At 43.2% G+C, this 72,089-nt stretch overlaps 1 protein-coding gene across 1 annotated transcript; it reads right to left on the bottom strand.

Annotated features, from left to right (window-relative positions):
* Positions 1-40: 40 nt before the first annotated feature.
* LOC122804739 (histone H4) lies at positions 41-434 on the bottom strand. The gene has a single exon (XM_044074801.1). The coding sequence runs from the start codon at positions 398-400 to the stop codon at positions 89-91; it is 312 nt and encodes a 103-aa protein (XP_043930736.1). The 5' UTR covers positions 401-434; the 3' UTR covers positions 41-88.
* Positions 435-72,089: the final 71,655 nt, after the last annotated feature.

The following is a 72,089-nucleotide window of genomic DNA, read 5'->3' on the forward strand; positions in this document are numbered from 1 at the left end:
CCTACAAGAAGCATAACCACAGATCTCCATGACAAACTGCGGCGGCCCTTAAAAGGGCCTTTGGGTCAGTTTCTTAATTCCAAACACTTTAGCCTCCAAAACCGTAGAGAGTCCTGCCCTGGCGTTTTAGAGCATACACCACATCCATAGCTGTAACAGTCTTCCTCTTAGCGTGTTCAGTATAGGTAACAGCATCGCGGATGACATTCTCCAAAAACACCTTCAAAACACCACGGGTCTCCTCATAAATAAGCCCTGAAATACGCTTGACACCACCTCGACGAGCCAAGCGGCGAATAGCGGGCTTGGTAATACCTTGAATGTTATCGCGCAAAACCTTACGATGTCTTTTAGCACCACCTTTACCGAGGCCCTTTCCTCCTTTGCCACGACCAGACATGATTCTCCAAACTGAATGCTAACACAAGTGATAAATTCAAGCCTCTCCCTCCATTTATAATAAAGAAGCGTCATGACGTCAATAGTCACACCTATCGGACCTGAGTGTGACCCATTAACACAAAGAAAACGACTCTCTAAGTGGGGAGTAAAAGTTGGAGGCTGCGCAAAGAATCGCAAAGTTCTATTGGTCGATTTGAAAAGTGTCACAAGTAATTCATCTAGGCATTTAGTTAATTCTGCTCTTCGAATTTTCCCTGTACAGTGGGAAAAAAATCAGTAAACATTCAGCTGCGTTCACGAAGAAGCTGCTTTAATTACACAGCCCCCGATTCTCATAAACTGACACTTTTGATAAGTACTAGATATCTGCAACTTTTGAGCCCCTTAAAACAATCTTCAGGTGTAATTTCCTGTAAAAATAGACTAACGTACTTTCTCTAGAGTACTAAGCTGGGGGTGCATGTAATGTAAATCGCTGCTTAGCAAAGAAAATACCTCTCAAGCTGTGTATGACAAGAACTAGGAAGAAAGGCTGAAGTCAGGGGACGATCAGGGTAATTAAGTATTACTCAAAATGGTAGAACATGACTTGCACTAACAACCCAAAAAGTACGAAACTATAATGCCTGGCATTATCAAGAGTTGAATAAATTGTTGGGAGGTGTCACTATTGCACAAGGTGGAGTGCTACCCAATATCCAGTCAGTCCTGCTTCCTAAGAAAACGGAAAAACACGCAAAATCAAAATAACGAAGAAGACTTCTCAAGACCCAAAGGCCCTTTTAAGGGCCGTAACACCCTGCCTACAAAAGGTTCCGATTTCGTCATCCAAAGATGATCTCGATGAAATGTATTCACTGCATTCTAGTTTTCTGTCAGAGCACTTGATTTAATAGCCTTTTAAGATAATTTACACCACGTGGCAGATTGGCAGATGCCTAGGGTTACCACCTGTCCCACTTTGCGAGGCACAGTCCCTGTTTGGGCAGTTGCGTCCTGCTAAAAAAGTGTAAAAATGGGAATTGTCCTGAGATTTTAGGACGAAATTAGTTCCTGTGTTTTATGCGATGGTTGCATAAAACAGTTATTCTGTATCTGAAACACCTAAATGTTATAAGAAACAGAATAAGCAAGTAAAATGCTACAAGAATAACCTTTTATTTAGGCAAAAAAGGCGAGTTCTGTCCTTTGTACTGGCCGTGAGTATGTTTTGGCCTGCACAATCTGATGTTTGTACCAAAAATGTCCCACTTTGGGCATTTAAAAAGGTGGCAAGTAGCATTCAGTAAAACATTGTACAATAAATCAAGAAAAGGTCTTGAGTACTACAAGATGAAAGCAAAAAGAAAGGTGCACACGTCTTTTTTTTGGATTACATCCCTGCTTCATCGAGGTGAAATAACTCAAACTGCAATCCCAGTTTGCAGTAGAAGAGTTCTATATACTTGGGGATAGCAAATAAATGTAAATATGATGGAGGCAACATTCAGTACAAATCAAATGTTAAATAGATCCATCATAAGACATTGTACTGAATGGTAGCAGCAGTACACAAATATCCAGTGAGTTCATGGGCTAGAAAGGACACACTGCTGATTGAGGGCTCAGTGTCTGTTATTCTAAAAGTGTATTAGTTCTGCTTTAAGCACTTGGGCTTCAGGCCAGTTATTTTACATTAAGAAGGTTCGTGGTCTGCACTCTTGTGGGAGGAGAGGCTGGACTCTGCCCTTCTGAGCTGGGAATTTCTGGTTAAAGGCTTATAGTGCCTGCATATTTGAACTGTTTCTTACTGAAATTGGTACACCTTGTTTGCTGTAGCATAGACTAGATCCAGGCCTGCTGAATCTAGCTTTGTTTTTATAACTTGAGCACTAATCCAGGCATTCTTTAAAGTATTCAATTGTATTTATTACTGCTTGGTAGTAACTTGATTAAAGTGTAGCTATAAGTCTAAGTCTTTTGGATTAAGCACTTGGGCTTCAGACCAGTTGTTTTACATTAGGAAGGTCTGTGGCCTGCACTGTGGTGGCAGGACAGGTAGCTTACATCCTTCTAAGTTGGGAACTGCTGATTGAGGGCTCAGTGTCTGTTATTCTAAAAGTGTATTAGTTCTTGTTTAAGCACTTGGGCTTCAGGCCAGTTATTTTACATTAAGAAGGTTCGTGGTCTGCACTCTTGTGGGAGGAGAGGCTGGACTCTGCCCTTCTGAGCTGGGAATTTCTGGTTAAAGTCTTATAGTGCCTGCATATTTGAACTGTTTCTTACTGAAATTGGTACACCTTGTTTGCTGTAGCATAGACTAGATCCAGGCCTGCTGAATCTAGTTTTGTTTGTATGCTTGTTGTTTGTTTGCTTGTTATTTCCCTGAAAAGTTAATTCCACCTAAAACACGGCTTTTCAGTGCTTCTGTGGATCCCTAGTGATATCTGCATTGCTTACTGTACTTATTTCCTTGTATCACTTGAAAGAAAGTTACTGTTTGTCATTTTTGCATTTAAGTTACCTGTAACACATTGCATTTAAGTTACCTGGCACTTGCTCACTAAAGCAATGATATAAGTCAGCACTAAAAATTAAAAGCACTACACCCTCACAAACACCCCTTGAGTACCTTGTTCCCCATTGGCCCTTTTTTTCTATTATAAAGGAATTCCCAATACTATTTAAGCATGTCCAAAGGTCAGTTGTCAATCTCCTCTCCGGTCCAGCTGGTGAATCTGGGAATCTTGAGGCAATGTTACAACTGCCTCATATACACAGACAACCCTCTCCTCCTCCTCCCAACAAATTCCAACAAATGTGAGAGATGCAACCATATAGCCAAACTGGAGGCTAAGCTCTCTCAACTCAGTACTGGTGTAACCAGTCAGGAGGAGAAGGAAACCACACTCACAACAATTCCAGTCTCACATAGACCTACCACGACAGCAAACCAAACACATAAACACACAAAAACATACTCGGAGGCTCTAAATAAAAATCTGCCTAAGCAGCAGAGACCTCCAAAGCAGACACCCAAGCAACCGCTACCCCGAAACAAAACACGTGCAACACATAGCTCACAAAGCCAGTGTGCCGAACAGTCACAGCCCTTAAGGCTAAATAACACAACTGATACACTTGTAATAGGTGACTCTATCGTCAGGCACACTGACGTCCGGCTCACCAGGCTGAACAAGGGGAAGGTCACGGTGAGCTGCCTGTCAGGCGCTAGGATCAAACCATATAACACAAGCACTCAGGTCACTCCAAGGCAAGTACAAATATGACTCAGTCATTGTCCATGCTGGTGTGAATGACCTGAGACGTACCTCCCTGGACTACATGAAAAGAGACATAGAGGAGCTCTCTGAGCATATAGCCCAGGCCGGTATGACCCTGACCTTGAGTAGCATCTTACCCTCACCAAGAATGATGCCACAATATGAAGACAAGATGATCAATTTCAACAATTAGCTTAAGTATTGGTGTCATTCAAAGGGGATCCAATGCCTGTCAGCCTGGGATGACATGCTCGACAAGCCACAATGCTTCGCTAGGGACAGCTTGCACCTGTCACCCCTGGGATTTCGGATATTGGCAAAGGCTCTTGCTACCCCATAGTGCCTTTTTTAGATAAGGCTCAAAAGACAAACTCACCTCCATAGGTATCACAAGGGATAAGAAACTAAGAGTAATGCTACTCAATGCCAGAAGTCTAAACCTCAAGATGCATGCACTCAAAACTCTCCTTAGCATGGAGAACATCGATATCTGTGCAGTAACAGAAACCTGGTTCAAGGCTCCCGAGAGCACCCCAGCACTACCAGGTTATACCTCATACCATGCATTTTGACCCCAAAACTTGGACTGAACCACAAAAGGAGGGGGAGTATCAATATTTGTCAAAGATACCCACACCTCCAGGTTGGTGGCACAGCGTGAAGCATCAGAGACTATCCATGTGCAACTAACAGTGGGTATAACTGCCTTCAAGTTTATAGCCTGCTACAGACCACCCTCCCAAACCCAGGAACCCCATTCGGCCTTCTTGAGAACACTGGAAAATGTGAAGGTCTCTCCAAACACCATTATATTGGGCGACTTCAACTACCCAAACATAGACTGGGAGCATTACTCTAGCTCCAACACCCTAGCCCAAAGGTTCCTAGAATTTATAAACTCAAATGCTATGGAACAACTTGTTACCACTCCCACAAGATGGGAAAACATACTGGACCTGATCATCACCAACATGGGGACTTTATGCTCCAGACCAGAAGTGTATCCCTCACTGGTAAGATCAGACCATAAACTAATCTCACTGGATATTCATATCCCGACCCCATCCCCTGCCCAGAAAAATCACAGTGAAAACCTTCTCTAAAGCAAATTTCACACTCCTCAAAACCGAGGTGGAATCCTTCAAAGCCCCCGGGCCTGTGGAAAATATGGCCCAGACTGCAGAATCCTTTATAAACGCATTCTATGAACACCTTCAGGAATGCATGGATCATGCAATCCCAAATAAAACCAAGACCCAGTCCTCCAAAGGCAGACGTCCTGTCTGGTGGACCCCAGCCATAAACAAACTATACAATAGAAGGAAGAAGCTACTACATGATAGAGCAAAATCCCAAAAAGGGAAGGCATCTCTGATCAGTATTAGCAAAACACTACGGGCACTCATAAAATCGTCTAAGGCCAGCTTTGAGAGAAAAATTGCACAGGACACTAAGGATAATCACAAGGCTTTCTTTAGTTATGTTAGGAACCTGGGTGGGAATTCCCAGATATGCTCAGAATTAGTCCAAAATGACAAAAAATACACCGAACCCACAGACATTGCCAACATCCTAGCTGACAGGTTCAACACAAACTTCTCCTTCCCCTCCCCACCAAAAGGGCAAATATCTATCCCAGCAGAGTGCTGCCCCCCTGACATCTCAGATGCTCAGGTAAGAGCCACCCTCTCCAAAGCAAAAAACACAGCATCAATGGGACCAGATGGTGTCCCGGGCTGCTTCCTACATGAACTCCAAGAAGAGCTAAACCCAAACATAACTGTTCAATCTCAGCCTTACTACAGGATATGTACCCAAAGAGTGGCATACAGCAACAGTGGTCCCTCTCTACAAAGGTGGTGCCTCAACGGATCCTGGAAACTATCGCCCCATAAGCCTGACTAGCTTGGTCTGCAAAGCTATGGAAAGGATCATCATGGACCTCATAAATAAAGATATTGGGGACCTACAGATACTGGATCCTACTCAGTTCAGCTTTCTTAAGGGCAGACCCTGCCTCTTAAACCTGGTCGATTTCTTTGAAACAGTCACCAAGACCATTGACGAGGGGAAGGTGGTCCACACAGCCTACCTGGACCTCGCAAAAGCCTTCAATACAGTACCCCACTCAGGCATTATAGATAAGCTCACCAGGTTAAATATAAACCCCTATGTCACTAGATGGGTTGCAAACTGGCTCAACGACAGAACCCACATGGTTAGAATTGCTGGAGCCATGTCAGACTCCAAACCAGTTACAAGCGGCATCCCACAAGGCTCAGTCCTGGGACCTCTCTTGTTCGGTATATATTTCTCGGCGGTACAGACCAACACGGAAGGACTGTGGCTGACCAAATTCGCAGATGACTGCAAACTGGGCACCATAATCGACTCTCCAGCCGACACAAGCATCCTCCAAAAGGGCCTCATAGAAACAGACAACTGGTGCCAGAGCCATGGCCTCAAGCTAAATGCCAAAAAGTGTATAGTAATCCCCTTTGGCAAAAACAAAGTGCCCACAAATTACCACATAGGTGGTAATCCATTAAGTACAGAAGAAGTAATTAGGGACCTGGGGACCCAAGTTGATATCAGTCTCTCATTTGACAACCACGTGGCCAAAGTGGTTAGAAAAACATTTTATATAGCCCACCTAATCATGAAGGGATTCACATCTAGATCAGGGGAGGTCATAGTGCCTCTTTACTCATCACTCATCAGGCCCATAATTGAGTACAATGCCCCTTTTGGGATGTACTTTACCAGACACCTGCAGCAACTGGAAAGACCCCAAAAGTACCTCACCAAAAGGATCAAAGGGCTCAAACAGATGTCATATGCTGCCCGGTTAAAGAAACTCCAGCTCTACTCAGTGGCATACCGCCTGCTCAGAGGTGATCTGTGTCTGATGTATAAAGCCATGTCCAACCCAGAATTAATGGACATGCTGCACCTCAGAAAATCCAAATCCCATCGAGCTACAAGCTCGAGAGACTTAAACCTCAACACTGAAATAAATAGGACATGCTGGAGGGACAGATTCATAACCCAGAGGCTCCCTTCACTCTGGAATAAAATCCCAGTCCAGGTTAGGCAGAGTCCCTCATTGACTGTCTTCAAGAGGAATCTTGATGAGTGGATGGGAGATCATAGGTTTACTCCGGGTATCACTTCTGTGTCACTGTTAGACAGAGGCACAGTATACTAACCTCGAAAAAGGGCATAGAAAAATTAATTTAAAATGGGTGGCGAAAGCCAAACACACTCTGGCTAGGCTTATAAATGCCCTAGGGCAGATAGCCTAGTATGAACCTATGTTTCAGAATATCAGGCTATTGTAGATGCCAAAAGCCAAGCAACACACAACAAACGACATGAGGCAAAACCACAGATCTCCGTGGTAAACTGGAGCAGCCCTTAACAGGGCCTTTGGGTCAGTTTAACTGCAAACAAATTAGCCTGCAAAACCATAAAGAGTCCTGCCCTGGTGTTTTAGAGCATACACCACATCCATAGCTGTAACAGTTTTCCTCTTAGATCATATTAGATCTTAGAAGTCATTATGGTTTATACATTTCAAAGGTAGTGGCTAGGGAGGAACAAAGAGAGGGGTTGTAAATGAGTTTGTGCACTTGGATGAGTTGGGTATAAGTGAGGAGGTTAGGTAGCTCAAGGCAGTTTAGTTGGTGAAGAGAATTACAATGGTGAGAAATGGCTCTGTGACCTGCCGTAAATTTTGATATCTAGAGGAGACTTTTGCTTTGAGGGAGAATTGCAGGTTGGTGAGGATAGATGCACCATATAGGAGGGATGGGATGAGATAAGTATTGGCCTGTATGAGCCTAGTGGAAGAAGAGATATAACATTTTAGGCGGTATAGCATACCAAGTTTTTTCTGAGTTTTTTTGATATTTACTTGTAAATGTTTGTCGAATTTTAGTTGATCATCTATGAGTACTCCTAGTATTTTAGTGTCAGAGACTATTTCTAGGGGATTATTATTTTTGCTGGTGATTATGAATGAGTGTTTATCTAGGGAGGAGGTTTTGGAGGCGGTGAATAACATAAGTTTAGTTTTGGTTGCATTAAGAGCCAGATACTTGTCTAGCATCCACTGCTCAGTAGAGGAGAAGGCAGTTTGGGTAAGCTTATTTAGAGTGGGGATGGAAGGGGAGGAGCAGATAATGGCAGAATCATTGGCATATTGGATGAGGCTGGAGTTTGGAATGGCTTGGTAGAAGTCATTAATGAATATACTGAATAGCAGTGGGCCTAAAATGGAACCTTAGGGGACACCTGTGGGAGTAATAAGGAAGGGTGAAGTTGCTTTATTCCATATGAGTGCTTGTTGTCTGGTTATGAGATAGCAGGAAAACCACTATGTAAAGGAAGGGGATAGGTTTAGTTTGGAGATTTTATTAAGGGAAATTGTGTAAAATGTCTTGGAGAGGTCGAGGAGAAGTGTAGACATGAAATGGCTGGAATCATGGGCTTTGTTAATTGTTTCAAGGAAGGAGAGGAGGTCAATGGAGGTGCTATAACCAGGCCTGAATCCATGCTGTGTGGGGGTAAGAAGCTGATTGTTGATAAGATAGGGTAAGAGTTGTTGGTGGATACATTTTTCAAGAAGCTTAGAAACAGGGAATAAGATAGCAATAGGGCGGAAGTTTGGAATGTCATTATTATTACTCATTTATGTAGAGGAATAATGAAGGCTTTCTTCCAGAGCTGGGGGACCTGGCTTTTGGAGATAGACCGATTAATTAGTATGCTGATAGGGAGAGCAATGGCTTATGTGGCTACTTTTAGGAAGTATAAGGGAATTTCATTAGGGGCATTGGAACCAGGTTTTAATTTTAGAAAAAGTGTTTTATGGTGGATATAGAAATGGGATTGATAGAGAAAGGTGGAGGTTGGGGGCAAGGGATGCTAGTGGAGGAAGGGATGGGAGCATGCTGATGAGGGGTTGTAGAGGTGTTGGTGAAGGATGATGTTATAGCTTATGGACGCTATGAAGAAAGAGTTAAATTGGGTGGCTAAGTCCATGTCAGAGGCATCTGGGTTGGGGCAGGGGTTTTCTTTTTTCCCTAGTTAAGGAGAGATGAGATTCCTTTCCAAAATAGTTTGGGATTGGTGTTGTGGTTAGTTTGGAGAGTGGAAAAATTAGCTTTGCGGTCTGAGGTAATACATTTTTTTACTTTATTTCACAGTGTTTTATATTTGTTTAAGATGATAGTGGTTTTATTTTTATGGTAATATGTCCAGGCTTTGTCAAAGACTTGCATAGTAGCTAAGGTGTTTTTGGTTAACCAGGGTCTGGGGTTACTTTTTATACATTTTGTTTTTACAGGGGCAAAGGAGATGAGCAGGTTTGTGAAAGTAAAGTTAAACTAGGAGAGACCATTATCTAGGGGAAGAGTCTTTGATGGGTTCCAGTTTGTGCTTTTTAGTGCATTTGAGAAGGTTTCAGAATTGAAGTTCTTTAGGCAGCGAGTGGAAATATAGGTGTGATTTAATTGCATGGAAGAGGGGAGATGGTGGGCAAAAGTGCGGAAGTGGTCAGCTAGTGGGTCTGGGAGAATACTGCTATCAGAGATATAGTGAGGATGGGATACTAGAATCCAGTCTACTGTTCTTCGAGTAATGGAGTTCTTGGAAGGCCTGGTAGTGGAACTGATTAGTTGTGTAAAGTTATATAAGTTAATATTGAGTGAGTTAGTGGGAGATTGGATTGTAGCCCAGTTTATGTTCACGTCCCCCAGGATTATGGTTTCATGAGTAATGTTGGTGGAGACCCAGGAGAGAATATCTTCAAGGGATGAGATATTGTCTCCAGGGAGAATATAGAGGGAGAGAAAAAAATATGAGTTTATGCTTGTTTAAGTGGAGTAGAGCTTGTATCATTTCTGCCTTGCCAAATTTGGGAAAGGGTTTGGTATAGGGGGTGACTAAGAGGGATGCTGAGTAAAGGAGTGCTACACCACCTCCCTATTTTGTGTTCTGTCATTCTTTAACATACGGTAGTTGGAAGGAGTTATTTCAGAATCTTGTATGTGGGGCTTAAGCCAGGTTTCTGAGATGAAAAGAATATCGGGCAGGTTATGTAGAAGCCAGGCGTGAAGGTTTGGAATTTTGTTACATAGCTCTGAGCATTTAGAACTGAGAAGTGGAGGGGTATGGCTATTGCTTGGGGGGGTTGGGGAGCTGGTTTCAGTGTGGTAGAGGGGCCTGGGTTTGGGTGGATGTCCCCAGAGAGAAGGATAGAGATAAGATGATGTATGAGGCATTTGGTTTGTTTGGGGTGTAGTATACAGGTAGAGAGGTTTGTGGACATTAGAATAGTGTAGTTGGGAACAGTGTTTTTATGAGTTAGGCAGTGATGGGAGTAATATATTACAATATGTAAGATTTTCTGTATATATTACAATTTCTAGTAACTAGTAATATAACTAGTTACTTTTTCAAAATGGTAACTAGTAATAGTAATATATTACTTTTCCTTAGTAACTTAAATCTACACGGTGGTGGTGCTGCGGTAGCATTGTCGCCTCACAGTAAGACGCTGTCCGGTTCGATTCTCAGCTAGAGCGTCTTCTGCGTGGAGACATGCATGAATGGGCGTACCTTCGTTGAAGGTTGTGCGTCAGGGCTGGTAACTCAGCACATAAAAATCAACTACCAATCATTAGCGGACTGGAGTTCCATTGTGGTGAGCCCTAACAGGGAAAAGCCAAAAGACACACAACACACTTAGTAACTTAAATGTGAGTTACTTTTGCTTAAACAGGTAGTTCTCAACATGGGCGATATAGCCTCCTAAAGAGTGATGGAAAACGTCTGGGGCCCCTATATAGTATGGATAGTAATCAGATGTTAGGAGATAATAGACACTTTTCAAGTGGCAATTTGGATAAAAAATTACAACATAATGTTGGCACAACTCACAGCACATAGCATTCATAATAGATCATTAGAATTAGTCTGGAGCAAAATTTGCTTCATTTTTTTTTAGCACTGCAAGGAGGAGAAAGCTAATGATGACCAGACTCCAGTCCTGCCCTGGTGCTGTGGGACCCTGACCCACTAAATCACCCCCAACACTGGACAGTTCTAGCCTGCTAGAGATCATATCTTTACCTTGCAGTATAATAAATGGCATTGGTTCTTCATATACCACCATAAGTCGGAATCAAACTCATCACTCATAGATCATATCCTTACCTTGCAGTATAATAAATGGCATTGGTTCTTCATACCACCATCAGTCGGAATCAAACTCATCACTCATAGATCATATCCTTACCTTGCAGTATAATAAATGGCATTGGTTCTTCATACCACCATCAGTCGGAATCAGACTCATCACTCATAGATCATATCCTTACCTTGCAGTATAATAAATGGCATTGGTTCTTCATACCACCATCAGTCGGAATCAAACTCATCACTCACAGATCATAGCCTTACCTTGCAGTATAATAAATGGCATTGGTTCTTCATACCACCATCAGTCGGAATCAAACTCATCACTCATAGATCATATCCTTACCTTGCAGTATAATAAATGGCATTGGTTCTTCATACCACCATCAGTCGGAATCAGACTCATCACTCATAGATCATATCCTTACCTTGCAGTATAATAAATGGCATTGGTTCTTCATACCACCATCAGTCGGAATCAAACTCATCACTTACAGATCATATCCTTACCTTTCAGTATAATAAATGGCATTTGTTCTTCATACCACCATCAGTCGGAATCAGACTCATCACTCACAGATCATATCCTTACCTTGCAGTATAATAAATGGCATTGGTTCTTCATACCACCATCAGTCGGAATCAAACTCATCACTCATAGATCATATCCTTACTTTGCAGTATAATAAATGGCATTGGTTCTTCATACCACCATCAGTCGGAATCAAACTCATCACTCATAGATCATATCCTTACCTTGCAGTATAATAAATGGCATTGGTTCTTCATACCACCATCAGTCGGAATCAGACTCATCACTCATCAGTTGAGCACCCGATGCCCCAACCCACTGCACCAAGCTGGACTCTTCAAGTGGATCTATGATCAGCCAGCTTTTGTCCTGACAATATTTTATGTTCTATTTAAAATTCTTTTCAGGTTTTGATTTTTAGTTGCTGAAAATAGACAAAATGTGATAGGTTTTTATAGGTCTTGTGCTGCTTGCTGGTGTAGTTTAATTATTGTCTGTGACTCTCTAGCGATAAAGGCTAGCCTTCCTCTTCTCCTTTCAGCTGTGCCCATTAGGGATCACCACAGGGGATCATCAGTCTACAGAACAAGTGGCAGTGGAGTTTTATATTGTCAAGTTGCCAGTCCAGTGTTCAGCCTTCTTCAGAAAACACATGCATGCACGCACTCACAACACAGCTAGTCGCAGCACCCAAGCTGCTGAGGTGGTTCGAAATAAGTGTGATCTGGCCTTGATTATTCCCAATGCAACATGATGGAATCCCACTTTCTACGCGATGGACAGAATTCACCTCATTACAACTCTGGGTGAAGGCTTGCTGAATGAGATATGTGAACAGATTGGAACTGCCATCTTCAGACCTGCAGAAATTGCCTTTGTTGCTGAGTTTGTGCAAGCAATGCAGCCCCTGGCAATGGCTCTGGACATCTGCAGTCAGAGCTAACAAGCTTCATGGGAATCCTGATCCCCACCATTATGTGCCTGAAAAACAAGTTGTCCAAAGTTTGTGAAGCTTGTTGTGCTGCTAGTTGATGCTCTTAAAGGCACTGAGGCTCGGTTCGATCACCTTTAGGAGCGCAAAGTGCTCATTCTGGCTAGCGTAGTGCATCCCAATTCCATTTGCAATGGATGGACAGTGAAGAGCAGAAGCTCAGAGGCAAGCCTCTGCTCCTTGATGCCTTGCAGGAACTGGATGAACCTGCACGTGGGTCATCTGATGCTTCTGCATTAACTGCCGAAGACAGCTTATTCAGCATCAGAGTCAACACCAGCCAATGTCAGCATATTTTCTCAGATGGACATGTATCTGGCTGACCCTTCCAGAGAAATATTTTCTCTCAACAGTTACCCTACAGTCTAGAAGATATTTCTGAACATTAATACAGCTCTGCCATCTAGTGCGCTTGTTGAACGCCTATTCAGTCTGGGTGAACAAGTACTGACTGCAAGAAGAAATAGACTCACCAGTGAACACTTTGAAAAGTTGCTCCTTCTTCGAGCCAACAGAAATGTGTAGTCATTGTGTAGTCATTGTGAATAGTTATATAAAGTGATATTTTGGTTGACTTTGCTGTGTTAACAGTCTTGTTAGACCTAAATGACATTTTCTGTAAGCATTTTTGCATCCTCAGCATTAGTTTTAGCAGATTGCCATAATGTACGCGGTCGAAAATTTGATGGGTTGTAACTTGTTCAGGGTCTTGTGTTGCTGGCTGTGTGTACTTTGGTTTAGGTATTAAATTGTGACTCTCTGACTATAAAGACTAGTCTGCAAGACTTTGTAAACTGCAAAATGCTATTCATCATTATTGTAACACTGTGTATACAACTTGAATACACTCGTATTTGTGTGCAGTAAGCATGTATTCCTCACACACAAGTACTGTGTGAATAAACCTGAATATGAAAATTGATAAAGTATACTTACGTAATAGTAGCTCAAAAGTAACTAGTTACTTTAGTTAGTTACTAGTAATAGTAATATATTACTTTTTTTAGAAAAGTAATAAGTCTTTCGTCTTTTCCCGGTTAGGGGTCACCACAGCGGAACTCCGGTTCGCTAATGATTGGCAGTAGATTTTTATGGTGCCAAGTTGTCACCCCGATGCCCAACCTTCAAAGAAGGCATGTCCATTCATGCACACACCTACCTGCATGTCTTTAAACTTCACTCGACTGTGGGGAGGACATGCAGACTCCACACAGAAGGCCCTTCAGTCGAGAATCGAACGGGAAAACCTCTTGCTGTGAAGCAACAACGCTAACTGCTACACCATCGTGGCCTTCTAGAAAAGAAATAAGTAATAGTATTACTTTCACTTGAGTAACTAGTAATAGTAACTTATTACTTTTATAAGTAACTAGCACAACATTGGAGTTAGGTAGGAGTTTATAGGGGAAGAGCATGCTAGTGTTGAGGGGGTAGAGACTGGGAGATATAAGGGTAACAATAAATGTATACTTTGTAGAGGATGGGGTAGTGGTGTGAAATGGGGGGAGTGGTTTGCATTAGTAGGTTGGGTGATATAGTTTAGGTAAGTTAAGATAATTAGAAGTATTATTTGAGTATGTAGGGATAGAGGCTTGAGGGTCATGATGTTGGTTTTAGAATAGAAGTAAGAGGTGAGTTAAGTTGGGAAGTTAGTTTGAGTAAGAGATTATGGTTTTGGTTAATTGTTTGGTAGTTTATCAGGATAAGTCATGTTTGACAGTAAACTCTGAAGGGCAGGCTTACTTTAATGGGTGAACTGAGGGGTGCAATGTTCACCCATGTTGAAAATATAGAGTATATTTTAGTGCATTTATTAAAACTGTACTTGCCTTAATATTGCTACAACTCAAGTGCACTAGGTTGCACTGAATCTGAATTGTTTGTGTGTTTTAGCTGCTTTTCTGTATATATATAGACTTCTCTGTATATGTAGACTAGTTACTTATTCTACTGTATTACTGCCTCTTAAATTGTTTTTCAGTTGTGCACTAGTCTTGCTTCATTCAAAATTGTTTTAAATTGCTAATTTTGTAGAGTTTTAATTGCATTTACTGTTTAGGGCTACACACTCAAGTGCGTTAGCCTTTTCCGTGTTTTTTTACTGTGCTATTGTATTGTTTAGCCTGTTTTAACCACCACCCCCCAAATAAAAAAAAGTACTATCTTGTTTGCTCATTTCCCACCGATCCTAGTTAGTATAGTCCAGATCTCAGACTTTGCTTGTCTCAGGACTTTATTTTCTGTGTTCAGAGCTATCCAAACCTTGCTGTGGTAGAGGGAAGTCCTACTGCTTACCAGTGGGAGTGGTGAGCATTGCCTATCTAACACTAGAGGAGTGGTGTCCAGCTCTGAAATTGTAATTTTATTAGCCCTTTTGGGCTGATTTCTATCCCTTTCAACTTTCTGGCTTAAAAACCACATGTGTTTGCACATTTTTCACATCGTGCAGCGCAGCGGGGCTAGGGTTAATCTATTCCAGGTGCCAGAAAGTCTGCTTTTCAAATTGTCCCTTAGAACTAGCTGGTTTCTCAGTAGTAGCACTAAAATCTGAACCTCTGTGACTAGCACTTGCTCTAGAACCTGCTAGAAAGAACTAGGAAGCCTTAAACTGATTCAAGCACTCAACTCTCCTGGTTAATAAGGAGAAATTAATTGTAGGCACTAAACAGCCTATAATTGCAAAGTACTTTGCAAAGGTAAGGGAAAACAGCTTTTGTGCTTTACAAAAAAGCAACTAAACAGGCATGTCCAAGGGTCAGCTTCTGGTGATTTCTCCTGTCCACCTAGTGAATCTGGGCATACTGGGGCAATGCAGCAACTGCCTCATGTACACAAATAACTCTCTCCTCCTACCACCCAACACTACAACATGTGAGAGATGCACTTGAATAGCCAAATTGGTAGCAAAGCTCTCTCCAGCCAAGATTGTGCTAGACAGTCAAGAGGAGAAGGTTAACACCCACACTACACCTCAAGCAACACATAGCCCTTCAAAACCCACACCATCAACACCCACACATAGCAACACTAAACCCACATATGCGGAGGCCCTTAACATTAACCTGCCCAAGCAACAAGGACCTTCGAAGCTGAAACGCAAACAAACACCAGTCAAAACCAAAGTAACAGATAGATCACAACACCAGTGTACCACCCAACAACAGCCCCTAAGGCAAGACAACGTACCCAACACTTAAGTCATAGGTGACTGTATAGTCAGGTACACTGATGTCCCACTCACCAGGCTGAGCAAGGAGAAAATTACAGTCAGCTGTCTGTCGGGTACCAGGATCCGCCACATAATGCATGCACTCAAGTCACTCCACAACAAGTACAAATATGACTCTGTCATTGTCCATGATGGAGTGAATGACTTAAGACATACCTCACTGAACTACATGAAAAGAGACATGGAAGAGCTCTCGGATCATGTGGCCCAGGCAGGTATGACCCTAGCTTAAGTAGTATCCTGCCTTCACCCAGAATGATACCACAGTATAAGGACAAAATGATTGACTTCAACAATTGGCTAAGCTTCTGGTGTCACTCAAAGGGGATCCAGTATCTGTCTGCCTGGGATGACATGATCGACAAACCACGATGCTTTGCCAGAGATGGTCTGCACCTGTCACCCCTGGGATTCAGGTTATGGGCTAAAGCTCTTCCCACCCCTATAGTGCCTTTTTTAGGCAAGGTTCAAAGGACAAAACCACCACTATAACAGATACAAGCATGCAAAATCTGAAGGTAATGCTACTCAATGCTAGAAGTCTAAACCTCAAAATGCATTCTCTCGAGGCACTCCTAAAAATGGAGAACATCGGTATTTGTGCAGTAACTGAGACCTGGTTCAAGACTCCAGAGAGCACCCCTGCAATACCTACAATAGGCTACAGCTCTTACCACACTTTTTGGCAACCAAACCAAGACCGAAACACTAAAGGTGGAGGAGTGTCCATATTCACCAAGGGTATTCACACCTCCAGGCTAGTTGCCCAACACAATGCATCTGATATTCTCCAGGTGCAACTAACACTAGGTAAGACTGCAATCCAAATTGTAGTTTGCTAAAGATCCCCCACCATGCCCCAAGATTCTCACTACACCTTTCTGAACATACTGGAAAATATTAAGATACTACCAAACACCCTAACACCAGGTGATTTCAACTACCCTGCCATTAACTGGGAAAACTACTTGGGTACCAACACCTTTTCCCAACGGTTCTTGGAATTCATAAGTTCCAATGCCCTGGATCTACTAATCCATTGTTCCACCAGGGGCTCCAATATCCTAGACCTGGTCATTACCAACATGGAAGATAGATGCTCCACACCAGTGATCACCTCCTCATTGGTCAGGTCTGGCCATAATCAAATCATTCTTGACATCCACATCCCACCCCCACCCCCACCCCCAGTAAGGAAACCTCTGTAAAAAACTTCTCCAAAGCCAACTTCATGCCACTTAAGTCAGAAGTGGAAAACTTCATGGTACCCATGCAGATGGGAGCTGAAAGTTGGACTGCTGAAGCCTACACAAAGGTACTGTACGAGCACAACCACTCATGCATGAATCGTGCCATCCCAAATAGAACTAAGATGCTCTCTTGCAAAAAAAGGAAGCCAATCTGGTGGTCCCCTGCCATAAACAATCTATACAACAGAAGGAAGAAACTGTTGCAGAAAAGAGGAAACCCCCAGGATGAAAAATCTCCCTTACCAACCTCAGTAAGAAGCTGAGATCCCTCACAAAATCCTCCAAAGCTAGTTACAAAAATAAAATTGCCAAAGATTCCAAAGACAATGATAAGGCATTCCATAGTTATGTCAAGAATCTAAATAGCAAGGCTCAGATCTGCTCTGAGGTACAACAGAATGGCATTAAATATACTCATCCCAAGGATACTGCCAATATCCTGGCAGATCAATTTAGTGTCAACTTCACTCCCCTCCCACCCTCTAAAGGGCCCATCTCAACACCAAAAGATTGCCAAATTCCGGTAATCATGGCCACACAGGTAGAAACTACACTCTCCAAAGCTAAGAATACAGCATCCATGGGACCAGATGACATCCCAGGCTGTGTACTACATGAACTACAAAATAAACTGGCACCTTACAAAAGTGTCATGTTTAATCACAGCCTCACCTTAGAGTAGTGCACAGCTACAGATATCCTACTCCACAAGGGGGGATCCAACTTGTATCCCAGGAACTACCATACTATCAGTCTAACAAGCCTGATCTACAAGGTCATGGAACGCATTATCATGGAACTTATAAACAAAGACATTGGCAACCTTTAAACACTGGACTCCACCCAGTTTGGGTTCGTGAAGGGCTGATCTTGTTTCCTGAACCTGATTGACTTCTTCAAATCAGTCTCCAGAGCTGTGAACATGGGAAAAACAGTTCACACAGCCTATCTGGACCTCACCAAGGTCTTCAACACCATCCCCCACTCTGGAATCATAGATAAACTTACTAAGCTGGGCATAAATCCCTATGTCACTCGATGGGTTACCAGCTGGCTTACTGACATTACCCACACTGTAAAAGTAGCCGACTCCAAATCCAGCTCCAGACAAGTGACAAGTGAAGTACCTCAGAGTTCAGTCCTGGGACCGCTCTTGTTTGGCATCTACTTCTCTGAAGTACAGGCCAACACTAAGGGACTCTGGCTAACAAAGTTCGCAGATGACTGCAAACTGGGAGCCATTACTGAATCTACAAATTATGTGGATATTCTACAAAAGAGCCTAACAGAAACAGATGCTTGGTGCCAGAGCCATGGGCTCAAGCTTAATGCCAAGAAATATATAGTTACCTCCTTTAGGAAAAAACATGAACCCATGAATTACCACATAGGTGGCAGTACACTAAAAACTAAAAGTGTGATGAGAGACTTAGGGGCACAGGTGGACAGTGGTCTCACCTTCGATAACCACATCACCACAACAGTGAAATCCTTCTATGTGGCACACCTCATCACTAAGGGCTTTTCATCCAGAAAAAAAGGAGGTCATTGTCCCACTGTATTCATCCCTGATTAGACCCATTATAGAGTATAATGCCCCATTTGGTATGTACCTCACAAGACATCTGCAATAGCTGGAAAGGCCACAGAAATACCTCACTAAAATAATCACAGGCTTAAAGCAGATGCCCTATGCTGACCATCTAAAAAAAAGCTCCAGCTATACTCTGCGGCATATTGTCTACTCAGAGGCAATCTCTGCTTAACATACAAGGCCATGTCAAACCCTGAGCTGCTGGACATGCTCCACTTAAAGAAATCCCAATCTCTCAGAGCCACATGCTCCGGGGATCTAAACCTTGTCATCACAATGAACAAAACATGCTGGAGGGATAGGTTCTTGACCCAGAGACTTCCCATACTCTGGAATAGACTGCCCATACATGTCAAGCAAAGTGCCTCCTTGGCCCACTTCAAAAGGAACCTTGACGATTAGATGGAGATAGGAAATTCACCCCAGGGATCACATCAGTCGCCCTGCTTGACAGGGGTCCAGGGAAGTAAATATTGTGGGAAGAAATATCAGGGGAGTTGTTTGGCTAGGCTTGTATAGGCCCAAGAGCCGATAGCCTTGTACCAACCTATGGATTCTGCATGATCTTACTTGGCTGGCTCACACAGCTTTGAAAACAGCCTAATCTGGCAGTGTCAGACTTGAAGCTCATAGCTTCTCACATGAAAATAGGGAAAAATATCAAGTAAAACCATTCGCGCATGGTTGATCCTGCAGTTCGCAAACCGACAATAGTTAAGCATGCAGCTGATGGTATGTTTCTCACATCAAAGGGGTGCAAGTGTTGAGGAGGGTCTTGGCCCTCCTGAATGGACACTATTCCCATAACTCTAACCCTAACACTAACTCTAAACCCTAACCCTAACCCCAACACTAACTCTAAACCCTAACCCTAACCCCCAACCCTAATATTGTTGGTAACCCTAACCCCAAACACCTAAGCTTAACCCAACCCTAACCCTAATACCCTAACCCAATCCTAACCCTAATACCCTAACCCTAACCCTAACCGGTATGCACTGTGGACACCGTGAAACCCAGACACCGGAGAGATAAATGCAGCTGTCCTGCAGAACAATGCCAATCAAAGCCACGGAGGGGTTGAGCAAGGTCTGCTCAATTAATTATTCTCCCACTGACCTTTTCCTGAAACTAAGAATCCAAAAGGGGAAAATGCTAGCTTTTCAGCTCTGGTCTTAGTCAGCCCTGCAAAACATCCCTGATTCTGCATGATCTGACTTGGCTGGCTCACACAGCCTTGAAAACAGCTGAATCTGGCAGCACCAGACTTGAAGCTCAAAGCTTCTCACATGAAAATAGGGAAAATCAAGGAAAACCATTCATGCATGGTTTACCCCACTGTTCGCAAACCGACGCTAGTTAAGCATGCAGCTGATGATATGTATCTCACATCGAAGGGGAGCAAGTGTTGAGGAGGTTCTTGGCGCTTAACCGGGCCCTCCTTAATGGACACTATTCCCATGACTCTCACCCTAACCCTAAACCAACTCTAAGCCTAACCCTTATCCTAACCCTAAACCCTAACCCTAAACCTAAACTGTAACCCAACTCTAACCCTAATACCCTAACCCAACCCTAACTCTAATACCCTAACCCTAACTGGTACGCACTGTGGACGCCGCAAAACCCAGATGCTGGAGAGATAAGTGCAGCTGTCCTGCAGAACAATGCCAATCAAAGCCACGGAGGGGTTGAGCAATGTCTGCTCAATTAACTACACTCCCACTGCCCTATTCTCTGAACCTAAGGGGAAAATGCTAGCTTTTCAGCTCTGCTCTGAGTCAACCCTGCAAAACAGCCCTGGATCTGCATGATCTGAAACACACAGCCTTGAAAACAGCCTAATCTGGCAGTGTCAGACTTGAAGCTCAAAGCTTCTCACATGAAAATAGGGAAAAATCAAGGAAAACCATTCACGCATGGTTGACCCCGCCATTCGCAAACTGACGCTAGTTATACATGCAGCTGATGGTATGTTTCTCACATCGAAGTGGTGCAAGTGTTGAGGAGGGTCTCACCTCTTAACCGGGCCATCCTGAATGGACACTATTCCCATAATGCAAACCCTAACCCTAACCTTAACCCCTAAACCCTAACCTTAACCCTAACCCTAACCCTAATACCCTGACCCCAACCCTAAATCTAACCCAAACCCAAACTCTAACCCTAAGCATAAGCCAACCCTAACATTAACCCAACCCTAACCCAGCCCTAACCCTAATGTCATTTGAAGACGGCCCCGAGTTAAGTGCGCCCGTCAAGGTGGTACTTATAGATCAAATATCCAGATGGCTTCAGATAGGTCCTATTTACCGCTGTTAACTCCTCTGTGAAATATAGTATGCAAATCAGTAATTTTACCAATTCACACAGTGGATGCCACAGAATGCAGACACCTGAGAGATAAGGGCACCTGTCCTGTTAAACAATGCCAATATAAGGTATGGAGGGGTTGAACAAGATTTGCTCAATTAACTCTACTCCTACTGCCCTTTGACATGAGTTTCTTCCTTTTGTTATACAAACTATTGATTTTGTGATCCCACCAAGGCAGGTTGTGTTTTAACTTTGTCTTTGCTTATTTTGGATAGGCACAACTGCCTCTACCCAGCTATATACATGGTTATGAAGGGCTTTCATGAACAATTATACATAAGTAGCAATGTCCCTTGGGTCATGGGGAGTTCAAATTTTGCCAGGGTGTTACATAATAGTAGGAAGTTTGCCTTGGAGTAATTCTTAATCATTCCTGAGTTAGCTGGTGTCCCATATTTCATTTTATTTTTATTTTGAAGGAAACAGGTTAAGGGTCTGATCTGATTTATTTATTTATTTATTTTATTTGCAGTTTGTTTGCCAGGATAGTCCAATTGGGCCACAACGAGCCTGCTTTCAATGGAGTTGTGGGGAGAAATGCTCCAGAAAAACACAAATACATAGTACACTTTGCGCATTTACATCACAGATTATCTCATAGGAATACAAAGTAAATATGATAAGAAAAGGTTAACAATGATCGAATAGTTTGGAAACAGCAATAAAAAAAACACTTTTTTTTTTTCTTTACACAAAAGTAGCAGCATAGGGTAACTGTTAAGTAGTTGGTCAAATAGTTCAATAGAGCTGTGGAACTATAGGAGGCAGTGATGGTGTATTTAGTTCTAGGAGAGAAGGAAATGGTATTAGAAGGATTAGGTAGGATGGGAACAGGAGCACTTCTATTGTGAAGTTAGGCGCGAGTGCAGCAAGGTTTTAAATGACGAGAGACTGCTGGTGATGCGGATAGGAGATGGTAGAGAATTCCAGAGGCATGTAAGAGAGAAGGACATTAGGTGATTCCCAGCTGGACGTGTGGGTTTGTGCAATTTAATTAGTTTTTGGGAATTAGATCTTTGAAGTCATTCTGGTTCATACATTTCAAAGGTAGTAGCTAGGGAGGGACAAAGAGAGGGGTTGTAAATGAGTTTGTGTGCTTGGATGAGTTGGGTATAAGTGAGGAGGTTCGGTAGCTCAAAGCAGTTTAGTTGGTGAAGAGAATTACAATGGTGAGAAATGGCTCTGTGACCTGCCGTAAATTTTGATATCTTGTTATAGCAAGAGGAGAGTTTTGTTTTGAGGGAGAATTACAGGTTGGTGAGGATAGATGCACCATATAGGAGGGATGGGATGTGATAAGTATTGGCTTGTATGAGCCTAGTGGAAGGAGAGTTATAACTTTTATGGCGGTATAGCATACCAAGTTTTTTGTGGGTTAGTTTGATATTTACTTGTAAATGTTTGTCGAATTCTAGTTGATCATCTATGAGTACTCCTAGTAGTTTAGTGTCAGAGACTATTTCTAGGGTAGAGTGTTTCTCTAGGTAGGAGATTTTGGAGGCAGTGAATAACATAAGTTTAGTTTTGTTTGCATTAAGATCCAGATGGTTGTCTAGCATGCACTGCTCAGTAGAGGAGAAGGTGCTTTGGGTAAGCTTATTTAGAGTGGGTTTGAAGAGGAGGAGCAGATAATGGTAGAATTGTCGGCATATTGGATGAGGCTGGAGTTTGAATGGCTTGGTAGAAGTCGTTAATTAATATATTGAATAGTAGTGGGCCTAAAATGGAACCTTAGGGGACACCTGTTAGAGTATTAAGGAGGGGTGAAGTGGCTTTATTCCATTTGACTGCTTGTTGTCTGGTTCTGAGGTAGCTGGAGAACCACTTAGTACAGGAAGGGGATAGGTTTAGTTTGGAGATTTTATTAAGAAGCAGGTTGTGGGAAATAGTGTAAAATGTCTTGGAGAGGTCGAGGAGAAGGCGATACATGAAATGGCTAGAATCACGGGCTTTGTTAATTGTTTCAAGGAAGGAGAGGAGGGCAGTGGAGGTGCTATGACCAGGTCTGAATCCATGCTGTGTGGGGGTAAGAAGCTGGTTGTTGATAAGATAGGGTAAGAGTTGTTGGTGGATACATTTTTCAAGAAGCTTAAAAATAGGGGATAAGATAGCAATAGGGCAGAAGTGTGGAATGTCATTATTATTACTCCTTTATGTGGACGAATAATGAAGGCTTTCTTCCAGAGCTGGGGGACCTGGCTTTCGGAGATAGACCGATTAATTAGTATGCTGATAGGGAGAGCAATGGCTTATGTGGCTACTTTAAGGAAGAAGGAAGGAATTTCATCAGGGGCATTGGAACCAGGTTTTAATTTTAGAAAAAGTTTTTTATGGTGGATATAGAGATGGGATTGACAGAGAAAGGTAGAGGTTAGGGGCAAGGGATGCTAGGGGAGGTTAGGGGCAAGGGATGCTAGGCGAGGAAGGGATGCGTGTACGCTGAGGAGGGGTTGTAGAGGTGTTGGTTAAAGGCAATGTTAGCTTGCTTATGGACGCTATGAAGAAAGAGTTAAATTGGGTGGCTAAGTCCATGTCAGAGGCATCTGGGTTGGGGCAAGGGTTTTCTTTTTTTCCCAGGTTGAGGAGAGATGAGATTCCTTTCCAAAATAGTTTGGGATTGGTGTTGTGGTTGGTTTGGAGAGTGGAATAATTGGCTTTGCTGTCTGAGATAATAAGTTTTTTTACTTTATTTCATAGTGTTTTATATTTGTTTAAGATGACAGTGGTTTTATTTTTATGGTAATATGTCCAGGCTTTATCACGGAGTCGCACAGTAGCTAAGGTGTTTTTGGTTAACCAGGGTACGGGGTTACTTTTTATACATTTTGTTTTTAGAGGGGCAAAGGAGATGAGCAGGTTTGTGAAAGTAAAGTTAAAGTAGGAGAGACCATTATCTAGGGGAAGAGTTTTTAATGGGTTCCAGTTTGTACTTTTTAGTGCATTTGAGAATGTTTCAGAATTAAGTTCTTTAGGCAGAAAGTGGAAATATAGGTGTGAGTTAATTTTATGGAAGAGGGGAGATAGTGGGCAAAAGTGGGGAAGTGGTCAGCTAGTGGGTCTGGGAGAATACTGCTATCAGAGATATAGTGAAGATGGGATACTAGAATCCAGTCTATTGTACTTGGAGTAATGGAGTTTTTGGAAGGCCTGGAAGTGGAATTGATTAGTTGTGTAAAGTTATATAAGTTAATATTGAGTGAGTTAGTGAGAGATTGGATTGTGGCCCAGTTTATGTTCACGTCCCCCAGGATTATGGTTTCATGAGTAATGTTGGTGGAGACCCAGGAGAGAATATCTTCAAGGGATGAGATATTGTCTACAGGGGGAATATAGAGGGAGAGAAAAAATATGAGTTTATGCTTGTTTAAGTGGAGTAGGGCTGGTATTATTTCTACCTTGCCAAATTTGGGAAAGGTTTTGGTATGGGGGGTGACTAAGAGGGATGCTGAGTAAAGGAGTGCTACGCCACTGCCCTTTTTTTTGTGTTCTGTCATTCCTTAACACACGGTAGTTGGGAGGAGTTATTTCATAATCTTGTATGTGGAGCTTAAGCCAGGTTTCTGAGATGGAGAGAATATTGGGCTGGTTATGTAGAAGCCAAGGCGTGAAGGTTTGGAATTTTGTTACATAGCTCTGAGCATTTACAGCTGAGAAGTGGAGGGGTATGGCTATTGCTTGGAGGGGTTGGGGAGCTGGTTTCAGTGTGGTAGAGAGGCCTGGGTTTGGGTGGATGTCTCCAGAGAGAAGGATAGAAATAAGATGATGGATGAGGTATTTGGTTTGTTTGGGGCATAGTATACAGGTAGAGAGTTTTGTGGACATTAGAATAGTGTAGTTGGGAACAGTGTTTTTAGAGTTAGGCAGTGATGGGAGTAATATATTACAATATGTAATATATTACTGTATATATTACAATTTCTAGTAACTAGTAATATAACTAGTTACTTTTTCAAAAGAGTAACTAGTAATAGTATTATATTACTTTTCTTAGTAACTAGTAACTTAAATGTGAGTTACTTCTGCTTACACCAATGGTTCTCAACATGGGCGATATAACCTCCTAAAGAGTGATGGAAAACCTCTGGGGTCCCTATATAGCATGGATAGTAATTAGATGTTAGGAGATAATAGACACTTTCAAGTGGCAATTTGGATAAAAAAAAATATAACATAATGTTGGCACAACTCATAGCCCGTAGCATTCATAATATATCATTAGAATTAGTCTGGAGCAAAATTTGCTTCATTTTTTTTAGCACTGCAAGGAGGTGAAAGCTAGTGATGACCAGACTCCAGCCCTGCCCTGGTACTGTGGGACCCTCACCCACTAAAATATCCCCTAACACTGGGACAGTTCTAGCCTGCTAGAGATCATATCCTTACCTTGCAGTATAATAATGGCATTGTTTTTTCATACCACCATCAGTCAGAATCAAACTCATCACTCATCACTTGAGCACCCGATGCCCCAACCCACTGCTTCAAGCAGGACTCTTCAAGTGGATCTATGATCAACAAACTTTTGTCTTGACAATTTTTTATGTTCTATTTAAAATTATTTTTGGGTTTTGATTTATAGTTGCTGAAAATAGACAAAATATGATAGGTTTGTATAGGTCTTGTGCTGCTGGCAGGTGCAGTTTAATTATTGTCTGTGACTCTCTAGCGATAAAGGCTAGCCTTCCTCTTCTCCTTTCAGCTGTGCCCATTAGGGATCACCACAGGGGATCATCAGTCTACAGAACAAGTGGCAGTGGAGTTTTACATTGTCAAGTTGCCAGTCCAGTGTCCAACCTTCTTCAGAAATCACATACATGCACGCACTCACAACACGGCTAGTCACGATCATGATCTGACTTAGCTGGTTCACACAGCCTTGAAAACAGCCCAATCTGGCAGTTTCAGACTTGAAGCTCGCTGCTTCTCCCATGAAAATAGGAAAAAATCAAGGAAAACCATTTGCGCACAGCTGACCTCGCCAATTACAAACTGACATTAGTTAAGCGTGCAGCTGATGGTAAGTTTTTCACTTTAAAGGGTTGCAAGGGTTGAGGAGGGTCTCTTTGCTTAACTGGGCCCTCCTGAATGGACACTATTCCCATAACTCTAACTCTTACCCTAACCCAAACCCCTAACCCTAACCCTAATACCCTACCCTAAACCAACCCTAACCCTAAACCTAATAGTTACACACGGTGGACGCCATGAAACCCAGACGCTTGAGAGATAAGGGCAGCTTTCCTGAAGAGCAATGCCAATCAAAGCCACGGAGGGGTTGAGCAAGGTCTGCTCAATTAACTATACTCCCACTGACCTTTTCCCTGAACCTAAGAATCCAAAAGTGGAAAATGCTAGCTTTTCAGCTCTGCTCTGACTCAGCCCTGATTCTGCATGACCTGACTTGGCTGGATCACACAGCCTTGAAAACAGCCTAATCTAGCAGTGTCAGACTTGAAGCTTTAAGCGTCTGCCATGAAAATAGGGAAAAAAATAAATGAAAACCATTTGCGCACATTTGACCCCACCATTTGCAAACTGATGCTAGTTATGTGCGCAGCTGATGGTATGTTTCTCACATCGAAGGGGCGCAAGTGTTGAGGAGGGTCTTGGCACTTAACCAGGCCCCCCTGAATGGACAGTATTCCCATAACTCTAACCCTAACCCTAATGCAGCCGACCTGCCGAACAATGCCAATCGAAGCCACGGAGGGGTTGAGCACAGTCTGTTCAATTAACTATACTCCCACTGACCTTTTCCCTGAAGCTAAGACTCCAAAAGGGGAAAATGCAAGACTTTCAGCTCTACTCTGAGTAAACTCTGCAAAACAGCCCTGATTCTGCATGATCTAATTTGGCTGGTTCACACAGCCTTGAAAACAGCCCAATCTGGCAGTGTCAGACTTGAAGGTCTAAGCTTCTGCCATGAAAATAGGGAAAAATCAATGAAAACCAGCCGTGCACTGTTGACCCCGCCGTTCACAAACCAATGCTAGTTAAGCACGCAGCTGATGGTATGTTTCTTACATCGAAGGGGCACAAGTGTTCAGGAAGGTCTCAGCACTTAACCGGGCCCTCCTGAATGGACACTATTCCCATAACCCTAACCTTATCCCTCACCCTAACCTTAACCCTAACACCCTAACCCTAATACCCTAACACTAACCCTAACCCTAATACCCTAACCATAATGTCATTGAGGAGGGTCTTGGCGCTTAACTGGGCCCCCCGGAATGGACAGTATTCCCATAAGTCTAACCCTAACACCCTATCCCTAACCCTAACTTTGACTCTGACCCTGACCCTAACCCTAATGTTGGCTTGTGCAAGCTCTGCTCAATTAACTGTACTCCTACTGACCTTTTCCTTGAACCTAGAAATCCAAAAATGGAAAGTGCTAGCTTCTCGGCTCTCTACAGAGACAGCCCTGCAAAACAACCCCGATTCTGTATGATCCAGCTTGGCAGCTGGTTCACACAGACTTGAAAACCCCCAAATGTGGCAGAGTCAGAGTTCAAGCTCTGAGCTTCTCACACGAAAATAGGGAAAGTCAAGTAAAAACCATTCGCGTATGGTTGAGCCCACCATTTGCAAACTGACACTAGTGAAGCGTGTACCTAATCATATGTTTCTTACATCGAAGAGACGCAGGTGTTGAGGAGGGACTCTGAGCTGAACTGGGCCCTAATATCACGTGCTCCATGAAACAAAGTAAGCAAATCAGTAATTTTACTGATCCGCACAGAGGACACCATGAAATGCAGACGCCCGAGAGATAAGCGCACCCATCCTGCTGAAAAGTGCCAATTAAAGCTACAGAAGGCATGAGCAATGTTTGCTTAATTAATTGTACTCCTACTGACCTTTTCTGAAACTAAGAATCTGAAAGGGAAAAATGCTAGCTTCTCAGCTCTCCTCTGAGACAGCCCTGCAAAACAGCTCCAATTCTGCATGATCTGGTTTGGCCAGTTCACACAGAGTTGCAAACAGCACAATGTGGCAGTCAGACTTCAAGCACTGAGCTTCTCACATGAAAATAGGGAAAATCACGTAAAACTATTCACACATGGTTGAGCCCGCCATTCGCAAACCGATAGTTAAGCGTGCACTAATCATATGTTTCTCACATTGTGGGGCTTAAGTGTTGAGGAGGGTCTCAGCACTTAACTGGGCCCTGCTGAATGGACGCTTTTCCCATAACTCTAACCCTACCCCCTAACCCTAATGTTGCATTTGAACTGGTAGTCATAAGATGAAATGAGAGTCTATTAAACTGAAATGAGAAATGGCATTACTTTTACTTTGCTTGCATACTCGTCTTAGAGACAAACGGCAGTCTGGCTGAAACCTTTGTTTGAATTTGAAATGGTAGAGTCTGCAGCTGTTTTACATTGCTTGCTGAAACCTTAGATTACATTGAGGTGTGTATGGCTGCATTAATTGTCTTATCTGCTAGAGTCTGGTAAGCTGAAATGAGAAATGGTATTACTTCTACTGTGCATGCATACTTTTCTTAGAAACAGCAGTCTGACTGAAACTTTTGCTTGTTTTTGAAATGGTAGAGTCTTAAGCTGAAATGAGAGTCTGTTGAGCTGAAATGCGAAACAGCATTACTTTTACTGTGCATGCATACTTGTCTTAGAAACGGCAGTTTGGCTGAAACCTTTGCTTGCATTTCAAATGGTAGAGTCTTTACCTGAAATGAGACCCTGTTAAGCTGAAATGAGAAACAGCATTACTTAGGTTCATAGGTTCATTTCTATCTGCCCTAGGGCATTTATAAGCCTAGCCAGAGTGTATTTGGCTTCCGCCTCCCTATTAGATTAGCCTACTGTGCCTCTGTAAAGTAGGTCACAGAAGGTACCCTTTTAAGATTAGTTTACTGTGCCTCTGTCTAGCAGGGACACAGAAGAGATCCCAGGGGTGAATTTGCAATTTCCCATCCACGCGTCCAGATTTCGCTTGAAGAGGGTCAGCGAGGGGCTATGTCTAACATGGATTGGGATTCTATTCCAGAGTGAGGGGAGCCTCTTGGAAATGAATCTGTTCCTCCAGCATGTCCTATTTATTTTTGTGCTGAGGTTTAGGTCCCTGGAGTGTGTAGCTCTAAAGGACTTGGATTTTTTGAGGTGGAGCATGTCCATTAATTCTGGGTTTGACATGGCTTTGTACATCAGGCATAGATCGCCTCTGAGTAGGGAGTAAGCAACTGAGTAGAGCTGGAGTTTCTTTAGTCGAGCTGCATAGGACATCTGTTTGTAGCCCATGATCCTCTTGGTGAGGTACTTTTGGGGTCTCTCCAGTTGCTGCAGGTGTCGGGTAAGGTATATCCCAAAAGGGGCTTTGTATTCAATTATGGGCCTGATGAGTGATGAGTAGAGGGGCACAATGACCTCTCTTGATCTAGATGCGAACCCTTACATGATAAGGTGGGCTATATAGAAGGTCTTTCTAACCACTTTGGCAACGTGATTATCAAAGGAGAGATTACTATATATGTTGATCCCCAAATCTCTAATTACTTCTTCTGTACTTAATGGATTACCACCTATGTGGTAATTTGTGGGCACCTTGTTTTTCCCAAAGGGGATGACTATGCACTTTTTAGCATTTAGCTTAAGGTCGTGGCACTGGCACCAAGCATCCATCTCTCTGAAACCCTTTTGGAGGATGCTTGTGTCAGCTGGAGATTTGATTATGGCCCCCAGTTTGCAGTCATCTGCGAACTTTGTCAGCCATAATCCCCCTGTGTTAGCCTGAACCTCAGAGAAGTATATACCGAACAAGAGAGGTCCCAGAACTGAGCCCTGTGGGACGCCACTTGTAACTGGTTTGGATTCGGACATGGCACCTGTGATTCTGACCATGTGGGTTCTATCTCTGAGCCAGTTTGCAACCCATCTTTTGATATAGGGGTTGATATTTAAGCTGGTAAGCTTATTTATGATGCCTGAGTGGGGTATTGTGTCGAAGGCTTTTGCGAGGTCCAAGTAGGCTGTGTGGACTACCTTGCCCTCATCTATGGCTTTGGTAACTGTTTCAAAGAAATCAACTAGGTTTAAGAGGCAAGATCTGCCCTTAACAAAGCCGAATTGGGTAGGGTCCAGTGTCTGGAGGCTCCCAATGTCTTTGTTTATGAGTTCCATGATAATACGCTCCATAGCTTTACAGACCAGACTAGTCAGGCTTATGGAGCGATAGTTTCCGGGGTCTGTTGTGGCACCACCTTTGTGGAGTGGGACCACTGTAGCTGTACGCAATTCTTTGAGTACATATCCTGTAGTAAGGCTAAGTTTGAACAGTGACTTAATGTGAGGGTTCAGTTCTTCTTGGAGCTCGTATAAGACACAGCCTGGGACATCTTCTGGTCCCATAGATGCTAAGTTTTTTGCTTTGGAAAGGGCAGCTTTCACCTGTGCATCTGTGATGTCAGGGAGGTTGCATTCAGTTGGGATAGGCATTTGCTCCTTTGGGGGGGAAGGGGGGGAGAAGTTTGTGCTGAATCTGTCTGCCAGGATGTTGGCTATGTCTGTAGGTTCGGTATATTTTGTACCATTATGCAACAATTCAGAGCATATCTGGGAGCTTCCGCCCATGTTCCTGACATAACTAAAGAAGGCCTTGTGATTATCTTTAGTGTCTAGGGCAAGTTCTCTTTCGAAACTGGCCTTTGATGATTTTATGAGGGATCGAAGTTTCTTGCTAATACTGATCAGAGATGCCTTCCCTTTTTGGGATTTTGCTCTGTCATGTAGTAGCTTCCTCCTTCTGTTGTATAGTTTATTTGTGGCTGGGGTCCACCAGACTGGTCTCCTGTTTTTGGAGGAGTGAGTCTTGGTTTTATTTGGGATAGCATGATCCATGCATTCCTGCAGGTGCTCATAGAATGCATTTGTAAAGGATTCTGTGGATTGGGTTGTATTATCCTCTGGCCCAGGGGCTTTGAAGGATTCCACCTCAGTCTTGAGAAGTGCAAAGTTGGCTTTTGAGAAATTCTTTACAGTGATTTCCTTCGCTGGGGTGGGGACAGGATATGGATGTCCAGGGAAATTTGTTTATGGTCTGATCTTACCAATGAGGGGTTTACCGCTGGTGTGGAATATAGAGTCCCCATGTTGGTGATGACCAGGTCCAATATGTTGTTCCCTCTTGTGGGAGTGGTGACCAGTTGTTCCATTGCGTTACAGTTTATAAATTCAAGGAACCATTGGGTGAGGGTGTTTGGGCTTGAGTAGTTTTCCCAGTCAATGTTTGGGTAGTTGAAGTCACCCAATAACATAGTGTTTGGAGAGACCTTCATATTCTCCAGTGTTCTCAGGAATGCCAAGTGGGGTTCCTGTAATTGGGAGGGTGTTCTGTAGCAGGCTACAAACTGAAAGGCAGTTTTGCCTGCTGTTAGTTGCACATGGATAGTTTCCAATGCTTCATGCAGTGCCACTAACCTGGAGGTATAGGTATCTTTGATGAATATAGATACTCCCCCTCCTTTTGTGCTTCGGTCCGAGTTTTGGGGCCGAAACGCATGGTATAAGTTATAACCTGGTAGTGCTGGGGTGCTCTCAGGAGCCTTGAACCAGGTTTCTGTTACTGCACAGACATTGATTTTCTCCATACTGAGGATAGCCTTGAGTGCGTGCATCCTAAGGTTTAGACTTCTGGCATTGAGTAGCATTACCTTTAGTTATTTTATCCTTGGGTTGTCTATGGAGGTGGGTTTGTCCTTTGAGCCTTGCCTAAAAAAGGCACTATGGGGGTGGCAAGAGCCTTGGCCAGTATATGAAAGCCTCCGAGTATGTTTTTGTGTGTTTATGTGTTGGGTATGGAGATGCAATAGGTCTGTGTGAGACTGGATTTGTGGTGTGGATGGTTTCCTTTTGCTCCTGACTGACTGTGCCAGTCTTGGGTTGAGAGAGCTCTGCTTCCAGTTTGGCTGTGTAACTGCATCTCTCACATGTATTAGAGTTTGTTGGAAGGAGGAGAGGGTTGTCTGTGTACATAAGGCAATTGTAACATTACCTCAAAATTCCAAGATTCACCAGCTGGACTGGAGAGTAACATTAAAACTGACCCTTAGACATACCAGATTAGTATAGGAAACTGATTTTTTACTGATCAGATTAGGGAAGGGAAATTATTTTTCACTTGATCAGGAAGGACCAATCGGGAAGCCTAATACTTATGAGAAGTCAAGGAGGGTGTAGTGCTTTAGTTAGCTAGTGTTTCCTTATAAGAGCTAAGCAAGTGCACTAATCATATGTTTCTCACATTGAGGGGCGCAAGTGTTGAGGAGGGTCTCAGCACTTAACTGGGCCCTGCTGAATGGACGCTTTTCCCATAACTCTAACCCTACCCCCTAACCCTAATGTTGCATTTAAACTGGTAGTCATAAGATGAAATGAGAGTCTATTAAACTGAAATGAGAAATGGCATTACTTTTACTTTGCTTGCATACTCGTCTTAGAGACAAACGGCAGTCTGGCTGAAACCTTTGTTTGAATTTGAAATGGTAGAGTCTGCATCTGTTTTACATTGCTTGCTGAAACCTTAGATTACATTGAGGTGTGTATGGCTGCATTAATTGTCTTATCTGCTAGAGTCTGGTAAGCTGAAATGAGAAATGGCATTACTTCTACTGTGCATGCATACTTTTCTTAGAAACAGCAGTCTGACTGAAACTTTTGCTTGTTTTTGAAATGGTAGAGTCTTAAGCTGAAATGAGAGTCTGTTGAGCTGAAATGCGAAACAGCATTACTTTTACTGTGCATGCATACTTGTCTTAGAAACGGCAGTTTGGCTGAAACCTTTGCTTGCATTTCAAATGGTAGAGTCTTAACCTGAAATGAGACCCTGTTAAGCTGAAATGAGAAACAGCATTACTTAGGTTCATAGGTTCATAGGTAGATACTAGGCTATCTGCCCTAGGGCATTTATAAGCCTAGCCAGAGTGTATTTGGCTTCCGCCTCCCTATTAGATTAGCCTACTGTGCCTCTGTAAAGTAGGTCACAGAAGGTACCCTTTTAAGATTAGTTTACTGTGCCTCTGTCTAGCAGGGACACAGAAGAGATCCCAGGGGTGAATTTGCAATTTCCCATCCACGCATCCAGATTTCGCTTGAAGAGGGTCAGCGAGGGGCTATGTCTAACATGGATTGGGATTCTATTCCAGAGTGAGGGGAGCCTCTTGGAAATGAATCTGTCCCTCCAGCATGTCCTATTTATTTTTGTGCTGAGGTTTAGGTCCCTGGAGCGTGTAGCTCTAAGGGACTTGGATTTTTTGAGGTGGAGCATGTCCATTAATTCTGGGTTTGACATGGCTTTGTACATCAGGCATAGATCGCCTCTGAGTAGGGGGTAAGCAACTGAGTAGAGCTGGAGTTTCTTTAGTCAAGCTGCATAGGACATCTGTTTGTAGCCCATGATCCTCTTGGTGAGGTACTTTTGGGGTCTCTCCAGTTGCTGCAGGTGTCGGGTAAGGTATATCCCAAAAGGGGCATTGTATTCAATTATGGGCCTGATGAGTGACGAGTAGAGGGGCACAATGACCTCTCTTGATCTAGATGCGAACCCTTTTGTGATAAGGTGGGGTATATAGAAGGTCTTTCTAACCACTTTGGCAACGTGATTATCAAAGGAGAGATTACTATCTATGTTGGTCCCCAAATCTCTAATTACTTCTTCTGTACTTAATGGATTACCACCTATGAGGTAATTTGTGGGCACCTTGTTTTTCCCAAAGGGGATGACTATGCACTTTTTAGCATTTAGCTTGAGGTCGTGGCTCTGGCACCAAGCATCCATCTCTGTGAGACCCTTTTGGAGGATGCTTGTGTCAGCTGGAGATTTGATTATGGCCCCCAGTTTGCAGTCATCTGCGAACTTTGTCAGCCATTATCCCCCCGTGTTAGCCTGAACCTCAGAGAAGTATATACCGAACAAGAGAGGTCCCAGAACTGAGCCCTGTGGGATGCCACTTGTAACTGGTTTGGATTCGGACATGGCACCTGCGATTCTGACCATGTGGGTTCTATCTCTGAGCCAGTTTGCAACCCATCTTTTGATATAGGGGTTGATATTTAAGCTGGTAAGCTTATTTATGATGCCCGAGTGGGATATTGTGTCGAAGGTTTTTGCGTGGTCCAAGTAGGCTGTGTGGACTACCTTGCCCTCATCTATGGCTTTGGTAACTGTTTCAAAGAAATCAACTAGGTTTAAGAGGCAAGATCTGCCCTTAACAAAGCCGAATTGGGTAGGGTCCAGTGTCTGGAGGCTCCCAATGTCTTTGTTTATGAGTTCCATGATAATACGCTCCATAGCTTTACAGACCAGACTAGTCAGGCTTATGGAGCGATAGTTTCTGGGGTCCGTTGTGGCACCACCTTTGTGGAGTGGGACCACTGTAGCTGTACGCCATTCTTTGAGTACATATCCTGTAGTAAGGCTAAGTTTGAACAGTGACTTAATGTGAGGGTTCAGTTCTTCTTGGAGCTCGTATAAGACACAGCCTGGGACATCGTCTGGTCCCATAGATGCTGTGTTTTTTGCTTTGGAAAGGGCAGCTTTCACCTGTGCATCTGTGATGTCAGGGAGGTTGCATTCAGTTGGGATAGGCATTTGCTCCTTTGGGGGGGAAGGGGGGGGAGAAGTTTGCGCTGAATCTGCCTGCCAGGATGTTGGCTATGTCTGTAGGTTCGGTATATTTTGTACCGTTATGCAACAATTCAGAGCATATCTGGGAGCTTCCGCCCATGTTCCTGACATAACTAAAGAAGGCCTTGTAATTATCTTTAGTGTCTAGGGCAAGTTCTCTTTTGAAACTGGCCTTTGATGATTTTATGAGGGATCGAAGTTTCTTGCTAATACTGATCAGAGATGCCTTCCCCTTTTGGGATTTTGCTCTGTCATGTAGTAGCTTCCTCCTTCTGTTGTATAGTTTATTTGTGGCCGGGGTCCACCAGACCGGTCTCCTGTTTTTGGAGGAGTGAGTCTTGGTTTTATTTGGGATAGCACGATCCATGCATTCCTGCAGGTGCTCATAGAATGCATTTGTAAAGGATTCTGCGGATTGGGTTGTATTATCCTCTGGCCCAGGTGCTTTGAAGGATTCCACCTCAGTCTTGAGAAGTGCAAAGTTGGCTTTTGAGAAATTCTTTACAGTGCTTTCCTTCGCTGGGGTGGGGACAGGATATGGATGTCCAGGGAAATTTGTTTATGGTCTGATCTTACCAATGAGGGGTTTACCTCTGGTGTGGAACATAGAGTCCCCATGTTGGTGATGACCAGGTCCAATATGTTGTTCCCTCTTGTGGGAGTGGTGACCAGTTGTTCCATTGCGTTACAGTTTATAAATTCAAGGAACCGTTGGGTGAGGGTGTTTGGGCTTGAGTAGTTTTCCCAGTCAATGTTTGGGTAGTTGAAGTCACCCAATAACATAGTGTTTGGAGAGACCTTCATATTCTCCAGTGTTCTCAGGAATGCCAAGTGGGGTTCCTGTAATTGGGAGGGTGTTCTGTAGCAGGCTACAAACTGAAAGGCAGTTTTGCCTGCTGTTAGTTGCACATGGATAGTTTCCAATGCTTCGTGCAGTGCCACTAACCTGGAGGTATAGGTATCTTTGATGAATATAGATACTCCCCCTCCTTTTGTGCTTCGGTCCGAGTTTGGGGCCGAAACACATGGTACGAGTTATAACCTGGTAGTGCTGGGGTGCTCTCAGGAGCCTTGAACCAGGTTTCTGTTACTGCACAGACATCGATTTTCTCCATACTGAGGATAGCCTTGAGTGCGTGCATCCTGAGGTTTAGACTTCTGGCATTGAGTAGCATTACCTTTAGTTATTTTATCCTTGGGTTGTCTATGGAGGTGGGTTTGTCCTTTGAGCCTTGCCTAAAAAAGGCACTATGGGGGTGGCAAGAGCCTTGGCCAGTATATGAAAGCCTCCGAGTATGTTTTTGTGTGTTTATGTTATGGGTATGGAGATGCAATAGGTCTGTGTGAGACTGGATTTGTGGTGTGGATGGTTTCCTTTTGCTCCTGACTGACTGTGCCAGTCTTGGGTTGAGAGAGCTCTGCCTCCAGTTTGGCTGTGTAACTGCATCTCTCACATGTATTAGAGTTTGTTGGAAGGAGGAGAGGGTTGTCTGTGTACATAAGGCAATTGTAACATTACCTCAAAATTCCCAGATTCACCAGCTGGACTGGAGAGTAACATTAAAACTGACCCTTGGACATACCAGATTAGTATAGGAAACTGATTTTTTACTGATCAGATTAGGGAAGGGAAATTATTTTTCACTTGATCAGGAAGGACCAATTGGGAGCCTAATACTTATGAGAAGTCAAGGAGGGTGTAGTGCTTTAGTTAGTTAGTGTTTCCTTATAAGAGCTAAGCAAGTGCAGTGCTTTAGAAAGAGAAGAGTGATTACTTTGAGAGTTTAAACAGTTCTAAGGGAAAAAGTGAAGAGCAGACTTTCTGGAGCCTGGGATAGTTTAAACCTGCTTAGGCAGCGCTGCCTGACGCTGCTCAGTGCGCAAAACATCGCAAAAAGAGAGTTGTAGGGTTTTAAGAGAGAGAGATCAAGGAGTTTACAATTGACCCAAAATGGCCAATAAAACTACAGCTTCTAGGTAGTAACCACTCCTCCAGGGACAGGCAGGCTGTTCAGTGTTAACCACTCCCAATGGTGAACACAGAGACTTCCCTTTAGCCCAAGCAAGCACTGGCCCTCTAGAAACTTCCAAACAGTTCAGCAAATCTGTAACTGAACTTTCTTAACTTTCAGAAAGTGGGAAAAAAACAAGATTTTGTTTCTTTTTGTTGTAGTTTAAAGGTAGCAGAGATACACAAGCAGCAAAATAATCACAACAGTGCAATAAATGACCCTACACTTGAATGCTAGGCCAAAACCAGGTAAAATACAGTTTTTAGAGAAAAAAAGATTTTAAATTAAGTGCAACACAGGAAATGCAGTAAACAGGCTCTAGATGTGTTCCAAGTACTGTTACTGTTAAAGATATAAACTTTATCAAGCCAGAAAATGCCAAAAAGTAGGCAGCAAAGCAGTAAAACTTAATAAAAAATCAGAAGAAAATACTTAAAATCACAAAAGTGGCACCTTTTCTTCTCTCAGCGTTTTCTCCCCTTGGTAGGTGCTTCAGCAACAACTAGCAAGCCTGAAAAGACACCAAAACCACGAGGCAGCGGGGTTTTAAGAGAGAGAGATCAAGGAGTTTAGAATTGACCCAAAATGGCCAATAAAACTACAGCTTCTAGGTAGTAACCACTCCTCCAGGGACAGGCAGGCCGTTCAGTGTTAACCACTCCCACTGGTGTACACAGAGACTTCCCTTTAGCCCAAGCAAGCACTGGCCATCTAGAAACTTTCAAACAGTTCAGAACAGCAAATCTGTAACTGAGCTTTCTTAACTTTCAGAAAGTGGGAAAAAAGCAAGATTTTTTTGTTTTACTGTGCTTGCATATGAATTGATATTCTTAAGCTAAAATGAGCCTATTAAGCTGAAATGAGAAACGGCATTACGTTTACTTTGCTTGCATACTTGTCTTAGAGAGAAATGGCAATCTTGCTGAAACTTTGCTTGCATTTCAAATGGTAGAGTCTGCAGCTGTTTTTACTTTTCTTTGTAGTGTGTGTGTGTAAATGAGAAATGGAATTACTTTTACTTTGCATACTTGTCTTAGAAATGGCAGTTTGGCTGAAACACTTGCTTGCATTTGAAATGGTAGAGTCTGAAGCTGTTTTTACTTTTCTTTGTAGTGTGTGTGTGTAAATGAGAAATGGATTTACTTTTACTTTGCATACTTGTCTTAGAAATGGCAGTTTGGCTGAAACATTTGCTTGCATTTGAAATGGTAGAGTCTGAAGCTGTTTTAGTTGCCTTGCTGAAACCTTTGCGTGCATTGAGGTGCATATGGCTGCATTAATTGTCTGATCTGTGAGGCTGTTAAGCAGAAATGAGAAGAGGTCTGTTAAGCTGAAATGAGAAACAACATTACATTTACTGTGCTTGGATACTTCTCTTAGAATCTGCAATCTGGCTGAAACCTTTGCTTCTATTTGAAATGGGAGAGTCTTAAGCTGAAATGAGAAAGAGCATTACTTTAACTGTGCTTGCATACTTGTCTTAGAAATGTCAGTCTAGCTGAAACCTTTTCTTGCATTGGAAATGAGAAACAGACGAGTGTGTATTGCTATTACTTTTACTTTGCTTGCATCTTGTCTGTATTGGCATTACTTTTATTTTGGTTCTGCTGAGCTGTGTGTGTGTGGGGGGGGGGGGGTGTTAGTGCATCTTGTCTATTCTGCTGAAGTGTGTGGGTGGGAATGTTAATTCCACTGATGGGGCAGAAGTTCTGACAGGGGTTCTGCAACATATTCTCACCTCTCTCTCCCAACAGCATATCTGTAAAAATAGGGCATGGTGGACATCGCAGTTCAAAGGGGACCACAACTTAAGTGAAACCGTCAAGCAAGTTATAAGGGATCAAAAGTCCAGAGGGCTTGAGACAGGTCCCATGTCACCTGTTCCATGAAATAAAGTAAGCAAATCAGTAATTTTACTGATCCGCACCATGGACGGCCTGAAATGCAGACGCCCAAGAGATAAGCACACTCGTCCTGCTGAACAATTTCAGTCAAAGCTACGGAGGGCTTGAGCAAGCTCTGCTCAATTAAGTGTACTCCAACTGACCTTTTCCCTGAACCTAAGACTCTGAAAGGGGAAAATGCTAGTTTCTCAGCTCTCCTCTGAGAAAGCCCTGCAAAACAGCTTTGATTCTGCATGAACTGACTTGGCTGGTTCACACAGCCTTGGAAACAGCCCAATCTGGCAGTGTCAGACTTCAAGCTCTCAGTTTCTTACATGAAAATAGGGAAAAGTCAAGGAAAAGCATTTGGGCATGGTTGAACCCGCCGTTCACAAACCAACGCTAGTTAAGCACGCAGCTGATGGTATGTTTCTCACATTGAAAGGATGCAAGTGTTGAGGGGGGTCTTGGCGCTTAACTGGGCCCTCCTGAATGGACACTATTCCCATAACTCTAACCCTCACCCTAACCCTAACCCAACCCTAACCCTAACTGGGCCCTCCTGAATGGATACTATTCCCATAACTCTAAGATTCAAAGTATAGAGTCACGCTTTTCCGCCCCACTGCTCAAAGACTGAAGGGAGTTAAGCACACCCGCTCACATATGTTACTTCCACCAATAGGCGGAAGTTGTGATGGGGGTCCTGGAACGTCACCTTACCCCTATCTCCCAATAAACAGAGAATCTGTAAATGTGACGAACGTTGGACGCAGCCATTCGAAGATGGCCCTGTGTTAAGTGTGCCCATCAAGGTGGTGCATAGGGAACTAAGGTCCGAAGGAGTTGAGTTAGGTACCACTGACCACTGTTACCAGCTCTTTGAAATAAAGTAAGCAAATTAGTAATTTCACCGGTCTGCAGGGTGGACACCGTGAAACCCAGACGCTCGAGAGATAAGAACAGCTGTCCTGCCTAACAATGCCAATCAAAGCCACAGAGGGGTTGTGCAAGGTCTGCTCAATTAACTATCCTCCCACTGACCTTTTCCCTGAACCTAAGAATCCAAAAGGGGAAAATGCAAGATTTTCAGCTCTGCTCTGAGTAAACCCTGCAAAACAGCCCTGATTCTCCATGATCTGACTTGGCTGGTTCACACAGCTTTAGGCCATGCCTTTCCAAGATGGCGTCTGCTTTGGCTGTGAGTGCTGCATCAGCAGCTTCTGCTGTTTCTGCTTCTACTGATACTATTTCTGCTTCTATGACTACTAAACCTTTGGAACTTTGTTCATCAGTGCCTGGAGAAACACTTATCTGTGTGAAAAATGGAAATGGAGTCGAGAAAGGTTTGTTGCCTTTACAGGATGCACAGGTTGCTAATGCTCTTACCTGGCATGAAGATATTGCTGATTTCCCACCTCCTGCTGGCTCTTTGGCTGCTGGAGTGTTGCTGGCTACTTCGGGGGCTTCTACCTCTACCACTGGGTCTGCCTCAATACAAGAAGCTACAATTTCTGGCGGTGTTGCTGTTCATGGTGCCAAAAAGTTTAAACTTGCTTCTGCAGCTGTTTCTACTGCCTCTGGGACTACTGCTGCCCCCCCCCCTGGATTTTATTCTGCTGCTGGAAGTGAGACTGGTGTTTCTGGGCTTTCCGCCACTTTGGCTGCTTCTATGGGGGCAGCTTCCTCAGCTGTGGCTGAAACTATGGATTACAATAGGCGTTCCTTTGCTGCTGCTGTTGGGCAACCTTCTCATTTTCAACAGAGACCATATGTCAGGATAAAAATGGTAGGTGATGTTCCTTTAGACTTGCAGCATTTGTGGGATGGAGTTTTTGCCCAGGCTGGTGTGTCATTAAGAGCTTTGAGTGCTTACATTCACTGGGCCACTAAGCCTCATATTGATATCTATTTTGATACTTCAAATATGGCACTTCATTTCTCCTAGATTATTTTGGCTAACAAAGATAAAACACCATGGAACTTGTACTGTAGTTTGGACTTAGATGTTCGACTGAAAAGAAAGGTTCGGTTGAACTTTTGGACTATTTACATTTCGGAAAGTGATATTAAGACTTATCTACTGAAGTGTTGCTCTGCAGTTCATTCTGTCACTAAAACTACGTCAAAAATTTTGCCAGGAGTTTGGAAGGCATGGGTGAGTATGACTGCTACTTCGGAAGGCATTCAGCACATACCAGGGGTATGTTTTCTATCAGGACAGAGGGGCATTGTCCATTATGTGGGGCAGCCATGCTTTTGTTCTTACTGTGGGGACTTTTCCCATGTGGTTTCTGCCTGTCCATTAAAGAAGTGCTCATGGTGTGGTTCGTCTTCCCACTTTACCAGGACCTATCCTAATCATTGTTCACAGTGTGATGGCCCACATCAATGGAATAATTGTCCCTTGTTATTTCCCATGGCTGCTTCATCTTCTGCTGCTCCGATTGCTTCTTCACCTGTGGTTGTTTCAGTAGTCAGTTCAGTGGAGCCCCCCGCATTGAGTACTGCTTCTTCTGAAGGTGTGTTCCGTGTTCCTTTATATATATTAATGAATGATGGTGTATTGAGAAGCAAATTCCAGGAAAAACATGGGATTGTTTTCAAACAGGGAAACAACTTGAAACAAATACGGGAAAGGAAACCAAACAGGCAGGTAAACATAACGGGTATGTTTAAATGCAACATGTGTAGATATTGTAAATACATGGATATCGGCCAAACATTTGAGATCAAGGGCAAGAGATATAAAATAAGGGATAAATTTGACTGTCAAAGCAAGCAAGTAGTATACCTAGCAAGGTGCACATGCTGCCCGGTATTCTATATCGGAAAAACCGACAGAAAACTCCGTGAACGGGTATACGAACATGTGTATGCCATAGGGAGACACAAAGCGGAGAATGCACTTGCAAGACATATTATGGAGTACCCACAACACCAGTTCATATTCCGGGCAATAAATCAAGTTAAAAATGAGGGGAGAGGGGGACCAGACTCATTGATCTTAGAGAAGAATGAACTTATGTGGCAACTGAGACTGGATGCTTGCCATTATCCAGGGATAAATGAATTAAGTTCCATTATGTGTATTTTAAAACTAAAGTTTAAGCCGGTAGTAAATTTTCTTTTTCTTTTTATTAGCATTTTTTATACTTTTTAGATACATACAAATACATGCCTTATAATATATTACTTTGTATAGATGCATATAAATATATGCGTTACAATATAATTAATTTTTCATGAACAAATGCCTTATAAACTGACAGCTATTATGTATTAAGGTTAATACATTTCTACTAATTATGGTAGCAGTTTGAAAATTAATTGGTTTTGAAACCACATATTTAAACATGTTATTAAGTCCATGAAGTACTTTCAAAGTAAATATTTCTTAGTAAACATTTTTAGAAATGTTTTTATTTATTCATTAGGTAGGTTTATGCATGCAGCCAATGTTTTTGATGTTTACAGCATCGTAGAACTGTTTGTTTTATTAAACAAAAGGGAGGTGGAGTTTGCCTTCGGAGCAAGAAACTGACAGCCACTCATATTACTGTTTTTAAACATGTGATAGGAAGGAGGGGAATTTAAATCCCAGTGTTTTAAAACATTTTTATCTGAAGTTGTTTTTTGTAAACAACAAAAAGCATTGTCGAAGCTTAATAAAATTGTTTCCTGCATCTGTGTGGAAAGAGGTCATGTTTTGGGTGATTTGACTACACTGCTTTGGCGTTTTTGGAATTTCTTGCAGTGTTTATATTTTTACGAGTTTGTCTCCAGAATGGAATACATCAAGGTTGCCACCTGAGCAGTTATTTATTGACATTAGTGGTTGGGACAGTTTTTTACAGGTTTCATTCTCTCACAGGTCTACCATACCATTCCTTTTCTTGTGCTGGTGTGATGGTGCCTAGGCTGGTAGCCTATGCAGACAATGTGTCCTTTTTTGCTGAACGTGTGTCTGTTTTTACACAATTATTTCATGGTGTGTTGGTTCCCTTGTTTTGGAGGGTGGGTTTGCAACTGAATTACTCCAAGTCAGTGTTTTTTTCCACCTCAGTTTTGTCCTTGGCAGATATGCAGGGGATCCCCTCTACAACAGATAGAGTCCATATTCTAGGGGTGCCTTATGGTACATCCACTTTTGTTTCAGAAGTATGTCATGGTGTTCTGCAGAAGGCTATCAGTAGTTTGCCTTTCTGGTCTTATTTTCATTTGTCATTTAGTTTTGACTAGGTTGATTTATGTTCTTTCAGTGTATTTTTTTCCTATTGTGTGGACTCAGGATTTGCTGACACCTTATTTTCGTTTTTTTCTGGGGAGCCTATGTTCATCCTATCCAGAGGGGTGTTTTATACTCTCCCCCTCAAAAGGGTGGATGTTTCCTGAAGCACCCAGTGTTGTTTTTACATTTGCTTTTTTGCATCGTATTTTTGTTCATCTGAGGGCCTCTGTCCCTTCTTTACTTTCCAGGATTTTTCTTGCTCAGGATGCTGCCTTTTGGCAGTCTTGTTTGAATGGCAAACAAATTCCGGGTGATTTGCCTCAGGAACTTGGTGATGTTAGGCTGATCTTTTTCAGGAACAGGTTGGTTACCTTTGATATTGCTTCTGCTCGGCAGCAGTGGTAGAGTGTTGTGGTGCATCATCATTTTGCTATTGATGCTTTTGAGCACTATTCAGTTTTTCGGTTACATGGTATTAGGCAGCGTCAATTGTTTCTGTTTCGTGTGCCACATTGGCATGATTTTATTTGGAGATGTTCCTTGAACAGGCTGCCTGTCTTAGCCCATTATAGAAGTCGACCTGAAGATCAGCGTCTTTGCTTTCATGGCTGTGCTGAGGTTGAGTCGGTAGGCCATGTCTTTTTTACGTGTAGCCAGAGTGCTGGTTTTTGGGTTGCCTTTAAGGAGACTTTTTATACCTTTTTATTTCCTCTTTCTCTAGAGAAGTGTTTATATGGCAATTATGATTGTTTTTGGATACCAGCATTGTGCCACTCTGATTTTGTGTTATTATCTGCCCTTTATGTTTTGTGGATGGCCAGGTGTGATGAACTGCATACCACTCGTTGTGTGCCTGTTCCTGTCATGTTATCCAGATTGAAGGGTTGGCTAGATGCCAAAGGTTATTTTGATGTGTTCATTGGTTAATATTTGTTTTGATTCTTGCATTATTTTTTTTTCCATGCATATTTGTAATGTGCTTGTTACATTGATTAATATTTATTTTGTTTCTTGCACTGTTTATTTTCCATGCATTGTTGTAATGTGCTTGTTTCAATAAACTTGATTGGTTGATCACACAGCCTTGAAAACAGCCCAATCTGGCAATGTCAGACTTGAATCTCTAAGCCTCTGCCATGAAAATAGGGAAAAATCAATGAAAACCATTCACGTACGGTTGACCCCGCCATTCGTAAACTGATGCTAGTTAAGCACGCAGCTGATGGTATGTTTCTCACATCGAAAGGGCGGAAGTGTTGAGGAGGGTCTCAGAGCTTAACCAGACCCTCCTGAATGGACACTATTCCCATAACTCTAACTCTAAACCTAACCCCCAACCCTAATGTTGTTGTCTGTCGACCCTAACTCTAATACACTAACCCTAATGTCATTGGACACTATTCCCATAACTCTAACCCTGTCGCTAATCCTAACCATAATGTCGTCCCTAATGTCTCACCCTAACCCAATTTCCAATGTCCCTAACTCTCATCCTCACCCTGACCCTAACCCTAATGTTGGCTTGCACAAGCTCTGCTCAATTGACTGTACTCCTACTGACCTTTTCCCTGAACCTAGGAATGCAAAAATGGAAAGTGCTAGCTTCTCGGCTCCCCACACAGACAACCCTGCAAAACAGCCCCGATTCTGCATGATCCAGCTTGGCAGCTGGTTCACATAGACTTGAAAACACCCAAATGTGACAAAGTCAGAGTTCAAGCTCTGAGCTTCTCACACGAAAATAGGGAAATCACGTAAAACTATTCACGCATGGTTGAGCCCGCCATTCGCAAACCAACGATAGTTAAGCGCGCACTAATCATATGTTTCTCACATTGAAGGAGCGCAAGTATTGAGGAGGGTCTCGACACTTAACTGGGCCCTGCTGAATGGACACTTTTCCAATAACTCTAACCCTACCCCCTAACCCTAATGTTGCATTTGAATTGGTAGTCATAAGATGAAATGAGAGTGTGTTAAACTGAAATGAGAAATGGCATTACTTTTACTTTGCTTGCATACTCGTGTCAGAGACAAACTGCAGTCTAGCTGAAACCTTTGTTTGAATTTGAAATGGTAGAGTCTGGAGCTGTTTTACATTGCTTGCTGAAACCTTTGCTTGCATTGAGGTGTGTATGGCTGCATTAATTGTCTTATCTGTGAGAGTCTGGTAAGCTGAAATGAGAAACGGTATTACTTCTACTGTGCATGCATACTTTTCTTAGAAACAGCAGTCTGGCTAAAACCTTTGCTTGTTTTTGAAATGGTAGAGTCTTAAGCTGAAATCCGCGGCTGTGCGGTGGTAGCATTGTTGCCTCACAGCAAGAGGTTCTCCCATTCAATTCTCAGCAAGTGTGCAGGGAGTGCCTCCTGTGTGGAGTCTGCATGTCCTCCCCGTGGGTCGAGTGGTGTTCCAAAAGACATGTATAACTGGGCGTGCCTTCGTTGAAGGTTGGGTGTCGAGCTGGCAACTCAGCACTGTGAAAATCTACTGCCAATCATTAGCGGACCAGAGTTCCGCTGTGGCGACCCCTAACCGGGAAAAGCCGAAAGACAACAACAGTCTTAAGCTGAAATGAGAGTCTGTTAAGCTGAAATGAGAAACAGCAGTACTTTTACTGTGCTTGCATTTGAAATGGTAGTCATAAGCAGGAATGACGAATGGCATTACTTTTACTGTGTTTGCATTTGAATTGGTAGTCCTAAGATAAAATGAGAGTCTGTTGAGCTGAAATGAGAAATCTCATTACTGTTACTTTGCTTGCATACTTTTCTTAGAGAGAAATGGCAGTCTGGCTGAAACCTTTGCTTGCATTTGAAATGGTAGAGTCTGCAGCTGTTTTTACTTTTCTTTGTAGTGTGTGTGTAAATGAGAAATGGAATGACTTTTACTTTGCATACTTGTCTTAGAAATGTCAGTCTAGCTGAAACCTTTTCTTGCATTTGAAATGAGAAACGGAGTGTATATCGCCATTACTTTTACTTTGCTTGCATTTTCTCTGTATTTGAATTACTTTCATTTTGGTTCTGCAGGACTGTGTCTGTGTGTGTGGGGGGGGTATGGGTGCATCTTATCTATTTTGCTTTTGTGTGTGTGTGTGTGAATGTGAATGTGAATGTTAATTCCACTGATGGGGCAGAAGTTCTGACAGGGGTTTTGCAACTTATTCTCACCTCTCTCTCCCAATAAACAGCGTATCTGTAAAAATGGGGCATAGTGAATGTCACAGTTCAAAGTCGATCCCAAGTTAAGTGAGACCGTCAAGCAGGTTATTAGGGATCGAAAGTCTGAAAGGCTTGAGATAGATCCCATTTACTGGTGTCACCTGCTCCATGAAATAAAGTAAGCAAATCAGTAATTTTACTGATCCCCACCATGGATGGCCTGAAATGCAGACGCCCAGGAGATAAGCACACTCGTCCTGCTGAACAATGTCAGTCAAAGCTACAGAGGGCTTGAGCAAGCTCTGCTCAATTAAGTTTACTCCAACTGACCTTTTCCCTGAACCTAAGACTCTGAAAGGGAAAATGCTAGCTTCTCAGCTCTGCTCTGAGTCAACCCTGCAAAACAGCACTGATTATAGGTTCATAGGTAGGTACTAGGCTAAGCCTGGCCAACAAGGTTCCCTGGCTTACACCACCCAAGAAAGTTATTTTCCTGTGCCACTTTTGAGCAGAGACACAGAAGTGCATGATCTGACTTGGCTGGTTCACACAGCCTTGAAAACAGCCCAATCTATCTGCATCAAACTTGAAGCTCTCAGCTTCTCACAAGAAAATGGGAAAAGAAAATGAAAGAAAATGTTTTGCGCAAGGTTGACCCTGCCATTCACAAACCAATGCTAGTTAAGTGCACAGCTGATGGTATGTTTCTCACATCGAAGAGGTGCAAGTGTTGAGGAGGGCTCAGCACTTAATCTGGCCCTCCTGAATGGGCACTTTTCCCATAACTATAAGATTCAAAGTATAGAGTCAGGCGTTTCCGCTCCCACTGCTCGAAGACCGAAGGGAGTTAAGTGCACCCACTCACATATGTTGCTTCCACCAATAGGACAGAAGTTCCGACGGAGTCCCAGAATGTCACCTCACACCTACCTCCCAATACACAGCGTATCTGTAGAAGTGATGAATGGTGGACACCGCCGTTCGAAGACGGACCTGAGTTAAGTGCACCCATCAAGGCGGTGCTAAGGGATCGAGGTCCAGAGTGTTTTGAGGTGCATCCCACTGACCACTGTCACCAGTTCTTTGAAATAAAGTAAACAAATCAGTAATTTCACCGGTCCGCACTGTGCACACCACGAAACTCAGACGACCAAGCGATAAGCACAGCCATCGTGCAGAACAATGGCAATTGAAGCCATGGAGGGGTTGAGCAAGGTCTGCTCAAGTAACTATACTCCTACTGACCTTTTCCCTGAACCTAAGAATCCAAAAGTTGAAAATGCTAGCTTTTCAGCTCTGCTCTGAGTGAACCCTGCAAAACAGCACTGATTCTGCATGATTTGACTTGGCTGGTTCACATAGCCTTGAAAACAGCCCAATCTGGCAGCATCAGACTTGTAGCTCTCAGCGTCTCACATGAAAATAGGGAAAAATGAAAGAAAACTATTTGCTCACGGTTCAACCCGCCGTTCACAAACTGACATTAATTAAGCATGTAGCTGATGGTATGTTTCTCATATTGAAGGGGTGCAAGTGTTGAGGAGGGTCTCGGTGCTTAACTCGGCTCTCCTGAATGGACACTATTCCCATAACTCTGATTCAAAGTATAGAGTCACACATTTCCGCCCCCGCTGCTCAAAGACTGAAGGGAGTTAAGCACACCCACTCACATATGGTACTTCCACCAATAGGGCAGAAGTTCCGACGGGGGTCCCGGAACATCACCTCACCCCTATCTCCCAATACATAGAGTATCTGTAAAAGCTGTGAACGGTGAACACTGTCATTCGAAGATGGCCCTGAGTTAAGTGCACCCATCAAGGCAGTGGTAAAGGATCAAGGGTCTGGAGGGTTTGAGGTTAATCCTACTGACCACTGTTACCAGCTGTTTGAAATAAAGTAAGCAACTCAGTAATTTCACCAGTCCACATGGTAGACCCTGCGAAACCCAGACGCCCGCTTATAATTGTGCTATACAGTTGATCTACTACATTTTTGCACTGTTATAAAGCTTTTCTTATTGTTTCACTGCATTTATGTACTGTTTTAACATTACTTAGCTGTAAACTGCTTTTTCACACTGAGAGTTGTATATTCTGTTTGTGAGTGCTCTATCCAAGCTTTTCTGTGCATTTTTGTCTGTTTATAGTTAAAAGCATTATCGAGTCTGCTCCTTGATCTGTTTAAAACTTTCATTTAGTGGCTACAGCTAGGAACTGTAATCTTTCCCACCCACTCTCCGTTGCTAGTGTTGTGTGTTCTTATACTTGGTGGCTTTGCAGTTGCCCGCCCATACTGTATATTTGATCTGTGACACTCCTCCCAGTCTAGTGTCATTAGTTCACTCAATCTAATAGAGAACATTTGTGAAGGCCAACCCACTCAGATTCTTAACGTTGAATTAACTTCTGTTCCAGCTTTCTCCATTTCCACTTTACTGGAAAAACAAATTCTAAGCTTGCTTCCCCCCTTTCTTGTGACAGGTCAGATATGGATTTGCTGTGTCCAGGACTGTTTGTGAGCTCCTAAGCCCCCCTCCCCACTTAACTGGGGTTAAACTATTCCTGGCGCCATAAAGTCTGTTCTTCAAAATTTCCCTTGCAACTAGCCAGCTTTTAGTTTTAGCACTCATCTGTTTCTTTGATCTCGGCACTTGTTCAGTACTCACTGTAAGCACTAAATAAGTTACAAATTACTACAGCACTCAACTTTCCTCACTTATCTAGAGGAAAACAGTTTTTAGTACTTAATAAATAAACACCTATTCAGGCATGTCTAAAGGTCAGCTCCCGGTGTTTTCTCCTGTCTACCTGATGAATCTGGGCATCTTGGGACAATGCAGCAATTGCCTCATGTACACAGACAACCCTCTCCTCCTACCATCTAACACTATGACCTGTGAGAGATGCACTTATATAGCCAAACTTTAAGCAAAGCTCTCTGCAACAAAGACTGGTCTAGACAGTCAAGAGGAGAAGGTAAACACTTGCACTGCACCACACTCATCACATAGTCCCTCAAAACCTACACCACCAAAACACACACACAGAAGCACAAAACACACACCTACATTTGTGGAGGCTCTCAGTACAAATCTGCCCAAACAACAGAGACCTCCAAATCAGAAATGCAAGCAACCTCCACCCCCAACACAACCCAAATGACACATAGCCCACATACTCAGTGTGCCACTCAATTACAGCCCATAAGGCATAACGTACCCAACACTCTAGTCATAGGTGACTCTACAGTCACGCACACTGATGTTCCACTCACCAGGCTAAACAAAGAAAAAGTTACTGTCCGGTGCCAGGATCCACCACATAATGCACGCACTCAGGTCACTCCACAACAAGTACAAATATGACTCTGTCATTGTCCATGTTGGTGTGAATGACCTGTGACGTACCTCTCTGGACTACATGAAAAGAGACATGGAAGAGCTCTCCGATCTTGTAGCCCAGGCCGGTATGACCCTAGCCCTGAGTAGCATCCTGCCATCATCCAGAATGACACCACAATACAAGGACAAAATGATTGACTTTTAACAATTGGCTAAGCTTCTGGTGTCATTCTAAGGGAATCCAGTATCTGTCTGCCTGGGATGACATGATCAACAGACCACGCTGCTTTGCCAGAGATGGCCTGCACCTGTCGCCCTTGGGATTCCGGATACTGGCAAAGGCTCTTGCTACTCCTGTAGTGCCTTTTTTAGGCAAGGTTCAAATGACAAACTCACCACCGTAACAGGTACAAGCAAGCAAAATCTGAGGGTAATGCTACTCAATGCTAGAAGTCTAAACCTCAAAATGCACTCATTCGAGGCGCTCCTTAAAATGGAGAACATTGACATCTGTGCAGTGACAGAGCCCTGGTTCAAAGCTCCAGAGAGCACCCATGCATTACCAGGCTATAATTCATACCACACCTTTCAGCCACCAAACCCAGACCGAAACACTAAAGGTGGAGGTGTGTCCATATTCATTAAGGATATCCACACTTCCAAGCTAGTTGCACAGCATAATGCATCCGAGATTATCCAAGTTCAACTAACTCTGGGCAAAACCGCAATCCAGATTGTAGCTTGCAACAGACTCCCCACCATGCCCCAGCATTCCCACTCCTCTTTTCCTGATACACTGGAAAATATTAAGGTACAACCCAACACTCTAATAATGGGTGATTTCAACTACCCTATCATTAACTGGGAAAACTACTCATGTACCAACTCTTTTGCTCAACGTTTTCTGGAAATCATCAATTCCAACGCCTTGGATCAACTTATCCACACCCCCACCAAGGGCAGCAATATCCTAGACCAGGTCATCACCAACATGGGTGACCGGTGTTTCACACCTGAGGTCAGCTCCTCGTTGGTCAGATCTGACCACAAGCTAATCACCCTAGACAGCCACATCCCACTCACACCCCCCATTAGGAAAACAACCGTAAAAAATTTCTCCAAAGCCAACTTCACGCTTCTTTAGACAGAATTGGCAAACTTCACGACACCCATGCAGATGGACAATAGAGGTACGACTGCTGAATCTTATACAAATGCATTTTATAAGCACTTACATGAGTGCATGGATCGTGCTATCCCTAACAGAACCAAGATGCTATCCTCCAAAAAAGGAAGCCAATCAGGTGGTCTTCAATGCAAGCAAAGGTTTCAGCAAGCAATGTAAAACACCTGCAGACTCTACCCTTTCAAATTCAAACAAAGGTTTCAGGCAGACTGCCGTTTGTCTCTAAGACGAATGTGCAAGCAAAGTAAAAGTAATGCCATTTCTCATTTCAGTTTAACAGACTCTCATTTCATCTTATGACTACCAGTTCAAATGCAACATTAGGGTTAAGGGGTAGGGTTAGGGTTAGAGTTATGGGAAAAGTGTCCATTCAGCAGGGCCCAGTTAAGTGCCGAGACCCTCCTCAACACTTGCGCCCCTTCGATGTGAGAAACATATGATTAGGTGCACGCTTAACTATCGTTGGTTTGTGAATGGTGGGCTCAATCATGCGTGAATAGTTTTACGTGATTTTCCCTATTTTCATGTGAGAAGCTCAGAGCTTGAAGTCTGACTCTACTAAATTGGGCTATTTTCAACTCTGTGTGAACCGGCCAAGCCAGATCATGTAGAATCGGGACTGTTTTGCAGGGCTGTCTCAGAGGTGAGCCGAGAAGCTAGCATTTTCCCCTTTCGGATTCTTATGTTCAGTGAAAAGGTCACTAGGAGTACAATTAATTGAGTAAACCTTGCTCAAGCCCTCTGTAGCTTTAATTGGCATTGTTCAGCAGGATGAGTGCGCTTATTTCTCGGGAACCTGCATTTCACGCCGTCCTCTGTGCGGTTCGGTAAAATTACTGCTTTGCTTTCTTTATGTCATGGAGCAGGTGATATTAGGGTTAGGCTTAGAGTTATGGGAAAAGTGTCCATTTAGGAGGGCCCAGTTAAGCTCTGAAACCCTCCTCGACACCTGCGCCCCTTCAGTGTGAGAAACATATGATTTAAATGGCAGGCTCAACCATGGTTTTGACATGATTTTCCCTATTTTTATGTGAGAAGCACAGAACTTGAACTCTGACTCTACCACATTGGGCTGTTTTCAAGTCTGTGTGAACCAGCCAAGCTGGATCATGCAGAATCGGGGCTGTTTTGCATGGCTGTCTCCATGGAGAGCTGAGAAGTTAACACTTTCCCTATTTGGATTCCTAGGTTCAGGGAAAAGGTCAGTAGGAGTACAGTTAATTGAGCAGAGCTTGCGCAAGCCAACATTCGGGTGAGGGTTAGGGTCAGGATGAGAGTAAGGGTTGGGGTTGTGGTTAGGATTTAAGGTTATGGTTAGGTTGTTAGGGTTAGCATTAAGGTTGTTGGTTTAGGGTCAGGGTCACAGTTATGGTTAGGGTTAAGGTTAGGATCAGGGTTAGGGTTTTAGGGTTAGGGTTATGGTTAGGGTTTTAGGGTTAGAATTTTAGGGTTAGGTTTTAGGGATTAGGGTTAGGGACATTAGGGATAGGATTAGGGGCATTAGGGTTAGGATATTTGGGTTAGGGTTAGGGTTGAGTTAGGGTTTAGGGTTAGAGTTATGAGAATAGTGTCCATTCAGGAGGGCCTAGTTAAGTGCCGAGACCCTCCTCAACACTTGCTCCCCTTTGATGTACAATCAGCTGCATGCTTATTTATTTATTTATGTATTTATTTATTTATATTTGTTGACCGGGAGTGTCCGACTGGACGTAGGTCCATTTTCAGTGGAGGCCTGGGGAGAAAAGCTCCACAGTTAAATTAGGCAGTAGTTACATTGGATTACATAGCGATTAACAATTTACATAGCAATTACTTACAACATATTTACAGATGAAGAACATAGTACATCAGTAGACAACTAAAATCTTTATCTGTGAAGTACATAACAGACATTAACAAATGTTACAAGAAGAAGTTCCTGCTGTATAATAAGTACTGGCTTATGAGCATCTGAGCTTGCTATAATCAAAGTAGTTAGCGGAGTGGAAAGAAAGGTAGTGGTTGGATGGGGAGGGTGATATTAGAGTGGAAGTTGCAAGGGCATAGCCAGCATGTTTTTAGGTGTGCTTTTAGTAAAGTTTTGAAGTGGGTACATGATGGTATGGAGGTAATTGTGGGTGGGAGGGAGTTCCATAATTTGGCTATGGTGCAAGAGAATAGTGCTTCACCAGCAGAGTTATTGGCTTTAATGATCTGCAAGTGATTTTTGTTGCAGGATCTTAGTGGTCTGGTGGTGCGATAGGGTTGGAGTAGATTCTGGAGGGATGGGACATTTAGTGGATGATTAGTTTGTGGGCGAGTGAGAGTTGATACAATTAAAGGAGGTGAGGGAGTTCAAGCCAGCCCAGTTCAGCAAGTGAGAGACAGTGGTGACTATGGTAGGATGCCCCTGTGGTGAATTTGGCGATTTTGTTGTAGCAGGTCTCTAGCTTGTTTAGTTCGCATTGCCTTAGGTTGGTATATATTGGACAGGCATAAAGTAGGGTGGAGATAAGGTGGGAATTTGCTATTGAAATCTTTGCTGCTTTGGTGAGAAGTTGCTTATTTCTGTATAGTGCTCCTAGTTTTTCGTGGACTTTTTTTATGGTCAAGGATATGTGAATGTCAAATTTTAGTTTATTGTCTATTTCCATTCCTAGCAATTTGGTGTGTTCAGTTGGGTATATACTGGTGTTGTCGTTTGCTGTGATGTTAAAGTGAGAGTTGTTTTGAGTATGTTTGGTGGGTTGGAAGATGAGTAGTTTAGTTTTGTTTGGGTTGAGTATTAATTGGGCATTGGATAACCATGTTTCAACAGAGGAAAAGGCTTCCTGTGTGACATTTTGCAGTTTAGGTAGGGACTGGGCTGAGCAGATGATGGTTGAGTCATCTGCGTATTGTATGAGTGCACCATGTTTGGTGGCAGAGGCTAGATTATTGGTGAAAACAGAGAAGAATAGGGGTCCAAGGATGGATCCTTGGGGAACCCCTATGGAGACAGGTAGTTGGGGAGATATGTAATTCTGCCATACAACGAATTGTTGGCGGTCAGACAGGTAACTCTGAAACCAGTTGGTGACTGATTCTGAGAAGGATAGGTTATTGAGGACAGAGATAAGTTGTTTGTGTGGGACCATGTCAAATGCTTTAGATAGCTCTAGGAAAGTAGCAGAGGAGAGATAGCCATTGTTTTTATGCTGAAGGATAGTGTTAGTAAAGGAGAGTAAAGCAGTGGTGGTGCTATGGTTTGGTCGGAAACCATGCTGAGTATTGGAAAGGAGGTTGTTAGTAAGGAGGTAGTCTGAGACTTGAGAGTGTATGCATCTCTCTAGTATTTTGGAGAGTGGAGAGAGAATAGCTATGGGGCAGTAATTGGTTAATTCTGTGGAGGGTCCGCCTTTGTGAAGGGGAATTATATGTGATACTTTCCACAGTGTGGGAATGTAACTTTCTGACAGAGATAGGTTAATCAAGATGGATACTGGGTAGGCCAGAGCATCAGCTGTGATTTTTAGGTATTCACTTGGGAGGTTGTCTGCTGCTAATCTGGTGGACTTAAGTTTAGTTAAGAGTTTTTTTATGTTGGAGGTAGGTACAGGAGAAAAAGAGAAGGCAGTAGGGAGATTACTAGTTGAAGGTGTGGGTTGGAAGGGAGGGAGGGGTGTTGTTTAGCTAGTGATAGTATGGTTTGTGTGAAGTGTGTGTTGAATGAGGTAGCAATATTTTCTGAGGAGTGAGGTATGTTAGGAGGAGGGGTACTGATTTTACCTGGGTGGAGGATGGAGTTTATGGAGGACCAGAATTGTTTGGGGCTGTGTTGAGAGGAGTCTAGGGCAGACTGGTAGTATTGGAATTTGTTCTGTTTTGTTAGCTTTTTGACTCTATTGTGTAGTTCTAGGAATTTCTGTCTAGTTGAGGGGGGGTTTGGGTTTGCGCCAGTGCTCCCAGGCTTTATCCCTGTTTTTCATTTCTGACTTAGTGGTTTTCTGTAGCCATGGGGAGGGCTGTGCTTTGATTCTGGAAAGTCTTATGGGGGCATGGTAATTAAGGATGCTCAGGAAGGTAATATTAAAGAATTCAACTGCGTCATCAAGACTGAGGTACTTTAGAGGATGCCAGTTACATTCTTTGAAGGATGAGATGAATGTGAGTGGGTTAAAGTTTAGTTTTTTACGTATTTGATGGTAGATGACAGGTTTAGCTTGGTATAGGTATTTTTTGAGTAGGAATGTTGGGGAGTGATCACTGAGGCTATCTGATAAGCAGCCTGTTATATATGACTGGGGGTTCTTACTGACTAGTATCCAGTCCAGGGTAGTGTGTTTGCTGGAGTTTTTATTTATCCTGGTTGGTGAATGGACTAGTTGGGTGAAGCCATGAAGGTTTACATGATGGGTTGGATGGTTGCCAGAACAGGATTGCCAGTCAATATTGAAATCACCTAAAATGATAGTTTCTTGGGGGAGATGGTGGGTAGACCAGCTGAGGAGGTTTTCTAGTGGAGGGATGTTTTGGCCAGGTGGGAAGTAGCATCCAATTATGTTGATGGTTTTGTTTTGGTTTATTTTGAGGTTGGTATATATTATTTCTTCATTGCCTATTTGTGGAGCTGATGATTTTAAGATCTGGATGTTTAGATGCTGTTAAAATATTATAGCTACTCTGCCTTCTTTCTTGTTTAGCCAGTCTACTCTTAGTATGCCATAACCTGTAGGGATTATTTGCTCACTGGTAATGTGAGGTTTTATCCAGGTTTCTGTCAGGATGACTATATCTGGGGAGTACAAGTCTATGGTGGCATGGAGTTCATTGACTTTGTTGGATATATTTCTAATATTTAGGCTTAGTAGAAGGAAGTCACTTAATTGGCTGTAGTATGGGAGAAGTTGTGGTTTCTAGTCTGATTATGAGGATTGGGGTTGGAGATGGTAGGGCCAGGGTTGGAGTGGATATCTCCACTTAGGGCTAGTTTAGATATGCACGAGGTTATTAGTTTTCTCAGTTTTTGAATGTGTTTGTTTATAAGGGAAACTTTATGATTGTGCTCTTTGGGTAATAGACATGGTGGGAGGGTTACTGTGTTATGTTGTAGGGATGCTTTGTTTGAGTAATATATTTGGTAGAATATGTGGGGTGTGCATAGGGATGGTTCTTGAGTTGGTGGGAGGGGACCTGAGTGAGGGTGAGACATGAGTGGTGGTGTGAGTAGTAGTACAGTGGTAGAGGTTGAGTGGGGGAATGATGGAGCTTTGGTAGGATGTAAGATATGCAAGGAGAGTGCATGCTGTGAGCATCGGTAAGGTATGCTTGTACATGTTAGTTGAGGAGATGTGATAGTAGTGGGAAGATGGAGGAGGTAGTGTTGGGTTAGTGCTGTGGTTGGCTACTTTAAAGATGGGAGGAGTTTGTGAGTGTAATAAAGGTGGGACCACTGGGGGCGGGAGGAAATAGGGGGCAGGGTGGGGAGCGAAGCGGGTAGAGACCCTGTTAGTTGCTTTTATGAGGGGCTGGAAACAATCAGGTAACAGAGTTAACTGATAAATGAACATATGATAGTGACAAGGGTGGTTGTAGTTGTAAAAATGGTGCCTGCCACAGGTAATATTCATTAACTTTGGGATTGTCTTAAGGTAATAAACAGGGAAGGGGGAGGGGAGAACAAGGGTGTGAGCAGGCAGTTATTTGTACTGCTGCTAATGAGCCAAAGCAAAGACAAGTTTGTGTTTAAGAAACAATCACAATTGACCAAGGACTGCTCTGAAACTGTAAGTCATTTCTTAACCATTACTCAGGTGGAAAAACAGGATAACCTTGTATCAGTAGGCTACTGTGGTCTCAGTGTAAATTAACAAACACACAGTATTGATCAGTTATGGATACTATTTGCTAATAGAAGGGAATAAGAGAGAAAGTGGAAGATGAGTGAGTGTGTGTGTGGGGGGGGGAGCTGCTTACAAGCCAAAGCGGAGTGCTCTCCATGGGAAAATGAATATTGGCTCAAACAGGTAGACACATACTCAAAGTTATCTTTAGCTGTTTGCAGACAGTTCAGACCCGGACTACACTTTTCTTATAAGAATGATAAAGGTGGTACCGCAGTTGAATACTTAAGAGTGGTGTTAGGTCTAGAAAAAAAGAGTACAGAGAGGAGTAAGCACTTTGAGATGGTAAAGATACATTAGAAAGATTACAAAAAACAAACTGAGCAAATAGCTACTGTATATGCAGGAAAATGTCTTGAACCAACAACTAGTATATGCAGATACTGAGCCAATTGGAAAAACATCTGTTAGAAAAACCTCAAGACAGTTATGCAGTCACAGATAAAAATATAGCGACCAGCACTCTGTCGAGGTTGTCTGATATGATTCTATCCACCAGTAACAGCACAATTATATAGAAATAATTTAGACACCAGTATGAGCTGTCTACACACAACACAATTACATGAATAACATTAGTGAACAAGGTGCAGCTATGCAAACAGACCATACTAGTATACTAAAAACAACTTGGTGCAGATAAAATGCTAGCATGGCATAGTAACTTCCAATAATAAAGCATAAATCATATTAGATGTCTAACACAATTCAACATAAATAGGCATTTACAGTTGTAAAACACTTACTGGAGAGACACTGAGCTCCTTCATGGGGCCTGTAGCTTGAGTGGATTGTAGTTGTAACTAGCATTGGTTTAAGAAAGGCGGGGTCAACCGTGCATGAATGGTTTTGCTTGATTTTTCCCTATTTACATGTGGGAAGCTGAGAGCTTCAAGTCTGATACTGCCAGATTCAGCTGTTTTCAAGGCTGTGTGAGCCAGCCAAGTCAGATCATGCAGAATCAGGGCTGGTTTGCAAGGCTGACTCAGAGCAGAGCTGAAAAGCTAGCATGTTTACATTTTGGATTCTTATGCTCAGGGAAAAGGTCAGTGGGAGTATAGTTAATTGAGAGGACCTTTTCAATCCCTCAGTTCATAGGTTCATAGGTAGGTACTAGGCTATTGGCCCTATGGCCTATACAAGCCTTGCCAAAATGGTACCCTGGCTTCTCCACCCAAGAAAATTATTTTCCTGTGCCCCTGTCAAGCAGAGCCACAGAAGTGATCCCCAGGGTGAATTTCCTATTTCCCATCCAATCATCAAGATTTTTCTTGAAGAGTACTAATGAGGAGCTCTGTTTGACATAGATAAGTAGTCTGTTCCAGAGTATGGGAAGTCTCTGTGACAGGAATCTATCCCTCCAGAATGTTCTGTTTATTGTGGTGACAAGGTTTAGTTCCCCAGAGGGTGTAGCTCGGATGGATTGGGATTTCTTTAAGTGGAGCATGTCCAACAGCTCTGGGTTTGACATAGCTTTGTATGTTAGGCAGAGATCCCCTCTGAGTAGGTGATATGCAACAGAGTAAAGCTGGAGTTTTTTTTAGATGGCCTGCGTAGGGAATCTGTTTGAGGCCAGTAATCCTCTTTGTGAAGTATTTCTGAGGCCTTTCCAGTTGTTGTAGCTGTCTTGTGTGGTACATACCAAAAGGGGCGTTGTACTCTATAATGGGTCTAATAAGTAGAGGGGAACAATGACCTCTTTTTTTTCTGGATGAGAAACCTTTTGTGATGAGGTGTGCCATGTAGAAGGATTTCCTGACCACTGTGGCGATGTGATTAGCAAAGGAGAGACTACTGTCCACCTGTGTCCCAAGGTCTCATCACAATTTTGGTGTTAAGTAGACTACTGCCTATGTGGTAGTTCATGGGTACAGAATTTTTACCAAAGGGAATGACGATGCACTTTTTGGCATTGAGCTTGAAGCCATGGCTTTGACACCAGGCATCTGTCTCACTGAGGCCCTTTTGTAGTATGTCCACATCGTTAGGAGTTTTGATTATGGCTCCTAGTTTGCAGTCATCTGTGAACTTAGCCAAAGACCTTCTGTGTTAGCCTGTACTTCAGAAAAGTAGATACCAAACAGGAGAGGACCCAGGACTGAACCCTGTGGTACTCCACTTGTCACTGGTCTGATGTCTGATTTGGAGTCTGCTATTTTCACAGTTTGGGTTCTGTCAGTAAGCCAGTTGGCACCCCATCTTGTGACATAGGGATTTATACCTAATTGAGTGAGTTTATCTATAATTCCAGAGTGGGGGATGGTGTTGAACACCTTGGCGAGATCTAGATAGGCTGTGCGAACCACCTTACCCTCATATATGGCATTGGTGACTGCTTCAAAGAAGTCTGTCAGGTTTAGGAGACATGATCTGCCTTTTACAAACCCAAACTTTGTGGGGCCCAGAGTTTGAAGATGTCTAATGTCTTTGTTTATGAGTTCCATGATGATACATTCCATGGCCTTGCAGACCAGACTTGTCAGGCTAATGGGGCAGTAGTTCCCTGGGGTCTGTTGTAGCTCCTCTTTTGTAGAGTGGGATAACCATTGTGGTGCGCCATTCAATGGGCACAAATCCTGAGGTGAGGCTATGACTGAACATGGTACTTAGGTGGGGTGCCAGTTCATTCTGTAGTTCATGTAGAAGGCAGCCTGGAATGTTGTCAGGTCCCATGGATGCTGTGTTCCTGGCTTTGGAGAGTGAAGATTTACCTGTGCAGCCATGAATACAGGAACTTTGCATTCTTCCAGTATAGAGATGGGCCCTTTAGGGGGTGAGGGGAGGGGTAAACTTAGCACTGAACCTATCTGCCAGGATGTTGGCAATATCAGTTGGTTCTGTATATTTAGTGCCACTGTGCTGTAACTCAGAGCAGATTTGAGTGTTGCCATTGAGATTCTTGACATAGCTATAGAATGCTTTGTGGTTGTCTTTAGAATCAGGGGCAATTTTGTTTTCATAACTAGCTTTGGAGGATTTTATGAGGGATCTCAGCTTCTTACTGAGGCTGACCAGGGAGTTCCTCCAGTCATGGGATTTTACTCTTTTTTGCAACAGTTTCTTTCTTCTGTTGTAGAGTTTGTTTATGGCAGAAGACCACCAGATTGTCTTCCTTTTTTTAGGATAGCATGATCCATGCACTCATGTAAGTGCTTATAAAGTGCATTTGTGTAGGATTCAGCAGTCGTACCTCTGTTGTCCATCTGCATGGGTGTCGTGAAGTTTGCCACTTCTGTCTTAAGAAGCATGAAGTTGGCTTTGGAGAAATTTTTTACGGTTGTTTTCCTAATGGGGGGGAGCGGGATGTGGATGTCTAGGGTGATTAGCTTGTGGTCAGATCTGACCAACGAGGAGCTGACCTCTGGTGTGGAACACCGGTCACCCATGTTGGTGATGTCCAGGTCTAGGATATTGCTGCCCCTGGTGGGGGTGTGGATACGTTGATCCAAGGCGTTGGAATTTATGAATTCTAGAAAACGTTGAGCAAAAGAGTTGGTACATGAGTAGTTTCCCCTTGTTAAAAGTGGGGTAATTGAAATCACCCATTATTAGGGTGTTGGGTTGTACCCTAATATTTTCCAGTGTATCAAGAAAAGAGGAGTGGGAATCCTGGGGCATGGTGGGGGGGTCTGTAGCAAGCTACAATCTGGATTGCAGTCTTGCCCAGAGTTAGTTGAAATTGGATAATCTTGGATGCATTATGCTGAGCAACTAACTTGGAGGTGTGGATATCCTTAATGAATATGGAGACGCCTCTGCCTTTAGTGTTTCAGTCCAGGTTAGGTGGCCGAAAGGCATGGTATGAATTATAGCCTGGTAATGCAGGGTTGCTCTCTGGAGCTTTGAACCAGGGCTCTGTCACTGCACAGATGTCGATGTTCTCCATTTTAAGGAGTGCCTCGAGTGAATGCATTTTGAGGTTTAGACTTCTAGCATTGAGTAGCATTACTCAGTGACTTTGATTGGCATTGTTCTGCAGGAAAGCTGCACTTATTTCTTTGGCATCTGGGTTTCACGGCATTTACTGTGCAGATAGGTGAAATTCCTAATTTGCTTAATTTATTTCAAAGAGCTGGTGACAGTGGTCAGTGGGACCAACCTCACCACTCCAGACGTGCAATCCCTAACCATCACCTTAATAGCCCCACTTATCTCAAGCCCGTCTTCGAAAAGCTGCATCCACAGTTCATCACTTTTACAGATATGCTGTGTATTGGGAGATGGGGTGAAGTGACATTGCGTGCCCTCTGTCAGAACTTCCGGCCTATCAGTGGAAGAAACATATGTGAGCAGGTGCACTTAACTCCCTTCGGTCTTCGAACAGCATGGGCGGAAATGCTTGAATCTATACTATGAATCTTAGAGTTATGGGAATAGTGTCCATTCAGGAAGGCCCGGTTAAGCACCAAGACCTTCCTCAACACTTGTGCCCCTTCAATGTGAGAAACTTACAATCATCTGCACATTTAACTAGTGTCGGTTTGTGAATGGCAGGGTCAACTGTGCGCAAATGGTTTTCATTGAGTTTTCCCTATTTTCATGTGAGAAGCTGACACTGCCAGATTGGACTGTTTTCAAGGCTGTGTGAACCAGCCAAGTCAGATCATGCAGAATCAGGGCTGTTTTGCAGGGGTTGACTTAGAGCAGAACTGAAAAGCTAGCATTTTCCCCTTTCAGATTCTTAGGCTCAGGGAAAAGGTCAGTGGGAGTATAGTTAGGGTTATCGTTGGGTTGGGTTAGGGTTAAGGTTGTGTTAGGGTTAGAGTTATGGGAATAATGTTCATTCAGGAGGTCCCGATAAGCACCAAGACCCTCCTCAACACTTGCACCCCTTCAATGTGAGAAACATATGATAAGCTGCACACTTAACTAGTGTCGGTTTGCGAACGGTGGGGTCGACTGTGCGCAATTTTTGGGGGGGATTTTTCCCTATTTTCATGTGAGAGACTGTGAGCTTCAAGTCTAACACTGCCAGAATGGGCTGTTTTCAAGGCTGAGTGAACTAGGCAAGTCAGATCTTGCAGAGTCAGGGCTGTTTTTTCTTAGGTTTATGGAAAAGATCAGTTGGAGTATGGTTAGGGTTAGGTTATAAGAATAGCGCCCATTCAGGAGGGCCCGGTTAAGCACTGAGACCCTCCTCATCACTTGCACACCTTCGATGTGAGAAACATACGATTAACTGCGCACTTAAATAGTGCCGGTTTGCGAATCAGTGTCAACCGTGCGCAAATGGTTTTCCTTGATTTTTCCCTGTTTTCATGTGAGAAGCTGAGAGCTTCAAGCCTGATACAGCCAAATTTAGCTGTTTTCAAGACTGATTTGCTTACTTTTTTTTCAAAGAGCGGGTGACAGTGTTCAATGTGACATACCTCAGCCTTTCCGGAATTTTGATCCCTAAGCAACACCTTAATGGGCGCACTTAACTCTGGGTCATCTTCGAACAATGGCATCCACCGTTTGTCACTTTTAAAGATACTCTGTATTGGAAGGTAGGGGCAAGGTGATGTTCTGGGCCATTAGGATTAGGGTTAGGGTTAGACTTATGGGAATAGTGTAAATTCAGGAGGTCCCGATTAGGGATAGGGTTAGGTTTTGGGTTAGGGTTGGGTTAGGGTTAGGGTTAGGGTATTAGGGTTAGGGTTATGGAAATATTGTCCATTCAGGATGGCCTGGTTAGGGTTTGGGTCATCAGGGTTATGGGAATAGAGTTCATTCAGGAGGGCCTGGTTAGGGTTAGGGACATTAGCGTTAGGGTCATTAGTGTTAGGGTTAGAGTTATGGGAATAGTGTCCATTCAGGAGGGCCCGGTTAAGTGCCGAGACCCTCCTCAACACTTGCATCCCTTCGATGAGAGAAACATGTGAAACTATTGTCGGTTTGCGAACAGCGGGGTCAACTGTGTGCAAATGGTTTTCCTTGATTTTCCCTATTTTCATATGAGAAGCTGAGAGCTTCAAGTCTGGCACTGCCAGATTTGGCTGTTTTCAAGGTTGTGTGAACCAGCCAAATCAGATCATGCAGAATCAGGGCTGTTTTCTTGGGCTGACTCAGAGCAGAGCTGAAAAGCTAGAATTTTCTCCTTTCGGATTATTAGGTTCACGGACATTAGGGTTAGGGGTATGGGTATGGGAATAGTGTCCATTCAGGTAGGCCCAGTTAAGTGCTGAGACCCTCCTCAACACTTTTCAATGTGAGAAACATACGATCAGCTGCACACTTAACTATCGTCGGTTTGGAAAAGGCTGGGTCAACCATGCATGATTGGGTTTCCTTGCTTTTTCCTATTTTCATATGAGAAGCTGAGAGGTTCAAGTCTGGCACTGCCAGATTTGGCTTTTTTCAAGTCGGTGTGAACCAGCCAAGTCAGATCATGCAGAATCAGGGCTGTTTTGCAGGGCTCTCTCAGAGGAGAGCCAAGAAACTAGCATTTTCTCCTTTCAGTCTTAGGTTCAGGGAAAAGGTCAGTAGGAGTACATTTAATTTTGCAGAGCTTGCTCAAGCCCTCTGTAGCTTTGACTGGCATTGTTCAGCAGGATGGGTGTGCTTATCTCTCGGGCATCTGTGTTTCAGGGCACCCATGGTGCGGATCTGTAAAATTACTGATTTGCTTACTTATTTCATGGAGAAGGTGACACCTGTAAATGGGACCAGTCTGAAGCCCTCCGGACTTTTAATCTCTAATTACTTGCTTGACGGTCGCATTTAGCTTGGGGTCTACTTCGAACTGTGACATCCTCCATGACCCATTTTTACAGATACGCTGTTTATTGGGAGAAAGAGGTGAGAAGATGATGTGGGACCCTTCCCGCCCCTTCAGTGAAAGTAACATATGTGCGCTTAACTCTTTGCGGTTCTCAAGTAGTGGGGCATAAATGTGTAACTCAATGTTTTGAGTGTTAGAATTTAGGCTCTTGCTCCTGTACCTAAGGTACAGGGTTTGAGTCTGAGTAATCTTAACCACCAGTTATAACTAATTGGGGTATATATACATATATATATATATATATATATATATATATATATATATATATATATATATATATATATATATATATATAAAACTAAAATTAACCGCAGTCAAAAAAATTGAACAAAGAGAAGAAATTTTAACTAAGAACTGAACTTCGTGACAATAAAAGCATTCAAAAAAATAGTAAATCACACCAACAACTCTTGTAGAACTTTAGCGCTTTCGTCTTATTTAATATCAAGACTTCTTCAGAAAGACATGTTTCATAAGTATGAGCAACCATTTTCACTTCCTTTATATACATTAGTTCTAGCAGGCCATTTAAATTAACAACAGTTCCTTTCCAATAGTAAAGTGTGAACAAGCAGGGTGCTGTGTACATTTTCATTAACATTACAATCGCAGTTACATAAGGTAAATTAGTCAGACAGTAATAGCCTTGTGGTGCCGTGTGCATACTAAAAGGGATCGTGTGCAAAAAGGGATCGTGTGCAAAAAGGGGGATTGTGTGCAAAAAGGGACTGTGTGCAAAAAAGGGATTGTGTGCAAAAAAAAAAAAAAATTATGGGGGAACCGGGAAGGACGACAGTCATGCTGTGATGATTCAGGTAAAGAAGGGAACGGAGGAAGGTAGAGGAGTCAGGTAGAGAGTCCTACCATGCTTTGGTATCGGTGTGTGTGTAGAGTAATGTGTGGGTATGCCACCTGATGGGAGAGTGGGAGGAATGCGGTGTGGAGTTGAGGGGGGGCTGGTAGGGGGCCGCCCATGACAAGGAGCATATGAATGACAGAGTGTCCCAGAAGACTGTCAGTGCGGTTGGTACCAGCTGTGGGCTGGTTTGGATGGTGTCACCCCTTGAATGGCTGCGTGAAATATTGAGACCGGGGGGTATAGTTGGTGCGGTCAGTGGGGGCTAGCCTGGTGATTGGGAGCATGTGTGTAGGGGGTATGGGGGAGTCAAAAGTCAGAGAGAGAAGAAATGCATTATATTCACTTGCACAGTTGTAAATCCATAAACACATTAAATCTACTTGCACAATTCTTCAAACCCTCTTGCACAGTTCTTCAAACCCTATCACATTTCAATCTCTATACCATTTAAGTGCACATTTAATGTTCAGTGTCTCGTTGAGACCTGGATAGACATCAGCTCTCAGTTCTATCTGCCGTTTTAATTCCCGGACTTGCAGGAATGTGTCCATGTCCCCTACAAATTCTGTTATTTTTCCCAGCACTGTGAATTTGAATCCTGTGAAGTTTGGGCAAATAGCACTGTGTTTAGCCAAGGCATTCAAACTGTCCTGTTTGTGTATTGCTGCAGTGTGTTCTTTAATACGGCTACTCAGCTTCCTGTTTGTTTTGCCGATATAGAAATTCCCACGGTGTTCACAGAAAGCACAGTAGACTACATTTTTTGTGTTGCAGTCATAGTGGTCATGTAGACTGACAGTTCTGTTGCAGTGCGGGAAGGTGACATTGTTGCTTTTTCGTATGTGTACACAGGCAACACACTTACCGCAGTCAGACATTCCAGGTTCTGTCGATACTTCACTCTGTGGGGATGGGCTTTTATTCCTCTCAAACGCACCACCAAAAGAAGAGGTTCGTTTGAAACAGAAGTTTGGGGAAGTCCCAAGTAACTTTGTCAGACCTTTTTCTCCTCCCAAGATGTCCCAATTGTTGGTGAGGACCCCTCTGATTCCAAACATGTCGGCGGAAATTGGAAGGGGGAAACTTGACACCCAGTCCTTTTTGTTCGGTCCGTTCTGTGCCCTTGCTGTGAATCCCTTTTCCAGGATTGGTGGGTAACTGGAGTGTCTGTGCTGTATGATCTCTTGGAACAGGTTGTCCACTAGATACTCTGGGTATTTTCTTTCTAGGAACAAGTTTCTGAGGTAAAAACCTTCCTTGATGAAAACCTCGTCCCTAAAAATGAGTCTGGATAACCGGATGAATTGTCCTTTTACAATATTCTTTTTCATGAAATGAGGATGCTGGCTGCTGAACTCTAGATAGTTATTCCGGAAAGTGGGCTTGCGGTAGATGTTGGAGTCAAACTGTCCACTTTCTGGGTCTATAGTGAGGTGGATATCCATGAATTGAGTGGTGGTTCTGATATGTCCTACTGTGAGGGTCAGGAAGTCCAGAGTCTGGAAAAGGGTTTCCAGAAAATTGCTCAGAGAAAGTCTGTCCCCCTTCCAGACAAAAAAGACGTCATCAGTATAACGCCTGTACATTATGGTGTTGTTGAACCCTGTCAGTGATTCAACCTTATCCATTTCCTAGGCACTGAGGACTAAGTTTGCATATGCTGGGGCCATTTTGGACCCCATGGCTACCCCTTTCTGTTGGTGGTAAATCTTCCCGTTGAATTGAAAGAAGTTATTTCTTAATACTGCTTCTGTTAACCTGCATACAGTATTAATCTTAGTCCCGCTTAGGTTGGAGTGCCTGTTCAGGTATTGTCTGGTGAGGGTCAGTCGTTTGGCGTGGGGGATGTTTGTGTAGAGTGCTTCTACATCTAGGGTGACCAGTAAATATTCCCCTCCATCCAGCCTTAGTTTGAAGATGTCATTTAAAAAAGCCCAGGAGTCCTTGGTGTAGTATTTGCTGTTCTGTACAATGGGGTTAAGGATGTGGTCCACGTATTGTGAAATCTTTTCTGTTTTTGTCCTTCGGTTCGATACCACATGGCAGAAAGGTGGATTTTCAGGGTTCTTGTGAACCTTGGGGATTCCAAAAAATTTTCCAAGGCTGGGTGTCATGACCTACATGAAGTCTTTTTCGTCTTGAGAGATCCCATCCTTGAGGTACAGTTCCAGCAGTAGGTTGTCAATTTGTTTAAAGTTTTGTTGTACCTGGTTGATGTTGACCTTTTTGTAGAACTGGTTATTCATGAGGGATGCTTCAAGTGTTTGAATATATCTCTCCTGCTCCATCACTACTATCCCGGATCCCTTGTCAGCCTTCATGATCTGTAGGGATTTGTCCTGACTCAGTTCCTTCCAAGCCTGTCTTTCTTCCCTGTTCAAGTTGTGCCACTTTGCCAAGGAGTCCCTTTCGCAGGTACTCGCAAAGAGGCTCAGTGTGTTGGAGAGTGCAGGAGTGTACAGGCTCTTCATGGTAAGGGGTCTGTTGTTATCTTCCGAGCTTTCCTCATCTTCTTCCTCTTCATATTGTTGTATATCTAATTTTAGTTGTAACTTTCCTCAGGTAGCACTTGAGGTCCAGGATAACATCCGCCGTGTTGGCTCTCTGCGCCGGGATGAAAGAAAAGCCTTACTTCAGTACCTTATGATGGCTTTCCGAGAAAACTCGTGTGGTGAGGTTAAGGATGTCACCTACCCCTGCTGGAGACCTGAAGTCAGTGCTATTAGGTGCTGGTATCAGTGACTGGGGAGGGTGATCAGGGTGGTCCATCCCAGTAATACTAGTACTGTATCCCGTTCCCGCTCCTTCTTCCCCTGCGATTGTTGTTCCCCCTCCTTCCCTCAATATTGTTGGTGTTGTGGTTCCAGTTTCATTCATTACCCCCAGGTCTGAACCTGGTATAAGTCCTGGTTCTGGTTGTGAGTCCTGCTGAAGATAAAAAAACATTGTTGTTACCACTTGTGCTGTTGTTGGAAGACTGGTCGTTCGTTGGTGGGGTCTGATAAACCCTTCCTTGATTGATCGCACTGTCCACTGTCCTGCGGTTTGTATTGTGGTTGTCCTCGTTGCTGTCATACTGGTCACATTCACTGGTGTCTGGATCTCTCTGTGTTGGCTGATTCTGGAGAGGCATTTCTGGTCTTGGCTATCCCCTAGGAAGAGTATGTACCATCATCTCGGAACTACTCTCTGCTAGTGGGCTGGATGTGATGAGGAGTCTATCCACCTCTGGTGTGTTGGGTCCATTTGTGGGTTCTTGTAGTTGTGTCATAGGCCTTAGTTCGGTTGTGGACAACGGATTGGTTGTGGGATATCTGTCTGGCCCTCTCCGTGTGTGTAAGGAGCGTGTGGGCCTGATCGGGTATGCTTTTCCTTCCTCATATTGTTTAATGTCCCTAAGCAATTTGCCTTTCTTGCATTCAATCAGTGTCGCCACATGCCTAGTAATTTTGTGCGGTACATTGTCTCACATTTCCGCAAAGTCAATAAATGTGGGATCCTGCAGGATGCGTGTTTGCAGATCATCTGTTTGAGACTTGTAGGTGGCCATACTCTCAGTATTACTTTGGATGAGTGCTTTGATAGCTGCTAGCCCAGAGTCATTATATATTTTGACCAGTTCTTTGTGAAGCTGAGAGTTTGGAGTGGTCCTTTTAGGAAATTTGTTACACCTGAGACCCTGTGGGACTATACTCAGCTCTAAACACCTTTCCAGATAGAAGTTGTCATGCTCCAAGTTTTTGTAGGTTTTAATCAATCTCTCGAATCTGGTAATCAGAAACCTGGCGCTCTGTGAGACCCCTCTGTTTTGACTGTACTCCAGTTGTGCTGTTGTATTCTGGACCGGGCAACGGAAGGGATTAATTTCCGTCTGCGTGAGTATCAGGTCAAGAGCCTGTGTGGTCCTTATTTCTGTCCCAGTTCTGTTGTTAATTGTGGTCCTGGGTCTAGAGTGGTACGGGGGTTCAGTGTGGTCCCTGGTGATCCTTTCATTTGTCAGTGTTAAAGGTCTGCTGCTTAGGTCCTCGAAGAGATCCTGCGCCAAACGAATTCCTTCCGATAATTTTGTAAGAACTGTTGTTGGATCAATTGGTGTCCTGCTCCTGGTTGCTTCTGTCTTCAGTTGGCTACTAGAGCCTGAGTTGGGTGCTATGTTTCCTGCCATACTGTCACACGGAGTAGAAGACTTGCAACTAAAATTAACCGCACTCAAAAAATTGAACGAAGATAAGAAATTTTAACTAAGAACTGAACTTTGTGACAATAAAAGCATTCAAAAAAATAATAAATCACACCAACTCTTGTAGAACTTTAGCGCTTTCGTCTTATTTATTATCAAGACTTCTTCAGAAAGACATGTTTCATAAGTATGAGCAACCATTTTCACTTCCTTTATATACATTAGTTCTAGCAGGCCATTTAAATTAACAACAGTTCCTTTCCAATAGTAAAGTGTGAACAAGCAGGGTGCTGTGTGCATTTTCACTAACATTACAATCGCAGTTACATAAGGTAAATTAGTCAGACAGTAATAGCCTTGTGGTGCCGTGTGCATACTAAAAGGGATTGTGTGCAAAAAGGGATTGTGTGCCAAAAAGGGGATTGTGTGCAAAAAGGGATTGTGTGCAAAAAAAAAAAAAAATTATGGGGGAACCGGGAAGGACGACAGTCATGCTGTGATGATTCAAGTAAAGAAGGGAACGGAGGAATGTGGAGGAGTCAGGTAGAGAGTCCTACTATGCTTTGGTATCGGTGTGTGTGTAGAGTAATGTGTGGGTATGCCACCTGATGGGAGAGTGGGAGGAATGTGGTGTGGAGTTGAGGGGGGGCTGGTAGGGGGCTGCCCATGACAAGGAGCATATGAATGACAGAGTGTCCCAGAAGACTGTCAGTGCGGTTGGTACCAGCTGTGGGCTGGTTTGGATGGTGTCACCCCTTGAATGGCTGCGTGAAATAGTGAGACCGGGGGGTATAGTTGGTGCTGTCAGTGGGGGCTAGCCTGGTGATTGGGAGCATGTGTGTAGGGGGTATGGGGGAGTCAAAAGTCAGAGAGAGAGGAAATGCATTATATTCACTTGCACAGTTGTAAATCCATAAACACATTAAATCTACTTGCACAATTCTTCAAACCCTCTTGCACAGTTCTTCAAACCCTATCACATTTCAATCTCTATACCATTTAAGTGTACATTTAATGTTCAGTGTCTCGTTGAGACCTGGATAGACATCAGCTCTCAGTTCTATCTGCCATTTTAATTCCCGGACTTGCAGGAATGTGTCCATGTCCCCTACAAATTCTGTTATTTTTTCCAGCACTGTGAATTTGAATCCTGTGAAGTTTGGGCAAATAGCACTGTGTTTAGCCAAGGCATTCAAACTTTTATGTTTGTGTATTGCTGCAGTGTGTTCTTTAATATGGCTACTCAGCTTCCTGTTCATTTTGCCGATATAGAAATTCCCACAGTGTTCGCAGAAAGCACAGTAGACTACATTTTTTGTGTTGCAGTCATAGTAGTCATGTAGACTGACAGTTCTGTTGCAGTGCGGAAAGGTGACGTTGTTGTTTTTTCATATGTGTACACAGGCAACACACTTGCCGCCGTCAGACATTCCAGGTTCTGTCGATACTTCACTCTGTGGGGATGGGCTTTTATTCCTCTCGAACGCACCACCAAAAGAAGAGGTTCGTTTGAAACAGAAGTTTGGGGATGTCCCAAGTAACTTTGTCAGACCTTTTTCTCCTCCCAAGATGTCCCAATTGTTGGTGAGGACCCCTCTGATTCCAAACATGTCGGTGGAAATTGGAAGGGGGAAACTTGACACCCAGTCCTTTTTGTTCGGTCCATTCTGTGCCCTTGCTGTGAATCCCTTTTCCAGGATTGGTGGGTACCTGGAGTGTCTGTGCTGTATGATCTCTTGGAACAGGTTGTCCACTAGATACTCTGGGTATTTTCTTTCTAGGAACAAGTTTCTGAGGTAAAAACCTTCCTTGATGAAAATCTCGTCCCTAAAAATGAGTCTGGATAACCGGATGAATTGTCCTTTTACAATATTCTTTTTCATGAAATGGGGATGCTGGCTGCTGAACTCTAGATAGTTATTCCGTAAAGTGGGCTTGCGGTAGATGTTGGAGTCAAACTGTCCACTTTCTGGGTCTATAGTGAGGTGGATATCCAGGAATTGAGTGGTGGTTCCGATATGTCCTACTGTGAGGGTCAGGAAGTCCAGACTCTGGAAAAGGGTTTCCAGAAAATTGCTCAGATAAAGTCTGTCCCCCTTCCAGACAAAAAAGACGTCATTAATATAATGCCTCTACATTATGGTGTTGTTGAACCCGGGCAGTGATTCAACCTTATCCATTTCCCAGGCACTGAGGACTAAGTTTGCATATGCTGGGGCCATTTTGGACCCCATGGCTACCCCTTTCTGTTGGTGATAAATCTTCCCATGGAATTGAAAGAAGTTATTTCTTAATACTACTTCTGTTAACCTGCATACAGTATTAATCTTAGTCCCACTTAGGTTGGAGTGCCTGTTCAGGTATTGTCTGGTGAGGGTCAGTCCTTTGGGTGGGGGATGTTTGTGTAGAGTGCTTCTACATCTAGGGTGACCAGTAAATATTTCCCTCCATCCAGCCTTAGTTTGAAGATGTCATTTAGAAAAGCCCAGGAGTCCTTGGTGTAGTATTTGCTGTTCTGTACAATGGGGTTAAGGATGTGGTCCACGTATTGTGAAATCTTTTCTGTTTTTGTCCTTCAGTTCGATACCACATGGCGGAAAGGTGGATTTTCAGGGTTCTTTCCAAGGCTGGGTGTCATGACCTGCATGAAGTCTTTTTCGTCTTGAGAGATTTCATCCCTGAGGTACAGTTCCAACAGTAGGTTGTCAATTTGTTTAAAGTTTTGTTGTACCTGGTTGATGTTGACCTTTCTGTAGAACTGGTTATTCACGAGGGATGCTTCAAGTGTTTGGATATATCTCTCCTGCTCCATCACTACTATCCCGGATCCCTTGTCAGCCTTCATGATCCGTAGGGATTTGTCCTGACTCAGTTCCTTCCAAGCCTGTCTTTCTTCCCTGTTCAGGTTGTGCCACTTTGCCAAGGGCTTATCAGAGAGGAGTTTCCTGATATCCCTTTCGCAGGTACTCGCAAAGAGGCTCAGTGTGTTGGAGAGTGCAGGAGTGTACAGGCTCTTCATGGTAAGGGGTCTGTTGTTATCTTCCGAGCTTTCCTCATCTTCTTCCTCTTCATATTGTTGTATATCTAATTTTAGTTGTAACTTTCTCAGGTAGCACTTGGGACCAGCAAGTGAGCGTTTTTTTCATATCCACTATTGGATTTTGTTTTACTTAACAACTAACAGAGAATTCAAATGCAGTATTGGCGCCAGCACTTCCATATGTATTACTAGCATCTCTTTATGGGGTGCTTACACACTTCGTGATACCGAGGGCCTGTGAGATAGAGTCTTTCTTAGTGGTTACACCTTATAACTAACAGACAATTGGACTATAGCATTGGCGCTAGTACACGTATATGTGTTATAAGATTTTCTTTATGGGGTGCGTGTACACTTCGTGATACGGAGGGTGAGCGAGACAGTGTTTTTCGTTTTGGATTCAACATCTATCCGAGTTTCCAACCATATATAGGCGGAGTCTGAATGTGGATGGTACGATTGGTGATTTTTCATCTAGGGCCAGCAATATAGCGTTTTATTCATACCTACTACTGGATTTCTTTGTCACTTGGGAAGCCTACATCATTTTTCAGGTACTGTGCATTTGTCTTTCTAACAACTATATAGACAATTGGACTGCAATATTGGCGCTATCAGCATTTTCATAGGTGCTATCAAAATCTCTATATGGGATGCCTGTATGCAGATTATACAACTGGTGATATCACATCCAGGGTCAGCTGGACAGCGTATCTACCACTGGATTATCTTTACCTTGGGATTTTTTTATATCATGTTTCAGGTACTGTGATCTTGTCTGTTCAAGAACTAGCTGATTATAATACTATAAAGATTGGCTCTTTTAGTAATTCTGTTGCCACATTTCTTGGCTTTGACTTTGATTATTGATATTATTTTTGGATACCATCTTTCTATTCTTTATATAAACCACAGGCTGCTACAAGCTGAAGTTCTTTTTCATTTTGTTTCACCTTTATTTGGAAGGCTACTATGGACGTATTATATACACTCTTTGTATTCTTCATGAACACTGGGGACTCCTTTGCCCTTGCTGAATAACATATGGGGCAAGACATTGTTCCGCATTCTATATTGAATTG

The sequence above is a fragment of the Protopterus annectens genome, chromosome 6.part0 (assembly GCF_019279795.1).
Source record: "Protopterus annectens isolate FY-2018-M chromosome 6.part0, PAN1.0, whole genome shotgun sequence".
Lineage (NCBI taxonomy): Eukaryota > Metazoa > Chordata > Ceratodontiformes > Protopteridae > Protopterus > Protopterus annectens.

Coding starts and splice junctions, on each gene's coding strand:
- LOC122804739 (XM_044074801.1), bottom strand. CDS start 400: ATGTCTGGTCGTGGCAAAGGAGGAAAGGGCCTCGGTAAAGGTGGTGCT.